Raw genomic sequence first — 72,089 nt, 5'->3', positions numbered from 1 at the left:
ATATTTAAGTGGTCATGAAAATGCTCCCAAATAAATGTTTAGGACGCACAGATTAAATTTCGAGCCTTGTTTTTAAAAGTAAAAAGTATCGGTATCGGATCTATACCAAATTTTACAGTACCAATGCCCAGATTGCCCACCCCTACTTTCAAACAGACACCAGAACGCGCAGTAATCCCAGACAACTTAAAGGCATCATGCATTCAACATAAATTATTTGATTTTTTTATGAAATATTGCAGTAGGCTACTTATTATAAGTGATTTATCAGCGCAGGTCAATAAAAAAAATAAAAAAAATCACGTGCCTCATATTCTTTCATCACAATAACTTCCCGTTGCTCTTGCAACAACATCTCTTCTTTTTTTCTGGTGTAGTGTTGGCACGAGGTCGGGACTACATTCTTTCTAATTTGACAAGACGTTTTGGTAAAAAAAAAAATCAGGTCCTCCTTCGAAATCGGGTCTCTGTTAGGACCCCAAGCAATCCCATTGGCTCCAAAAAATAATACTTTTAATAGGTATGATAAATTCGGCTTGAACAACGTTATAATGACCATTAATGTCTGTATTAGTTAGCTTACATACCAGCATAACATAAAGATACCCAATTAGCCTGATAGCTTAGCTTATATGTATAATAAATAATGCATATTGCACTTAGCCAACATGTATTCAAAAGCATCTTTAAAGTATACGTGTTAAATGTCCAAATATTTCAATATAATATACTATATATAAAAGTTCAATATATATAATTATCAAGTGTCCCTGAAGAGCTTGGTTAGCTGGTCCAGGTGTGTTTAATAAGGGGTGGAGCTGAACTTTGTAAGAAAGTAGATCTCCAGCACAAGTAACACCCCTGACCTGAGATCAGCACTTCTTACTACAGCCGAGAAATGTAAAGAAGCGTGTGATGATGTGATGATGTGATGAAAACAGACACCAACCTCTTTGTTCATCAGTATCTTCATCTTTCACGCTGCATTGTTCTGGATCACTCATGTCCACAATCTCTACTTTAATATACTCCATCATTACAATATTATCACACATATTTGAGTTGTTAAACCCGGAGTTCTCCCCGCTCATTTTGAGTCTTCCTCAAGTTTAAGATGATGCGAATCGCTGCATTATTGAAACGTCTCGATCCAAACTAGCTTCCTCTACTCTTCTTCTTCTTCTTCTTCCTCTTCTTCTTCTTTTGAATTGAATGGCGGTTGGAAAACCAGCTTTGGCGCATTTCCGCCCCCTACTGGGACGGATGTAGAAGGAAAGAAAGAGGGAATTTTAGGGGGGAAAGAAAGAAATTTACCGATTTTATTAAGCGGTTGATTCAAATATGTGTCATCTCTTATTTTGCCACAAACTTCTCTCACATTTAGACTTGTTAATTTCATATAAATGTCTTCCCTTTCCTTACTGTGTCCACAACTCTTGCCATATACTCTTTAATTCTCTTTTTGAGTAACCCTTCATTTGATTTGTTCCAGAGTGAAGAGCAACACTGTGTAACGCGGGTTCAGCTGTTATCAGCGTCTCGGTTCACACAGAAAATGCTGCGTTTCACAATCACTATTGTAATTTATATACATTTTTAAAATTAGAGTTAAAACAATATAATAATATCAATAGGCCCAATACTCGCAGCCCTATATATGCATAATAAAATAAACATAAATAAATAAATAAATATATATATATATATATATATATATATATATATATATATATATATATATATATATATATATATATATATATATATATATATATTCAATATTCCATCTGTTTACCTGCATGTTGTTACCGTGCGAATGTGTGTGGAAATTGAAATATTAAATTAAAATCTGAGCGTTCGGCTGACAAAAAAACTTTTGGGAACCTCTGGTCTAAATGAAGCTGAGGAAAGGAGAGGGTTACAGAAGAAACTCCATAAAGAACAAGCGCTCAGAGTTGTGTGTTGCTTGTAGACTGAGAGACAAAAGCCTGTCGATCGCCCCCTGGAGGAGGAAGAAACAATGACGAGGCTGAGCTGTGCTTTACCTCACCGAAAGCAAACAGAAGCCAGAGAGAAAGCAACATGAAAGACAAATAAATGAAGCAATTGAATTTAAAAGGATAAAAGAAGAACCGTGGGAGCCGAGCCATTAAATGTATTAGTGAATTGATAAAGCAAAAGCTTACAGCACCTGGTATTCCCAGGCGCACTCTCCTCTAAGTACCTATACTGACCAATTATTGACCAATCATTGAGCGCCGTTGAGCAGCTCAATCTACCAATCACTGAGCTCTGTTGAGCAGGCTGCTTCCTCAACCCACCAATCAGATGGCCCCATTGCTTTGATTGACTGACCGGGTCAAGTGCATCATGTGAGTGACAAGCGTAAACAACACAATGGACTGAGATCAGTGACAGCAAACAAGAGGTAAGTCCTGTATATTCTCCAGTATATTCATATAAATGCTTTCTAACAGTTTTTTTCTGCATGGATTTACGTGCAGTAACGTTAATTACAAAGTTATTAACTGTTAAAGTTTTAAAAGCATTAATAGGGAAAATATAATCGCCCATCTAACTACTAACATGAATCGTAAACTGCAGTAATTCTTGATAGTCTAATGTTTTACTAAAAAGTAAATACTTTGGAAATACCCAAACATAATCAGGGCTGGACATAGGACTAACCTACTATCCAAATACAGGTAGATTTTACTTATGGCTAGTAACACTACTGTCTGCTGCCAGTTTGTCCTGTTGGAATTGACTGACTACATACTGTACATTTAAATAGTTTAGGCCTGTTTTGTCCAGCTATCTCCACTAATCGAAACAATTTTGTCTCATAGTAACTGATAAGCCATTAACAGTCAATAACATGTTAAAACATTAAAAACACAAGACAAGCAAAAATATAGTCTAAAATTATAAAACCATTACCTTTTGAACTTTCAGCTAATCATATGAAATGTCACATTAAAAGGTAAATCGGATAACATCCGTAAAGATTACTCAGTACCTGTGTATTTTATTTTAATTATTATTATTTTACAAAATCCCTTTTTACTTCTACTTTAAGTAATAGTAATAGCAGTACTGTTACTTGTGTACATGTACATTTTGCATCTCCTGGTCTTCCAGTGTTTAGTCCCCTGTACAGTTTGAAAAGAAGAAAATCTGAATCTGTTTCTGTTTTATTACAACAGATAAAAAGCATGGATTTGGAGGGACACGAGTGCAGTGTATGTGGCAGTAGTTTCTCTGTGAAGTCCAACCTGACTCGGCACATGCAGCTTCATGGTCCAAACACACTAAAAACTCCTGGGTCAAAAAGAGACCAACTAATTTCTGGGTAATTTCAACCCAGAAAATTGGGTTATTCTTTTTGACCCAAATTCTGGGTTAAATACCTGACCCAAATATTGGGTTTAAAAAACCCAACATCTGGGTAGAAATAACCCAAAAATGAGTTGATCCTTTTTTTAACCCAGAAGTTGGGTCAAAAATAACCTAACTTGGGTTACTATCCCAGTATGCCTTATTTCAGAAAATAAAACTTTGTTTTATATTATATTACACACTTCAAGCACTTTTACATTTTTATTGCATTAAATTCAAATATAGGCTATATGAAAAAACACACACTTGGACATGTTTATTTTCCTATTTATTTTAGGTTACACTGCAATAACAATATTAAAATAAAAAATAGAAAAATAAACAACAATTTTCTGAAGAGCCTCAGAGGAATGAGTCCTCCTGTGTCCTCATCAAAGAGAAGAAATGCCTCCTCATCTATGTCTTCATCTGAAAGACAGAAAACAAGACAACATGAGTATTGTTAATAAGTCGAGACAATTGTGAACCACTCACCAGACACTCTTTCATTATCAAGCTAACAAATAATCACTTTTAAGGGAATGCTGTGGCTTTGTTTTTTTTCGGGTTTTTTTTTACGTGGCCCAAATTGCCAGTTAACTAATGTGGTTCTTTTGCAGCATTGCCCATTTTGTGTGAATGACAGTCTATACTGTCCATCATTTCTTTCATTAACAAGTGTAATGACATTAATGCAAAGGTGAATATCTGGCATTCATATGCATAACAGCTTAAAGACAAGGCACAAGTATCTTTTAGGGTTATATAGATATGCATACCCCACTGTCGAAGAAGTTGTAACGTTACTTTCACAAAATCTTGCACTGACACATTTAAGCCTTATTAAAGAAAAATGTTTAGGTATAACTGTTAGAGAGATGATATAAGGGCAGTAATAGTAAAATCTCTAAAATTATCTATCAGTTCAGACAGCCGCCACTCAGTTAGCTTTTCAGCAACAAAGCTGTCCATTCAAAATGACCTGGAGAAAACATAGCAATATAGAGGTTAACAACAATTCGAAGACTTGACCCGCTTCTTTAACGCTCACTACTTCAGCCAGTAGAGCACTGTATAATATGCAGGCTTGGGAGGGTTACTTTAAAAATGTATTCTGTTACAGTTACAAATTAATTCATGAAAAAAGTATTCAGTAACGTAATCCAAGTACCACAATATGAAAATAATGTAATCTGATTACTTTTGGATTACTTCAAGGTCACATATATAAATAAAGTCTGCAGTAGCCACTGTTCAACTGCAGTAGCCACTGTTCAACCTGAAGAGGTCAGCAAAAGTTGGTTTAGGGTTTAGTTACCCTTTAAGAATTTGGTCCGGTGTAAAATATTTGCAAAATATAAATGTCATATAGCTGTAAGTAACTATGTTGTAGCTAAAAACCTATTAAAACTAAGCAATCATGTCTCATTTCCACAACTTGGGAACACACAGCCAAAAATGGGGATATTTTGGGGATATTGAATTTAATTTTATCAATCAATAAATTCCACTAGAAACAAACCTTGTTGTATTATTTTAATTTAATACTGTGAAGCTGCTTTGATACAATCTGTATTGTGAAAAGCGCTATACAAATATACTTGACTTGACTTGACTTGACAGCCCTGAATATTTATGTAAAGGGCTATACAGACATCTAGTGGCTACTGTATGGTATTACAGATTATTTTTGTTTTATTTTTAACTAACATGTACAAGGAACAAACAAAAAACACAACATTTTAAATTTCTACACAATCTAAATATTCGTTTATTTTAAAATAGGCCTAGGCTACATGTTGACTAAAGCCATGATCTTTCTTAATTTGCCTGACTAAACTTGGGGCGTTGGCAGTGGGAGTTCCCCTACGTTACCTAGGCAGCGAACATATCCCTTTAAGTGAGAAGAGATTAAGAAAGGACATAATGGTACAACCATATGTTGCTTGCATTTTCTTCTTTGAAAACAAAATATCAGCGGAATTTCCATGAATGGAAAGCGTTTTTGTCCCGTGGGCAACGTTTCTACCCGCAAAAGTGATTAATTCAGTGTCTGAGGAGATTGTAGACAGCTGTTATTTGCGCATGCACCAGCGACCGGCCAGGTCGCACACGTGAGTCATTACTGGCAACCATTTTGCCGGGGCTTCAGCCCCGAATGTTTTTTGAAAAATTGACTGACAAAAATGAATCCAGACAATAGCCTATGTAAACCCCCGAAATCATAAGTTGCCTTATTTCATTGTGCTTTAGCTTTGCAGCTGTCTCTGACTGGTGATTGTTGAAATCTGTCTCACGCCTTTTTTTAAATTTATTTATTTATTTATTTATTTTTATTAGACATTAGACATAACAAACATCAAAAAACACAATAACAAGACATCAAAAAACAATTTTTTCAAAGAAAAAATCCAAAAAAAAAAAAAAAAAAAAAAAGTAAGGGGATAAAACCAATCTGTTATGTATAGAAACCAATAATTTGTACTACTTACAAAAAAAAAAAAACCATTAAATCAATTTTCAATTAGCTTCAATTCTTTAGCAAATATAATTGTATCACTACATTTTTTGTTATCAATACATTTGAGAGACTCAATATACAATTCAAATTCACTCAAAAAAACCTTCAAACATGGTTTAGAATTACTCCATTTACTCTTATGAATATGAAATTTACCTAACAATATCATAAGATTCATCATAAAATTAACAGAAGCAATTTTCGACTCAAAATAAATGATAACACCTTTGGATGCAAGTTCACAATTATGACCAGACTTCTGTTGAAAGTGCCTAGAAAGATCATCCCAAATTTTTTTAGAATGATAACATTCAAAGAAAAGATGTAGAATTTTTTCTGGCTGATCCAAACAAAAAGTACAATTTTCATCAATATCCATAAATTTTGATAAAGTATAATTACTAACATAAATATTATGGAGAATTTTCAAATGTACTTCTCTAAGTTTGTTAAATATACAAAACCGAAAGGGAAGCAACCAAGCTTTTTTCCAGATAATCTCTGAGAAGCAAATATTCCAGAAAATTTTCCCTCTAGGCTGAACAAATTTATTTTTATAAAATATATTTCTAATGAATTTATTTGAGCACTTTTTACTGGTAAAGTCTACACCATTTAAATAAAGAATGGGATCAATTCTACAAATGTCAAGGGACATCATATGACTTCTCATTAACATCATTAAACCAGTAGGAATGGCTTTTATTACAGAAAAATACTCTTTATATTTAATAGGAAATGCCCACTTATTCATGAAATTTTCATAAGAAAGAAACTGAGCTGACTGATCTAAAAGGTCAGATAAGAAGTAAATTCCTTTATCTTTCCAACTCTGTAAATAAAGAGATTTCCGGTTTACTGTAATATAAGTATTATTCCACAAGATTGCTTTATGTGGGGAAAAGTTATGTACATAACATAACTTCCAGGCCTTAAGAGCTTGTTGGTAAAAGTTGGATAATGTCACAGGCAGTTTGCTAATAGAGTAATCACATACTAACAAAAAATTTAGACCTCCAATCTTTTTAAAAATATTATATGGAATAAAAAACCATATTGAGTCTGATTTAAGAAGACAGTTTCTGAGCCATTTTACTTTGAAAGTATAATTTAAATCGAAAAAATCCAAAAGCTCAAAACCACCTTCATTTCTTGGACCATGAAGAACCTCCTTTCTTAAATGATGATGTTTATTCTTCCAAACAAATTTTGTAAATAAGTCATTGATTTTTTTACAAATCGAATCTTGAACAGCAAGAGATAAAGCTTGATAAACAAATCTAGATACCCCTTCTGCTTTGGTTAATAGGACTCTGCCTATGATAGTCACGTCTCTTTGAAGCCAATTATTAAAGATGTTTTGAGTTTTTTTAAGTTTTGGGGAAAAATGTAATTCTTGTCTTTCCGCTATATCTTTTGTTACATTTATTCCTAAATACTTAACCTTGTTTTTTACTGGGATATTACTTTTTTTTTTTTTTTGAGTCATAGAGACACATTATTTCACATTTATTTACATTTAGCTTTAATCCTGAGGCATCAGAAAATGCACCTACTAGCTGCAGTACTGCGGGCAACTGTTCTTTATCTTTCAAAAAAAGAACAGTATCATCCGCAAGCTGAGTTAGTCTAAGCTGTTTATTGAAGATGGTAAGTCCTTGAATATTTGGAGAATTTAAGACTTTTATAGAAAGAAACTCATCTACAATGAGGAACAAGAAAGGGGCTATAGGACAACCTTGGCGCACTCCTCTACAGATGGGGAATCGTTTAGAGGCGTTAGGATATAAATTAATCGAGCTATTAATACCTTTATGGAACATTTTAATTATAGAAATAAATCTTTCCCCAAAACCAAAGGATTCAAAAGCCCTATACATAAACTGATGCTCAATCGTATCAAACGCTTTGTGGAAGTCTAAGAAAACAATTAAAGCCTCTGAATCTACTAAATTTGAGTAGTCAAATAAGTCCAAAATTAGTCTAATGTTCCAACTTATGTGCCGTCCAGCCATAAATCCAGTTTGACACTCATTAATTATTTCGTCTAGACCTTTTTTCAAACGAACGCTAGTTACGTATGTAACTGTGGTTCTGTGAATTCTGGATGACCGCCAGAGGCAGTGTAAACACTATGGATAATCGCTGCGCCAGCTAAGATAGGTCGAGTAAATATACCAACAAAGTCACGTGCGTGACGTATGCTGAGCCCTGGAGGATTATAGGCTACAGTAGCTCAGCAATCTACCTCGGTACGCCTTTCTCGCGCATTCCGAGTGACTGAGAACTCTGGCGGTCATCCAGAATTCACAGAACCACAGTTACATACGTAACTAGCGTTCTGTTTCATTCTTACTGACCGCCAGAGGCAGTGTAAACACTATGGATGACACATACCAACATAGTCATGAGGAATGCCACCCACCTGATGATTTAAGGCCGCTCCAGAAGAACCGCAGAACTAACGGCATGATGAGCAGCAACGTTGACCTTATAAAACCGGGCAAACGTGCATGGAGAAGCCCAGGTTGCAGCAGTGCAGATATCCACCAGGGGAACTCCTCTAAAAACAGCCCATGAAGATGAGATGGCCCTAGTGGAATGGCAAGTTAGTCCACAGGGCAAAGGTCTTCCTGCTGCCTTGTAGGCCAACGTAATTGTCTCCACTATCCAGTTCGACAACCTTTGCTTCGACACTGGAGCACCTTTCTTCACACCACCATAGCAGACAAATAGCTGGTCTGACTGTCTAATCTGAGCAGTAGAGTTCACATAATATTTCAAGGCACGGACAGGACACAAAAGTTGGGCACTTGGATCAGACTCTGAAGAAGTCTGAAAAGAGGCCAGTTCGATATGCTGATTTATGAACTGAGGAAGAAGAACCTTCGGAAGAAAAGAAGGATTTGGTCGTAGAACCACCCAGGAGTCATCCGGTAACCAACGCAAACATAGATTGTCAACAGACAGTGCGTGCAACTCACTGACTCGTTTTGCAGTAGCAATAGCTAACAAGAAAGAAGTCTTCAAAGACAGCCATTTAATGTCAATGCTTTGCAAGGGCTCAAACTGGGGTGAGGCCCAGAAAATCAAGCACGAGTGACAAATCCCACACAGGAAAATGAGGATTCCGAGCAGGGTTCAGACGGCGTGCACCCTTCAGAAAACTGCAGACAAGACTGTGAGAGCCAAGAGAAGATCCACCAACTGGAACATGATATGCAGAAATAGCAGCAACGTACACTTTCAGCGTGGAAGCTGCTTTTCCTTCTTCCAGTAAACGTTGAAGAAATCTTAAGATACTCGGAATGCCACACGTTGCAGGAACGACTCCTTGTTCCTCACACCATGCAGAAAAAAGCTTCCAACGAGAAGCATAAATCTGCCGTGTGGAAGAAGCCCTAGCATTAGAGATGGTGTGAATAACAGCAGGATCACAATGCTCCAGGGAAGGGTTTAGCCCAATGGCCAGACCCAAAGCTGCAGACGAGACGGGTTCGGGTGCCAAACACTGGCCTCCAGTTGGGAGAGGAGGTCCTTTCTGGGGGGAAGCTTCCATGGGTTTCCCGTCAGAAGTCTCAGCAACAAAGGAAACCATGGTCTGGCTGGCCACCGAGGTGCCACAAGTAACACTCTGTGTTTGCGCAGGGAGATCCTGTGCAATGTCTCCCACAACAGAGGGATAGGAGGAAACGCATACAGCAGGCAGTTCGGCCATTCGTGAGACAGTGCATCCTGGCCCAAAGGACTGGACACTTCTGTCCTTGCAAACCATAATCGGCAGTGGGTGTTCGTCTCTGAAGCAAAGAGATCCACCTCTGCTCTTCCAAATCTTAGCCAGATCTCCTGGACCACAACTGGATGAAGCCTCCATTCTCCTGGATGTACTTGATCCCTGGAAAGAGCATCTGCTGTCTGGTTGCATACTCCTGGAATATGAGCTGCTCTCAGTGAAGCGAGTCGTGGCTGACACCATGTCAGAATCTCGTGAGTCAACCGTAGAGACCTGCGGGATCTTGTGCCGCCCTGGTGGTTCAGATGGAACACTGTTGAGGTATTGTCGGACCGAACGAGAACATGGCGGCCTGCCAGAACCGGCATGAAGTACTTTAGGGCCAAAAACACCGCCCTCAGCTCTAGCAGGTTGATATGTTCTGTGGCCTGGATCGGTGTCCAACGCCCGCAAATATTTCTCCGATTCCACGTTGCCCCCCATCCTGTGAGGGAAGCATCTGTTGTGACCAACTCCCGACGAGAGGAAACAACACCCAGTGTCACCCCCGCCTTCAGAAACTCTAACTGTCTCCACCGCTTCAACGCACATATGCAACGGTGAGATATGATAACCAGTCGATGGCGATGCCTGGTGGGATCTAGCCGCAAACTGTTGTTCCATAACTGGAGTGGTCTGAGGTGGAGTAGACCCAGGGGGATCACCACAGTAGCCGCTGTTAACATGCCTATCAGTCGTAGGACCACCTCGTACTGTAAAGACACTCCCGGGCGAAAGCGAGCCAAAAGTTGCAGAATGTTTGTCACACGTTCCTGAGACAGGGTGGCAGACATTAGACAGGAATTCAGGGTCATTCCTATGAACGTAGTGGTCTGTGATGGAATCAGACGGCTCTTTTTCTCGTTCACAGAAAACCCTAGCTTCTGCACATGACTCAAAAGCATTCTGGAGTCTTGTACTGCCTGCCGCTCTGTTGGGGCACAGACAAGCCAGTCGTCCAAATAAGGAAGGATGCGCATACCTCTCATCCAAAGAGGAGACAGAGCTGCACTCACACACCTTGTAAAGACGCGAGGAGCAAGGGAAAGGCCGAAGGGTAGTACTTTGAATTGGTAAGCTTGATTCCGAAAACTGAAACGTAGAAACTTCCTGTGATGTACAGCAATTGGGACGTGAAAGTATGCGTCTTTCAGGTCGACACTTACAAACCAATCGTCTGCAGTCACAGACCGAAGAACGTCGGCTGTGCGCAGCATTCGAAAAGGAAGGACCTTCAGGAACAAATTCAGAAACCTCAGGTCGAGAATTGGACGGAAACCACCGTCCTTCTTTGGAACAAGAAAATATGTTGAATAGAACCCGTCTCCCTGAACGAGGGGATGGACCTTTTCTATGGCTCCTTTCTCTAACAGTGAACAAATTTCCAGAGAGAGAGCCTTTGCGCGAACCGCATCTCTGACAATTGTAGGAACAATTTTTGAGAATCCGGGAGGCCGGCGTCGAAACTGTAGAGTATATCCCCTGCTCAGAGTCTCCAGCACCCAAGGGTCTGCTGTGTTTGATCTCCAGTACTCCAAATGATCTATAGAAAAACGATCGACCGCCGGCCTGACTGTCTCAGGCTTTATGTGTGCGATTTTTTGTGTTTGCGGGGGGACGCTGACGGGGTCCCCCTGGAAATGGTCGATGAGGTGGGCGAAAAACTCTTGCATCTTCAGGAACACGAGGTCTTTGAGGGGGCTGTGACTGAGGTGTAGCGTGTCGTCAGAAACGTTGCTCCATTGGGGCATAGTGCTGTCGGGTCTGAACCGCTGGCATCCTAAACGTAGGGTTGCGCTGCACCTGTGTTAGTTGGCGAGTGGCTTCAGACAGTTTAACTCTTTTTTCTAACAGTTCCGGAACATTTGGACCGAAAAGATGCCCGGGAACAAAAGGAAGGTCTCTCAATGTCTTTTTACAGTCCTCCGGCAGTCGTGCTTGGGCAAGCCACACCTGACGGCGGGCAGCCAGAAGCGTGGCTGTTAGATTACCCAGTTCGCGGGTCACATGGCCTGTAGTCAACAGAGCAGTTTGCAGAAATTGTGAAACCGAGGGATCCGCATTTGCCGGTTCAAGCGTACTGGTGGTAGCAAGGAGTAACTGGCAGATTGTATTTTCTGCTCGGGCAATGTAGGCAACTGACTCATATGCCTTTTTAAGCAAGGAATCCGTACGACCGCATTGCGCACTGGGACATCGTACGTTCCCACGTAGGGCCTCATCAGGAGACACCACCAAAGCTGCCACAGGCTGCTCAATTTCCGGAGCGCGACCCACCCCGATAGAATCTGCTCCAGCCATGGATGCTAGCATTCGAGCAGTCTTTGGGCGCCGCTTAGGCGGACCAGAACCGGTGAGAGCATCTGAGAATTCAGCCACAAAATCCTTACATGGTGGCATGGCAAAAGAGGTTGAAGCTGTGGTCTGTCTGAAAAACACATTTGTTTGGGCAGATTGTGCAGGTGACTCATCAAGTCCCAAACGAGCAACTGCCATTCGAAGCACAGCCAAAGTATCATCGGAGGAGGGCTGGGCCTGTCCAGACGACTGAACAGACCCCCCACTAGACCCCTCTGCTGCTGGGTAACCAGTGAGAACAGCCTGAGGTGAAGGTTGTGCAGCAACCTTCAAAGTATCCCCATGATCGTGAAAAAATGAATCTGAAGCACTTGTAGAAAGCACATCGAACTCAGAATGATGGGAAAAACAAGGGGAGACAAGAGACTCTTCCCGACTTTGAACATTTTCATCCTCCTGTGTCATCTTTACAGGCGGAGCACATGTGGCAGGCTGAAGCGAGTGAAGCAGGCGTTTCAGCTCCGCCATCTCAGAAGAAAGTGCCGATACCGTCATAGAAAGTGAGCCTTTTTCAACATGTGAATGTACATCGCCTCGCGATTTGGCCTTTTTAGCTGGGAGGGGAGCACCAGCTGCCGCCGAGGCACGGCGTTTTCGAGTGCGCGAAGGGCCTACATCTACCTGCCCAAGTTTCACCGTTGAATTAGGGTCTAACTCGGCAAGACGGAGCTGTCGTTCCGACATAGGCAAAAGGCTAAGTGCATGCACGGGTCCGTGAGAGCCTCTCGCAGATGTTGAACGCCCAAACACGACGGGCAGACGTCAGGGAGAAGATGATTAGGGCACAGCTTACAAGCCATTGGGAAACCAGTGGCGATCGAGCTGTTAGCCATCATTACTCGCTAACACCCTCGGTGAACCGTAAGGTTAAGTTAAGCGGAATGAAAATAATAATAAATAAATAAAATAATTACCTCGGTGAACCGACAGGTAATATTCAACAAGTAAAAGAAAATATTAAGCGTTTAAAATGGTCGGCGGATAGAACCGAGGAACCATAAAGGTAAAATGCATTCGAGGAAAGAAAAAAACACTCAGAGAAAACGTTACGTTAGATCAACGGGAGACCGTTAATATAGGTGCAGTAAACACACGCCACCGGATTGCACCGAGAGGCACAAAGTGTTACCGATAAAGTGATATAACTCACCAAGTGTTGTAAAGTAATCCAAAATCTTGTAGATGCGCACTGTCACAGCTTGTGAGGACGAATCTCGCTGCTCTAATAAGCTGCACTTGACAGCGCGAAAATATCCAATCCAATACAATGAATAGAACCTATCTCAAAGAGGTGAGAAAGCGAAAGAGGTAAATTGCTGAGCTACTGTAGCCTATAATCCTCCAGGGCTCAGCATACGTCACGCACGTGACTTTGTTGGTATATTTACTCGACCTATCTTAGCTGGCGCATATGGGTTAATTAACCATAGATCAATCCTTGATTGTAAAGACTTTGATGAATTACTCCAAGAATAAAATTTTTCATTAAAATTCAAAAATCTCCAAACATCCACTAAAGAAAGATTGGTACATAATGCAGTAGTAAACTTAAATTTTGAAGTAGAAAACATATGAGGTGGGAAACGATCTAAAGAATCATCTGGGGCGTCATTAAAACCACCACCCATTATCAAAAAGGCACCTTGATATTTCCCCAACAGTGCTGAAATAGAATGAATAACCTCCGTAGACATATTTTTGGCTTGAACTGAAGAGTTATGACCATAAAAATTCCCTAAAACAAAAACAGAATTATCCAATTTAACAACCATAAGTAACCATCTACCTTCTTTAGAGCTAACCAATTCTAATATGTCACCTTTAAATTTATTTAACAGAGTAGCGACACCTGCCGAATGATGAGAACCATGAGAAAAGAAGATTTGATCGCCCCACTGAGAACGCCACCATTTAATATCAGATTCACACGAATGAGTCTCTTGTAAAAAAATTATATTTGCATTTGCACGCCTAACAAAAATAAACATGGACTTCCTTTTAGTGCTGTCTCGTAAACCCCTAACATTAAAGGTCCCATGACATGAAATTTTCACTTTCTGAGGTTTTTTAACATTAATATGAGTTCCCCTAGCCTGTATATGGTCCCCAAGTTTCTAAAAATTTCAATCGGTGTAAATCGAGCTTTTGCTATCTTTCTCTGCCTTTGAGAAAATGGAGGCTCATACACGGGTTTCTTGTATACAAACAATACCGGATGCGCGCGCATCCAGGAGGCAAAAAAACGCTATCTGTTATGCCGAGTTCTGTAATAAAAGAATAAAAGGACATTGTAATTAACGTAGATTTCGCATTGTTTGTAATTTTTTGTTGACTCAATAATAAACTGCAATTTCAGAGTTGGATCTGTTTGTTTGTGTTTCATATTAATATAACATTATGTAAAAAGTCCAACTGTTTACGAATCAAAATCCGGACATACTGTGATGCATGTATGAATTATCATGTTAGACTAAGTTAGTAATGTAATAGTCAATGTTAGCAGTGCAGCATCTAGAGCCCGAATTTGCTTTTGTATAAGTTAACCTTGTTTACGTTACTTTACGACCTGCAACATTTCATGACTGCACACACATAACGTTACTTACTGTAAATCAAAGATTTGACGATGGATTATGTGCTGTCATGAGCACATACTAGAGTTTAACTGCTCAACCAGTTATGAACAGTGAAAAAAATCCATGTTTATTTTTTCAAACAGCTATTTAGATCGCAAATTCGACATTTAGTATACCAAGTGTGTAGTATACAAGAAAACATTCAAATAAATGCTGTTCTTTTGAATTTTCTATTCATCAAAGAATCCTAAATAAAATATGTCACAAAAATAAGAAGCAGCACAACTGTTTTCAACATTGATAATTATCAGAAATGTTTCTTGAGCATCAAATCATCATGTTAGAATGATTTGTGAAGGATCATGTGACACTGAAGACTGGAGTAATGATGCTGAAAATTCAGCTTTAATAAATTACACGTTTTCTTTTTGAATGCATTTTAAAATGTATGTTCCAATAATATTTCATAATATTCCTGTTTTACATAATTTTTTAGCACAAGAGACTGCTTTCAAAAACATAAAAATCTTACCAACCCCAAACTTTTGAACAGTAGTGTACATGGATTTCGAATAAAATAAATTATAATTATATATATCAGGCCATACAATTGCTGGCCACTTGTCATCCACAATCCAAAGATCGTCATGTATTGCGTGGGGATCCGGCAAGATCTCACCATTGCTGAGAGTAAGTTTTTTAATATTATCGCCATGTACATGTGTGAAGTCATGAAATGTTGCAGGTCGTAAAGTAACGTAAACAAGGTTAACTTATATAAAAGCAAATTCGGGCTCTATAGATGCTGCACTGCTAACATTGGCTGTTACATTACTAACTTAGTCTAACATGATAATTAGCATTTTGACTTAGCGACAACACCACCACTATGCTACTAGCCTACCCTAAACCCTTTAACGTTACTCTGGTACGAAGGCCGCGGGTCTTTTCTGCCTCCTGGTTGCGTGCGCATGCAGTGATGATGTCGCCGAGAAATCCATGTATACGCGCTGATCTTGAATCTCCTCCTTATGACGTCATAAGGAGGAAATGTTACCTCCCCTGTCTCCGCTTTGCCCGCCCAGAGAATATTTTCCGCCCATGAGAAAATGCGCTAGGAAGAAGGAACGCGCGCGCGCGATTTTAGTTTGTCCACGAGACGAGAGATATCATGGCTTTTGAGCGAGCGAAGCATAACAATTGCTCAATAATTGGATGTACAAATGAACACCGAAGGGTCAATACAGAGCTGGGCTTGCTGAACGTCTGAAACTAAAGTCTGGATCACTCTCTTTGGCTCAGCTACACACCTCGGACAAGTAAGTCAACTAATGATATATAAGTGTGTTGCTTTACTGTTTATGGTTAACGTTACCTAGATTTTACACGTAGAATGTGGCTGTAACATTAGCTATGCAGCTATGCAGTTTATGTGTGTGAATACACACACTGTAACGCGAGTGTTGTACACGTCTTTGTTATTTGGATAAAGGCCAATTTATACTTCTGCGTCGAGTGTACGCCGTAGTGTACGTCGTAGGGTACGCACGTAGGCGACGCCGTCGTGAGCATTTATACTTCTGCGAATGTCTGTGTTGCTCTGCAGTTACACCGCCGAAACGCTAGTTGGCGCGGGTGGGTTTTAATGTTCCAGTTCCACTGTGTTTACATTCCTCGCGGCTGTTTTGAGTTTAGGTTTCTACGAGCAATGGCGACTGAAGGAGTCATACAGATGGCTGTATTTCCGCACTTCTTCAAGCAATCTCTCGGTCACTTGGTCTGTTTCCATGGCTTTTCACTGATCTTCGGAATTAAAAAATGGCGGGCGGGCGGTGCAGAGTGCAGAAGATCATTCCGGAAATGCGTAGGAGGAAACGCGATGCTATCCAGCCGACCAATCACAGATCTTGCGGTCCGCGTCGCCGCGACGCGTAGTTACATTTTTGAGGAGGTGCGCGTCAGGGTACGGCGAAGGGTACGACGTATGGTACACGTCAATGCGTATGCTACGCCGTACCTTCTACGCGAACCCGACGCAGAAGTATAAATTGGCCTTAACTGTTTTCCTGTTGGTTATATGGCGCGCGCGATATCCGCATTTCAAGATCGCAGAGCTTGATGATATTGTAATAAGATAAATACAGACGTTACAGATCTCTCATGAAAAGGCAACAGTAGGTTCGCGTTAGCTACATGTTAATAACTAAACCATCCGAATAAAGTACCGTATCCAGACATAATATTTTAAACTGACCATTCGGAAACGTCCTGCTGGAGCCGCTGAGTTGCAACTTCTTCATCCGTTGCTTCTCCATCTGGATCAGGTCAAAATGGTCAAAATGGCTGACACGCGGCTAGGGGTCACGTGACTGGGAGATGCACGCCACCAGAGCCCGTCTACGGAGAGCCTGTCCACTCCCTATTAAGCCCTATTGTACCGAATTTTGGTTGTAGTACCACCAGAGTTCCACTGGGGGCGCTCGCCATGAGTGCAAAATGAATGGGAGTCAATGGGGCTAGACGGCTAAATTTGTCTCTTTCACCCGATTGCCGTTGAGAAATCTCAGATGTGATTGTAGATTTTGCAAGTTCAACATGGGTTTTAGGTCGAAAGTTGAATGAACGAGTACTTATGTCGTTTTGATTTCTTACAGGTTGAGTTGTTGTTGCCCATAACACGCTAGCATTCTGCTAATGACGTCAGCATTCTGACGTCATTGACATTTTGAAAGACTTTTTTAAATCAAATAAGTGACTCTAAAAAATCTAACACCCAGCAATGTGTAATTTCTTTGCATCTCCTTTCGAATACAACATTCAAATTACTAGACAAAAAATTATATCCTGAGAAAAGTGGATTTTGAGGGGTATACCGCCATTGACCTCCATTCATTCTGCACTCGTCCTGTGAGCGCCCTCATATGGAATCAGAGTGGAACTGCAACCAGTTCAGAAGCCGGAAGTGTAGTGAGAGTGAAACTTCTCGCCATATTAGACATTCTCTGACGCCACGTTACCTTTGCGCAAGATGGTCAAGGCCACACCCACCCTCCACCTTGCGCCGCCTTTCTCCTCCTCCACAGTATTTAAAGCTACAGACACCGAAACGGCCTGTCTGAAGGAAGCTCATTCTGGGACTGGCTTGTAGTGGCTTTAATTCTGCACCGAGGCTGAATTTTTGGAAAGAGATTTCAGATACAGTACTAGGGACCACTAAGGCCTATATTAAAGCCTACAAAAAGTAGCATGTCATGGGACCTTTAAGAGAAACGACCTTTAAGCAACTAAAAACAAAATCAGACATAAAAAAAAAAATATATAGAAAATCTTATTTGGATGTCAGAACAGTGTTATATAAAGAACCCTGAAACAAAAAAATTCACAAACCAGTCGGTATTGATCCACTCCAAATTACGAGGAGTCACATCACCTGGACGAACGCAAATGGCCTGAAGACCGCGCAAGATTTCAGTTCGAATGTCTACCCAGCATAGTCCTTTCTCAGTTAATATTCATCTTGAAAGTCATTCACAGACAATTTTTCTCCATCAATAAAAGCATCTGCTCCACGAAAGTAAGCTCTCTTCCCCTCTTCTCTCGCCGCCTTTACCTTTGGCCATAGCAGCTTCCTCTGTTGTCTTTCTGCAAATGTCAGGTCCTCAGCCAGGCGAACCCCTCTTTCCTTAAGTGCAGGATGATCCCGAGCAGCTTTCCAGACTTTCTCTCTGTAGGTCCTGAGCGCGAACTGGATGATGACCGGCCTAGGACGGTTACTTCCAGAACCAGGACGTCCAATCCTATGGATTGTGTCGACAAAAAATCGGATGTCATCTACCTCGTCCGGAGTCAACATTTTCAGGATTTCGAGCACTTTGATTCTTATATTTTCTCCATCCGTTTCTCTCAGATTATTTAACCTCAAATTCCATCTCCTACTGTAGATCTCGGCTTGATCGCACTTGCTTTGAACCAACCGGACCACCTGCTCAATCTGCGATACCTTGTTCTCATTAGACTTGACCCTTGCAGAAAGAGATTTCATCTCCTCGGCCACAAAGTCAGTCGTCTTTGCTAGATTAACTATAGCGACCGAGTTCTGGGCAATTTGTTGTTCCACCGATGAAAAGCGATCATTAAGAGCGTTAACAGCACGAAGTATATCGGCATTAGATACTTTGAGGTCTTCTTCCTGACAAACTTTTTTTGAAAGAGGACTACCTGTTGGAGTATTTGGGGATGAATCAGCTCCAGATGATGCTTCGAAAAGCGAAGAGAGTAACTTTCTGTCCTTGTTCTTTGGCATTTTGGAACATCCACACGTGGACTTGCAGAGTAGGCTTGCGTGACAGTCTAATGAGATTTATATTAAGTAAATTTAAAGCATTCTACCTTAAAAATAATTATCACGCCATGTCTTGTAATTAAAGTGAACAGATTCGGCGAGAAAATGCAACTCCTCAAAACGCCTCAGAGCTCGAACCAACACAACTGTTTAGGTCGCCATCTTGCGCCACCTCCTAATTTAGAATGTATCACCTTTCTGTCTCACGCCTGTTTCACACATACTCCGTGTGCAGTGCGTATACAGTGCAGGAGCAGCACGCGCAATAGTGCTTTCACATATGCTGCGTTTGCAGTGCGTAACTGATCTGCTGCTGTAGGCTATACCACAAATACATACTCACTATTTGTATTTCAAATCCAGAAGTTATCAGCAACTTTTATTTAAAAATAGTTTTTTTGTCAGCATTGCGATTCTCTTTGTACACATATACACTCTATAATAGACGTATTCACGTTTGAACACAATTTAAACAACGTCAGCCTATTATTCAAAGCAAGTGGTCAAATATTTAACCATGTACTTATATTAAATAGCAAACATTTTTAATTAAAACCTAAAATTGACAAAAACAGCCGACTCTCATGCCTTTTCTTTTTCGTTAAAATTTTAATACAATAAATCTTGCATGTCACAAACTTGTTGTTCATTATGCCGCCTTGTTGAGGTAAATTGTAGCTTTCCTTGCTTTACCCCGATCTTAAAGTGAAAAAAAAGTAGGCTAGTATTTAATTAAATACATTTATGGTGAGATTACTACATTTTATTTAATTAATCGCATTTATGGTGAAATTACTACATTTTCAGGTCAACTGACACATAATTAATCCGACATAAATGGATTTGTATATAGCACAGCATATATCAGCAGAACTGTGCTTGTAATGGGCTCTCGGTGCACAAGATGACGCCAGTGAGCTTCGGCGATGCGCGCGTGTGCATGTTCCCACTCATCCAGCGACTTTCCCATTTACTGTAAGGAGAAACTTGTATTTGAAACTTGGCTGGATATGAAGAATGTTTTTTTTAAATATATAGAAGATGGTGCTCTAGAAAACATCATTGTTATATTGTCCCTGCTGCATACGACCAGCGGGCCAGTGCGCGGGTTAACCATCATTTTACCACAGTATTTGCAGCAAAAGCATTAACTAATACAAAGAACCATGGTTTTACTACAACAATTATGGTTTATCTATGATTGTTGTAGTAAAACCTTAACTCTAGTGCTTTTAAGACTGAATTAAAATAATGATGCTATTATTGTGCTTGTAGTGCTTAGAATGTTCCCCTCTCAGAGTTATCCAGGGGCAATTCCATGCAAAGGTCATCTTTACCATGAAAAAATAAAGTTTTAACCAAAAGAACAAAACCCTTTTTAAGTTGTCCATTTAGGTCTGTAATATAGCCTACTGTATTAATGTGCTTTAACAAAAAATTCAAGAAAATTGCCTTGTTTATCCACCAGATATGAGGTGAGCAACAATGCTTAAATTACATTTTCAACCAGCCATATTTCATGCTTTCAAAAAAAGGTATCAAAGACCCCCCTTTTTAAACTTTATTTTAACAGTAAGCATTTTGCAGAAAGATGGAGGCATGCCTGAGAAATAAATATACTAATTTGGTCATAACAGCACTGCCTGTTGAATTTATAAGGGCTATAATAAAGAGGTCTTGACGCTTCAGTGCACTGTCACGTCCATAACGTTTTAAAGGTTTAGTTTATTTAATATGACAATTATAAATGCAAATAACTTGAAACTTTAAAGCTAAATTATGTTTATGCTTATTAGGATCGACAATTCATCTCACTACTTTGCTCTGAACAACCATAATAATGCGTTACGGACGCGACCGTTACGGACGCTTCATATTAAATCATGCATATGACTGTTGTGATCTGTTTCAAGACAGAAATTATTTTGGCCACTTCATTAAAGTTTTGTTTTGTAGAAAGACTTTCTTTAAAGTGAATTTCGTTTTGTATAAATTGTATCTTAATTTTAAATCAAAGTTTCATCAACCAATTGCCTGGATTAATAAATAAGAAGCAAATATAGCAGACATGGAGGTGCAGGCGCGATCACTTGCAACACGTGAACACGTCTCATAACTGAACAGAAACTCAACGTATGCCTCTCAGAAATATAGCCTATCTATAGAAAGATTGAAAGATCAAAACAAAAAGAAATAGGCAACTCTCTGATTGTGTAATCCGTATGAAATGTGCTTTTTCCACCACCACGTCCCTTTAGAGGCTCGGTACGATCACGCTGACAAAATAATAATAATAATAGGCCAATAATATTGCGTGTCAATTATTTTGTCAAATCATTTTTAATACGAAATAAAATGTGATGATTTTGACTCGCGACTGTGCATTAAAATCATTCAAGTGAGGTTGAGCAAAGAGCATCCCGAAAATAACGCATTGTGAACTGCAGAATAATTCCGCACGGTTTTTTATTGACCCCGTCGCTCCTCACTCTTCCCAAACGATGTACCACATCAATTAACTCGTGAGATTTACCAGCAAAAGCTGGGACAACAGCCTTGCATATATCCAAAACTTTCTGCCTGATGTTTTCTCCTGGTTGTTCGGGTAAACCGTGGAGCCGCAGATTCCATCTCCTTTTGTATCTGGAGAGATCCTGTACTTTATTCTCCAATTCACAGATTCGTCCTTCAGCATTTGTCACTCGCTTATCAACTCGCTCCACATTCCCCTTAACATCTTTAATTTCTTCTGCCAGAAATTCGACTGATACCTTCACTTCTTCGATGCCTTTATCGAGGATGTCGGCTCTTTCATTAATGACGGACTTGAGTGATGTTATTATCATCATGGCTAAAGGGGAATGCAGATCTTCATCATCATCATCATTCTTGCCTTTTTTGCGCGATGGTTCCTTTATTGGAGTTTCAGGTAGAGGAACGACTGCACCAGAGTCGAAGTCCACAGTAACACTTGCACCGAGATCTAAAGATGAATCCATCGGCTTAGATTTACGCTTTTTATCCTTTGACATAGTTCAAAAATTCTTCCAACAGTTCGAGCACGTATGAGCGCCTACTTTGATTTGATTGGTCATCTCAAATATTCTGACATTGACGAGCAGTGACAGACCAATGAGGCTCAGATGAACACACACACACACACACACACACACAGCTGTGATCTGATTATAACCAGACTGAAGCGAACACTATTTCAGATAGCCCGTCGGCCAGGCCGGTTATGCATTTTGGTAGCCCGACTGGAAAACGCAATAGCCCCGGGACGTCGGGCGAGCGATTTTGCGAGCCCTGTGTACAGTACATGTATTGCATTGTGTCTTGTATGGAATGTGTGTGTTTAAGCATATTTTGTTTGTTGTGTGGTGTTTGTCCGCAGCCAGGAGATTTCTAGGCTGCGTGTGGATCATGAGGAGTTTCTTCGTGAGCTTGAGTGCCGATCGCGTAGGAAGAAGGACAGCCAGGACACTGAGAGAATCCAAGCTCTGCTAGAGCAAAGAAACACGGTGGAGGATCAGCTTGATAATATGAGACAGACCCAAACACAGATGGAACAGGAGGTGCATATGTGCCGAGTTATTAAACTTATTAAACACACACTGTTGGTGCTACATATGTTTATTTACATGCATTTTGTTTACAGATCATGAATATGGAGAAGAAACTGGTGTTCAGGCTTGCCTCTCAGGCCTGCCAGACTCAGAAGGCCACACACACCCTGCAGAACAAACTGCACTGGGTAAACAGAGAATCAAACATTTCACAGCATGCAGTTTCACTGACCACACAACTGTGGGAACAAAACATTTGGCCATACAAAATGGTTCATTTGTTCCTTAGCCTCTTATGCTCCAGGACCATTTTTGGGGAAAGCCTCCCACTTCCACATATTTTTTTCAAAATAGATGATTTTGGTGTCATTTTACAGGAAACCCTTTACAGTTTCATAAAACCATGCTAAAAGTGATCAACATTTAAGTATATGTTGTCTGAGCTGTAATAACCCCCCCCCAAAAAAGAGGCGCTTTTTTTTCTTTTTTTTTCTTAAATTCATTTTTGAAAGTGTATAACTCAGGCCCTGTGGGCTCTAGCAACATGCAGATAAGTATGGCTGTTTCCTCTAGATGCCAGCAAACACTGGAAAAACAATTTTTTTCTCTATAATAAAAAATGAAAAAGATGTTCATATTAATCTGAAGGGAGGTATATTACCTTTTTTTTAATGTAATTTCCACCTACCCAAATCTAAACTCTGCTCATACCCATATACAGTGGTATATATGCAATATTCCAGTGTAATTTTACAGAAAACCCTTTGAAATTATATAAAACACTGCTGAATGTGATCAATATTATAGTATATGTTGTCTGTGCTATAATAAACAATAGGCGCTTTATGATTTTGATCATTTTATTCTTTCAGAAGATACAAGATTTAATAGACAAATTCCTTAGAATGAGAGCTTTCTTGTGATATATGACTTGACTGGTTTGTGAAGTATATAAAAAAATAAATATTTGTAGAAAGATTTCTTCGCAATCATAAAGCGGAATTTTTTGCCTGGGACCAATGCATATTTAAGCTAATATTTCATTTGATATGTATCATAAAAACTAAAGTGATGGAACCTTTGTAAAGGTTAGATTCTAAGCTTTCAAATGAAACCATGGATTGGGTTGTAAGAGCAATTTTCAGAGATTAATAAAAACAGCATCAAAGGTGTAAGAAACTTTCAAGAGGCAAAACTGTTTTAAAGAGAAAAGGTTTATTCTTTGAGGATTCGTTCCACAGCCCGCAGCCACCCAGACTTGAAACAGAATAACCTAGTGGACTCAATAAACAGAGACATTTTATACAGGTTTCTGACATTCTTGACTCCTCCTTTCCCAGTTTCTGTAAATTTCCTTAAAGACATCTTATATCTCAAGCTAGTATGGACTGGTTACATATGGCACTTGTGGTGGAATGCGGATCTGGCCCACATGCAGCGTGGAATGACGGCCCTTGGGTGGCCCACTCCTGTTTGCCAGATCTGGGCCACAAGCAGGCCATAGCAATGCCACATGTCAGCCAAGAGCAAAGAAATAAACCAGAACTGGACCTTATCTGAGCCACAATATGGACGTTTGATTTGTTTTTGAAAGAAGTTTCTTATACTCACGAAGGCTGCATTTATTTAATCAAAAATACAATAAAAACAGTAATTTTGTATTACTATAATATATTATTATAATGTGAGATATTAGTACAATATAAAATAAATTATTCTATTTGAATATACAGTATTTGTGTAATTAATATATTTGTTTAGTTGAATGTAATTTATTCCTGTGATCATTTCTCCAGTCTTCAGTGTCACATGATCCTTCAGAAATCATTCTAATATGATGATTTGCTGCTCAAGAAACATTTGAAAACAGTTGAGCTGCTTAATATTTCTGAGGAAACCCTGATACATGTTTTGATTAATATAAAGTTCAAAAGAACAGCGTTTATTTGAATCTTTTGTAATATTATAAATGTCTTTATTGTCCCTTTTAATGCATCCTTGCTGAATAATATTATGAATTTCTTTTTAAAAAAGCCTTACTGACCGTAAATGTTTAAACGATAGTGTATGTTTTTTTTTATGATGTGTTATGTTGTATTTAATGTTATTAGTAATTTTTCTATTGTTCAGGAGTAAACATTAAAAAAAATTATACGATTAATTATTTTTTCAAACTCAGACTCATTGGCCTTGGCGCATTTTCTGTGAACATCTGACACACACACACACACACACACACACACACACACACACACACACACACACACACACACACACACACACACACACACCACACACCCACACCCACACCACACACCCACACCCACACCCACAGGCTGTCCGGCTAGACCCGGGGCTTATAAAAGTGTGGAAATTGTGTGTGTGTGTGTGTGTGTGTGTGTGTGTGTGTTCTTGTATATGGTTTATGAGGACACAAATGTGTATAATGACATGGGTATTACAACGTAAACATGGTTTATGAGGACATATGTGTCCTTCTAAACCAAACGGCTTAAAAAACATACTAAATCTGTGATTGGTAGGTTTAGGGGTAGGGTTAGTGTAGGGGGATAGATTATACAGTTTGTAGTACATTAGAAAAACCATTACGCCTATGGAGAGTCCTCATAAACCACATCTGAGAGTGTGTGTGTGTGTGTGTGTGTGTGTGTGTGTGTGTGTGTGTGTGTGTGTGTGTGTGTGTGTGTGTGTGTGTGTGTGTGTGTGTGTGTGTGTGTGTGTGTGTGTGTGTGTGTGTGTGTGTGAGATTGTAAGTGTGAGTGCAAGAGTGAGTTCTGTGTTTCTTAAAGGGATACTCCACCGAAAAATGAAAATTCTGTCATCATATACTCACCCTCATGTTGTTTCAAACCTGTATGAATTTCTTTCTTTTGCTGAACAGAAAGGAAGATATCTAGAAGAATGTCAGTAACCAGACAGTTTTAGATACCATTGACTTCCATAGTAGGAAAAAAATATAGTGGAGTATCCCTTTAAAGGGTCAGTAAGAAGCCAATATTCTAACACTTGTCATTTCATTATTGTTCATGTCATTATACACATTTGTGTCCTCATAAACCATATACAAGAACACACACGACACACACACACACACACACACACAATTTCCACACTTTTATTAGCCCCGGGTCTAGCCGGACGTCTGTGTGTGGGGGTGGGGGTGGGGGTGTGGGTGTGTGGTGTGGTCATTGAAAATGTGTTCAGATATATATTCTTCACAGAAAATGCGCCAAGGCCAATGAGTCTGAGTTTGAAAAAATAATTAATCGTATAATTTTTCTCTTGATAAAAAATGAAACCGGGTCCTACAGACCCGAACACCATACAAGGGTTAAAACGACACTAACGAGACGCTTTACAACACAGCGTACAAAACAAACATTTTATATAGATATCATATTCTAATTAAATGAATACTTACAATCACAGAAATAATGTCCTTGGCGATGGTCAATTTGCTGCCGCCGCAACTGCTGCTCGTGTCCGAAAGCTGAAGCATACGTGTAACAGCTGTTCTAAATAAGCTACATCTGATTGGTTAATAATAATCCTATTTCAGTATCTTGCCGCACTATTGGCTCGACTGATATAGTAGGCAACCGCGTTTGCCTGCATATTTACGGGTCGTGCAATATAATTTCGGGGGAACATGTGCAATAAATGGGAGTGGCAACACTTTTCATATCGTTGAGAATAAAACAACCGTCCCAACTTTACAAATCCAGGTTCTCCCTCCATGGGGATCATCCATTTCGAAAAGTAAAGCAGATACGGAACCTCGGCCCACGCGAGATGCAATGCGATTGGTTGCTGGACCAGCCAATGGAATTAATATGTGTAATATTAATAATTAAAATTGCCTAGTCATTAGATTTGTGAATTCTTTTTCTGAAAAACAAAATTATATCATTAATCTTTTAATTATTTTGGCGAAGTTTTTTTTTTTGATACTTTCTTTTTATTGTTTTTCTTTAAACATTATACAGGGGGGTAGGGGTTAACAAAAACAAAAAACAAAAAAACAACAACAACAAAAAAAACAGACAAACAAAGGAATGAAAAAGAACAGGTTGGATCACCATGTTTCTACAGTTTGATCCTTTCTCAATGTTAATGTGATGGTCTTTGTTCTGTCGATTTTATGTATTCAGTCCATTTCTCCCACTTTTGGCAGTATTGATCCTCTTGAGTCCTTATTCTGTAGGTCAGTTGTTCCATAATATGTATTTCGTTCATAACTGTCATCCAATCGTCCTGTAATGGTGGGTCAATCTTGTACCATTTTCTTGTAATTGCCTTTTTACAGGCTGCTAACATAATTTTCAATATGTATCTATCTTCTTTCAACACATTTCCCGTAATGACACCAAGATATAATAATGTACAGGACATGGGTACAGCATAACCCAGAACTTTGCCTATAACTAAGTGAACATCTTCCCAAAATTTTGCGATCTTAGGACAGAGCCAAAACACATGCGAATGATTCACGTTTACATCTCCACAGCTTCTCCAACATGGCTGTGGTAATGAAGTATGTTTATTCCTAATTTTAGGTGTTATAAAAAATCTAATTAAATTTTTCCAGCAATGTAATCTCCAGACACGCGATGATGTTGTTGATTGCTGTGTTTTCCAAATATATGACCATTCATCATCAGATATGTTCACTCCCGACTCTCTCTGCCACTTGAATTTTACATACATTGTTGTATTCCCTCTTGCCTCCATTATATGTCCATAAATTGTAGAGATTATTCTAAATTTCTTTGCATTGTAGGCCTCAATTATGCTTTTGATTGTTGGATTTTTGTCCAGATTTACACTGGGTTTTATTTTTTTATTGAAAAAGTCCCTTATCTGCAAATATCTGAAATGATCTTGATTACTTAGATCATATTTTTGTTTAATCTCCTGAAAGCTCATGAAATTCCCATTTTTAATTAGTGTGCATATTGCTGTTAATCCATTATGAATCCATTGTTTAAATCTTTGGTCAAGAGAACCAGGGATGAAACCCTTGTCATAAGCTATCCACCGAAGCAGTCCGAGCTCTTTCTCTAATTTGTATTTTCGTACCAGATTAAACCAAATTTTTAGCGTAAACTGAGTGACTGTATTCACCTGTTTAATTACACTCATTGCTTCTTCTCTGTCTCCAATAAGACTTTGAATTTCTCTTCCTTGTACCGATTTTTCTAAATTCTTCCATTTGGCTATATAATCTTTGTCACACCAACAAATTACATGCCTAATTTGTGCAGCATGAAAATATCCCTTAAGATATGGCAGTGCCCCCCTTATCCTTTTTTATCTGTAATGTTTCAAATTTGATTCTCGGTCTGCGGCCATTCCATATAAACCTTGACATGATTTTGTCCCACAGTCTGAATTGTTTTTCGGGTATCTCAATGGGTAGTGACTGAAAGAGGTAAAGAAGTCGGGGTAGAACACTCATTTTTATGGTCTCTATTCGTGAACCAATGTCTAACGGAAGGAGTGCCCACCTGTCAAAATCACTCTTAATTTCCTTATCTAGTTTGACATAATTATGTTCATATAGATCATCAGTGTTTTGTGTTAAAGTGACCCCAAGATATTTCATTTTTGTTGCTCTCCAGTTCAGATGATATTTTTGTTGTATGATTTTGGATGGTAAATAGTTAAATGTTAAAATCTGTGTTTTGGTCAAATTAAGTTTGTATCCAGAATAAAAGCCAAATGTCTCGAGTTGGTTGATTAGTATGGGAATGCATGTGTCTGGGTCCTCTAAAAAACAGACCACATCATCGGCGAAAAGTCCAATGATGTGTTCCTCTTCCCCAACCTCTATTCCTTTAAGATTACTATTTTGCCTGATTGCTTGTGCCAGGGGCTCTATGAAGATTGCAAACAAGGTTGGAGAAAGACAGCAGCCCTGTCTGGTAGATCGTCCTAAATTTATGCTCTCAGTTAGACTGCCATTTATTCTTATCCTTGCGGTCGGGTTTTGGTAAAGCGTTTTAATTCATCTGACAGCTTTGTCGTTAAGTCCAAATTTCTCAAGTACCTGGTATAGAAAAGTCCAATTTACGCTATCAAAAGCCTTTTCTGCATCAAGGCTTATTAAGGCTGCACATTTTCCCTTTTTTAAAATATGGTTGATAATATATAAAGTTCTCCTTGTGTTATCTTGGGCTTGACGTCCCTTAATAAAGCCTGTCTGGTCTTCATCTATAATGTCACTGATAAAATATTCATATCTTTTGGCGATAATTGAGGTATACAATTTATAGTCAACATTGAGTAGTGATATGGGTCTATAGTCTGAACAAGTCTCACTGTTGTTTTTCTTGGGGATCACTGATATTACCGCTTCATTCCAGGAAGGGGGCATTTCACCATGTTCAAGTGTGTAGTTGAATGATTTTTCGAGTAGAGGTATAAGCTGTTCATTAAATGTTTTATACCACTCGGATGGTAGACCGTCACTGCCGGGAGATTTGTTTGTTTTTAATTTGTTTATTGCTTTCTCTATCTCTGCTTTTGTGATGGGTGAAGTCAGATGATCATTCTGATTTTTTCCAATTGATGGTAAGTCCAGTTTCTCAAGAAAAGCTTTCATTTGGTCGATGTTCGCGGAGGGAGGCTGACTGTATAAATCTCTATAGTAGTTCATAAACTGAGTTCCAATCTCTTTGGGGTCATGAATTATTTGATTCGTATTTGTATCCCTTATCTTGTGAATTGTCCGATCTGCTTGCTGTTTTTTCAATTGTTTTGCCAGTAATTTGGCTGCCCTTGGTCCCGCTTCATAATAGGATTGTTTTAGAAATCTGGTCTTCTTTTCAATTTCTGTGATTAGTATTTTATCTATATTATTCCTAAATTCTTTAATTTTTGGAAGTAGTGAGGGGTCTTGTGTAGTTTTGTGTTGCTGTTCGGTTATAAATAGCTTCTCCTTCTCCTTTTTGTAGACCTCCTCTCTGTTTTTTTTAATTGCTGCCGTCTTAGCAACTAGTTTTCCCCTTATAACTGCTTTGAGAGCATCCCATAAAATAACTGGGGTAACCTCTCCATTGTCATTTTCATTTTGATAGGTTATGATGTCTTTCTTTAGTTCCTCCACACTTGACTTGTTATTTAACATTCCTACGTTTAGCCTCCATAACGTATTTTTCTCTTGTACTTTCAAATTAACTGTAAGGAGAACCGCACAGTGATCAGACACATCTGTTTGTTGAATTTCACACTTCTTTACCCTATTTAAATCATTCTTATTCATGGAAAAGTAATCGATTCTAGCATAGCTGTTGTTAGGGGGAGAATAGTGCGTGTAGTCTCTTTTAGAAAGATGTAACTCCCTCCATGTATCAACTATCCCAAATTCTTTAAGTGTTCTCTTGACCATTCTCATAACCGGGTTGGTATGCTTATTTTTTTTTGTCGTGTCTAGTTTACTGTTCATCACAATATTAAAGTCACCACCACATATTAAAACTCCGTCCATTTCTAAAATCATGGTATCAAATAGGGTTTTAAAGAATTGTTTTGCACTATTGGGTGGAGCATACACGTTGACCAGTGTCACCATTTCGTTCTCGAGTTTTCCTGTCACAAAAATAAATCTCCCTTCTTTATCACTAATTTTTTTGATACATTCAAATTTCACTGAGTTGGATATAAGTATGATCACACCTCTTCTACATCCATGACGGTATGAGCTATAAAATGAGTTGGTATATCCAAACCTCTTAAGTTTCTCGCTCTCCAGACTAGACAGGTGCGTTTCTTGTAGAAAAATAATCTGTGACTTATCCTTCTTTAATTTGGTCATTATCTTCTGACGCTTCACAGGATTATTTAGACCATTAACATTCAACGTCAGTATTTTAGTATTATACTCTACCATTTCTAATGGGTTTGAGCGGCAATCCAACACTGAACATAGAGAACAAAACCAAAGAACAACAGTTGAACTCTGAACAATGTGACTTCCAAAATAGAGATGTACTTATCCATCCCTTGTGGTCCCTGTTGGTGGGAGGAGGGTTTTGTGCCTCACTCTAGCTGTGAGAGAAAACCCACAAATACTAGAATTGTCCAACATTTTGAGCTTGCTGCAAAACACTTCCTCTTGTCGGTTCAACTGATCTATAAACTTAAGTCGTGAGTCATTATATATAATATGACCCAGATTTGTGCGTATCAGACTAATATTCTTTAGTACAAAAGTAATATTGTTTTTAACAAAAAAGATAATGATGTTCGAGTTCACCCCGCGACGTAGCCTTTATCTTTTCATCCATTGCAGTTCTCTTGGTGTGAGTCTCGTCTGAACTCCGTCAGCCTCTCCCTTGCACGCTGAGCTGCGCTGTCTGGAGTGTTGGTGGTGCGTTTCCATGGCAACGCTGCATTCAGTCGCTCCTCCGCTGCCGCGGCGGCGTTCGCTTTGGTCACCACCTCCACCTTGATTCCGCGTCGATTCAGGTCCCGTGCTGCCTCATCCGCTGTGCTGTATATCACCAGACCGGAATCCCAGTAAACCCGCATCTTCGTGTAGGGTGTCTGATACCGGATCCCCTTCTCCCTCAGACCCGCTTTGATAGGTCCGTACATCTTGCGCCTCTCCATGACGTCTGTTGCATAGTCGTTATCAAAGTAAAGTCTTTTCCCGTTAATCTCGATCTTCTGTTGCCACGCTTTCCTCAGGACCAACTCTTTGACGTGAAACTCCAGAAAGTTAACGATTATTGATCTCGGGGAAGAGGCAGCTGCTGGCTTTGGAATCAATGCTCTGTGTGCCCGCTGGACACGGAGCTCGAGACCCTCTGGCAGGGTCAGGTGGCGTTTAAACAACTCGTTAACAAACTCAGTGACAGATCTTCCTTCTTTTTCCTCCGGCACCCCGTAAATCCTGATATTATTTCTTCTTGAGCGGCTCTCGAGATCGACAACTTTGTCCCGCATCTGTGTGTTTTCTTTCACCACCGCCAGTAGCGTTTCTTTCATCTCCAAGCAGGCCGACTCCATGTCAGCTATTCGGGTTTGTGTCTCAGCTATGTTGGCGTTTTGGCTCTGAAGCTCCTGCAGAACTTCACCTTTAAACTGCGAGAGGTCATCTTTCAAAACTTTCTTCACGTCGTTTTTAAATTCGTCCAGGTCCCGTCTCATTCCTTGTTTAAAATCTTTTAGCTCTGTACGAAGCATCGTTAGAGATTGAAGCAGAGCTTTCTGGTCAGTGCTAGCTTCCCCTAGCATAGCGGTGCTAGCTTCACCTCCGTTATCGTCGTTTTCCTCGTGTACAGTAGGCTCGATCACTTCTGGGTTTTGTTGCGTATCACTCGCATTTTTATTCATCATCTGACTCCTTAGCTTTCTCCCTCCGTTCATACTTAAATTAAAACGATCTCAGTGTTATTTATATTAACAGGAGGTACTTTGTCCAAACCGACTTGAGGAGCTCGCTATTATGCGTCCATCTTGTTGTAGCACCGCACCGGAAGTCCATTTTGGCGAAGTTTTATATCCATAAGACAAAAATAACTCAAAAGAAACCCTCCTATATTACCTTTTATAACACTGATCTCACAATATACTTAGAATATCTTTTAAACATGAGATCACAAAACAAAAAGCTTATAAAAACAATACAAATTTTAAAGCTTTTCAAATACATATAACTGCCCTGATATTATAAACTTTAATTTCTGTATTTATTATTTATTTTTTATTTTATTATTAATATGTACATTTATACTTTAGTTGTTGTTATTCTTTGGTTTATACATTTTGAATTGTATTTACAGTGCCTTGTATTCATTTAGTTTTTTTGTTGCATTGTAGGCTACTTGAAATGTTTGTAATTTAAATAAATAAATAAAAAGCACAATATTTTATGTATACCATACGTAATAAGATATATTTCTAAAATCAATACTTTCAATATTATAATATTATATATTATATGACGTTACTGTCACAAAAATAGCTTTAATGGTTCTGTTTTTTTTTTTTTTTTTTAAGCAAGTCTGGAGGCTAATGAAATGAAACAGTAACGTTATTTCTGAGGAGATTTGTATTGTATTGTCTTGTCTTGTATTTTGTTCTGATTTTCTTGCAGGTTGGCGATGGCTCGTAATCGCATGATGGGTGGAAGAGGAAGTGAGTGCTTTAATTTTTACTTAATTTGTTATGGTGTGTTGTGCAATGACTGACTGATCCCATTTGATCCCATTTATTTGATTCATTGCATGTGAAATAAACTTGAATTGAATTTGAGTAACTTAACTGAAGTAAAAATCTGTAATTGACCACAGACATTGATTATTGATTATGATTAAACTAACGTTATGTGATATGTGAAATATTCCATCCTTAGAGCACTCCAGATCCAGGAGAGCTGCTTTCTGTCAGACGGCTGGTCGGGAGGTTTGGAGGCCCGATTCTGATGACCGTGATCAGGATCCGCTGCCCAGAGATGGACAAAGTAAGTTACAGATACTTCTGGTCAAATATTACTCAGTTACAAGTAAAAGTTGAAAAGACTGATTTTTACTTGAGTAAAAGTACAGAAGTAACGTTACTTGTTTTTAAAAGTACTTAAGTATCAAAAGTAAAAAGTAAATGTCAATGCATTGTTTTATTATTGTTTGTAATACTTACAGTACCTTATGCCTCTGAATCTATGCCTGCCTACCTACCCACCCTCATATCAATATATCATTTATTTCTAGAACACAGTTCCTGTAGTGGGATTGAATGTGAGATTGAATAAGTGCTCTCAATAACGTCCACAATAGTTTCGGGCTGTTCCCTCAAATAGTGCCCTATTTAAAGATTTTTGGCTTTTAGGATGAATATGTCAGCCACTGTTATAAGCTAGTGTGCTCCAAAACACAGGGGGACAGAAATATCAGTTTTGGGGGGGTCAGATCATTTTTCTGATATTGTGAAAAAATATAATTACAGTTACAATACAATACAAGTCAACTCCTATTTTCACTGTAGGAACATTTTAATGTAAAGCGATTTCAGACACCCCTATTGTGGACCGTTCCATTTTTAACCACCATGGCGGAGATAGAGAACGACTTCAACTTCTCAAGCAAGTGTCAACGTTGAATGACAAAACGCTAGTTTCAGAAAGTATCATTCTTTTCAACATTCCTTATTTGTATATTCAAAAATATTTAAAATAATCTAATTTAATACAGTTATAATTTTTCAATGTAAATTATTTAATTTTATTGGTAACAGCCTAGTGTCTAATTATTTTAATTGAATATATTTATCAAATTTAAGAATTTGAAATGAAAGATGGAGCATACATTTAATAAAATTAGGGGAAAATGCCCTTTATAAAGGTAAAACAAATTATTCTGAGTGTTTTCAAACAGTGATGTAATGAAACATTGACAATTTAAGCTTGAAGGGAGTAAAGCCTCTGTTTAGGCTATTAAGGAAATGTAATTTTGCCAAAAGAAGAACTTTTATTTTAAGTGTGATATGTTACCATATTATCATGCTTAACACTAAGAATTTGAATAATTGTAATGTGATGATCAGATGCAGATATCTAAATATAGGCGGTTTGCGGGTGGATTATTTATTTTTAGTAGTGGATTCGGGTGACTCAAAGTGCACCAGATTAATGAATTTATTTTTAAAATGTAAAACAAAATCTTACGGGGGGGGGGAATGAGAACCCCCCGAACCCCCTAGAGATACCAAGCTCCACCAACAAAAAAATGTGGTAAACATATTACCAATATTAACATATTATCTACAAAAAAAATACACATTTAATTATCTTATTTATTATTAAAATACTTTATTATGATTTTACCACCTCCGCCTCATTTTGAGCCAGGAAAACCCTGAAATAGGCAATAGGCTTCTTGTAAAGGTATTACTATTTACTAGTAATTAGAATGGTATTTCAGTGCACTTAACTTCTAACTTTTGGGAGTTGATCAAAACAGTTCTCTTTTGGATATATAATAACAATGAGATATTCTGTAGCCTACTGATTATCAGTTTGTTGCATGTTTAGACCTTGTATGTGTGTTGCACAACACATGTTGCACTTGGCGATCACGGTGGGGATTGATATGGTAGTGGACCATGATGGTCATAGAAGAAGTGAAGGAGCAGTACCCCCCAATTATGGTGGGGTAATTCGCACTCTGGCCATGCTGCCACAGCACAAACTGTCTGTAGGCGGCATGTCTATATTGACGCTGTTCTACACCCGGCTCCTGGCTGTCATCAACAGCAAAAATGTTATTCCAGGCCGCACGGGCCAGCCGCAACACCCCCTCATTCAACACATAGAACTCCATGTGTGCCATGTTGCTTATGCATTTTGCAGGTATCTGGTGACAGCAAAGCCTTTCCAGGTCTGTGTCCATTTTTCTGTCTGCAATTGGTGCAAGTGCACCAATGCAGGACATCTCCAACAGGGTCAGGGCTCTGGGATACCTCAAACATGGCCATCACATCAAACATAAGACCTGGCAACCTTGGATTGTATTCAACAGCCTGTCCTTCTGCACAGACTCCAGGGAATGCAGTTTTACCTACAACGCAAAACAATTTGTTAGTATATATATATATTGGGGGAAAGGCTGAATGTATCTAAAATGACGTCTTGACCAATAATAAACAAACCTCCATTTCAGCTGCACGTCTTGACCGCAGCTCCTGCAGCCTCGACTGTATGGAACGCCAAAAGGGGCAAATTTCGCCACTAACCAAACGCCTTTCATTCGCGTTTTTTTCTGTGGTACAACAGAACCACAGCAAAATCGCCATCATTATCGGCGTTTTATTCATACAGCCAATGACGCCGTTTCTGATGCCGCAGGCCATCCATAGTGCGCCGTAATTTGCGTCTGACAAAGACACTGTAAAAAGCGGCGTTTTGTATAATATTATAATCAGCCCCTCCCTTTTCTTCAAAGTTCAGCCCATCTAATGAAGTAGATGGAAAGACTTATGTAGTAGATTGTCGATCTGAATGATCGGGTTTTGTTTTTCTAACGTTGTTAGGACTAGTGTTTGGACTTTTATCGTGTCATATTTTTTATTTCTTTATTGGGCGCGTGTATCCCCCTTTTTCCTTTATCATATGTGGGTATGATTTTAGCCTCTGTTTACATTCATGTCTGTGAAATACATTAGATTTCCCAGCAAACTTACAACCTTCAATAGGGCATTGGTATGCTTGCACGGGCAGCGGTGTCGGTTTGCTCTTAATGACAGGGGTTCGACCCCACACTCAAAAAAATGCTGGGTTGTTTCTGTAAACAAATTGTTAGGTTGATTGTGCTATGTCAAAATGTTGGGTTGTTTGGGGTACTGTAAACACATTATTGGGTTGCTCATGCTGGGTAAAATGAGTTGCAAGGGTCATTCACAAATAGTAATTGGGTTACTTTTTCATTCTTTGCGGAACTTTCTGGATTCTTCACATCTGACTCGAGGAGCACGCCACTCGGAGCAGGCAGTGTTTTATGGTGAGTTAATATGAATGTTTACCTATATTTTTAATAAGTTGTGGTGGTAGCAGCAAGCTAATTTCACTGTTCAACATACAGTCTTTGATATGGAAGTGTGAGGGGTAACGTATTTATTCTGTGAAACATTAAATAGCCACAGCTAGCCGGTTAGATTTTTTGACAAAATGCTGCATCGTTAAATCCTTAGTTGAAATTAAACTAGCTATATCAGCAGCCTTTTTTAAATATGCAGTTTAAATTCTAAATTCATCACGTAATCGGAGGCCTATTCATTGTGGAAGTTGCGTATTTAAAAGTGAGAAAAGCCTTTTGTATGAAATCCATACGTGCAGTATCTCTCACAGGGCTCGCACGTAAAATCAGCGGGAAATTAGTCTCTAATGTAGCCTGGGTTTCCCCATTCTGCCTTGTGCGCAGCACGATTTTATTCACGCTGCTAGGCAGCCTGGACACCATGGACCAGATTTTCCCCTCAAAAAGGGAACCAATCACAGAACGGGAGCAGCAAGACGATGACGACGTCTATGCGACACACCGAAGCAGTTTCTTTATATCTATGGATCCAACATAGCATCAGACGCGAAGTTACCTTTCGATGCAGCCTTAGATAGTGTTCTAAGTAGTTTAAAACGCAAGTTTATTTCGTCTTCTTCCTCGTCGAACTTCTGTCGCTCTACATACGTCGTCTGGTATAATTGAAACGATTGGCTATGAGCTACGTACAGGCGCATTTCATAGACATTCGTACGCCCAATAAACTGCTCTGGGCATTCGTAAACCACGCCTCAAATACGAGAAAATGAACGTGGTTCCCAGACCACATCTCAATGAGAAGAGGTCTGACGTTAGCCAGGCTATCTCTAATGTAGGCTAGCTAGTGAGTTGTGAGTGAAAAGTCTGCTGGCATAGTTTTAGAAATACTCGTCAGAAGAAGTGACTGAGGTAAGTTCCAGCACAGTCTGCGTGTGTCTTCTGTAATGTCTCGAACCATCATTTCTGCCCTTTCAAGAGCTTGATATAGTTTTTTTTTGTAAATGTATGACTTGCAATCTTTATAAACAGCGACTGAGGAAAGGAGAAATAAATGGACAGGCACCAGTTTTGAGAAGAAAATTATACCCTTTTAGTTGAACAAATGATCGTCAATATTGTAGACTTACATGATAACCTACCCTACCACCATGCATGTCATCTTTCATTTTATTGTGTAACATTTAAACGAGGCGATCATCAGCGCTGCCAGTCAGGAGATTAATGAGCAGCTTTGTGGGTTTGTGAGTTTTAATGTTAAAGACACTATCAACATTACAGTAATATTTTACTTTTGATAAAGTAATGTTTTATTTTAATGCCTTAATGTTGATAATATTTGTCCAAATTACTCTTTTATTACTATTACTATAATTCAGTTTGCAAATACTGAATACACATTTTGTTTGTTTTTCACATTTGGTCATTTGGTAATGTTTGCAATCATTTTAATTGCATATTCAATAATAAATTGATACTTCCACAAAAAAAAGCTTAACTTGCATGTCAGTTTTATTGCAACACTCTTAAGTGATTGTCCGGGAAGCAGACACACTCTGTCAGTTTAAATCTAGACTAAAAACACATCTCTTTTACCTGGCATTCATATAGAACATTATACATTTCTATTATTCAAATTAGTTAAATGATTATTAGGCTGCATTAGGTCAGCCGGAACCGGGTACACTTTCCTATAACACCTGATGTACTCATTATTTCATAAGAAGAATGGCATCTACGCTAATGTTAGTCTTTCTGTTTATTCTGAGGTTTACTGAAGTCAGCCGGATCCGGGCCGTATCCAGATCAGAAGGTGGACCTGCGCCTGGACCCATCCATGACGCATCCCTGAAGTGCCAGCCTTATCAGCCCTGTGAAGGCCTCATCGACACGACTGATCCTCAACAAACTCGTCTCCATACCGGTGTGATGACTCCGACTTCCAACCAGATGGAACTGGATAAATATTCGGAATGTTCTGATTCAATCTGAATTCTGACCTGTAATGCTGCCTGGATCATAATTATACACTGTTCGCTCGATGGCCAGAGGAGAACTGAGACTGAGCCTGGGTTCTCCGAAGGTTTTTTTCTCCATTCTGTCACTGATGGAGTTTTGGTTCCTTGCCACTGTTGCCTTGGCTTTTGGCTTGCTTAGTTGGAGACATTTAATATTCAACAATATTACTGATCTGCCTTAAGCTGGACGATGATGCAATTTTCTTCTAGAAACAAACTTTGTTGTATTTTTTCATGTTACAGTATCACTGTGAAGCTGCTTTGATACAATCTGTATTGTAAAAAGCGGTATATAAATAAAGATGACTTAACTTGATTGTGTAATCAACAGGTGAGGACCAACATGGTTGAATATTTACAAAATGAGACTGGAGCATTGCTGCACATTCTGTGCCTCAGGGATGAGACGAGGGGGACATGTCAGACCTTTGACATTGATTAACATTTGTATTCGATAAAGAAAAGTATTAAAGAAATGTATAAAAAAAAATAAAAAAAGAGATTGAAATCACATATACAGTGGCCTCTCTGGTTTATTGTATTAAAGAGATAATAATTATTTTACATTCGTAATATAACAAATATTTGTTACTAATTTTATTAAGGCAATGAGACAAGAAATAACCCAGCACATGAGTAAGACTTAACCCAGCAAGAGGGTTAATTTCACCCACTGGTTGGGTCGAATGACCCAGAAATATGGGTTAAATGGTAAAACCCAGCACTTGGGTCAAACCAACCCAGCGCGTGTTCTGTCCAATAGTGACCCAGCGGTGTGGTTAAGGTTGGGTTATTTTTTAACCCAGCAGTTTTTAGAGTGCAAGGTCCGACTGTATTATTTTCTTTCGGTTTCGTTTCTTTTGTATTGGTGTATGTCTTTTAAATTTCGGAAGACTACCCGATAGCTGACAACTGATTGAATAGCAGGCGGTATTCTAGGTTATTACGTGTGGGAGTTTTTTGTCCAATAATTAGAATCTGTTTTTTCAGAATTTAGAAGTAGGAAATTACTAGTCATCCAATTTTTTATATCAGCTATGCATTCTGTTAATTTTGTGAATTGGTAAGTTTCGTTTTGTTTAAAATTGGTTTTGAAGATATATAAAGCTGAGTATCATCAGCATAACAGTGAAAGCTAATTCCATGTTTCCTAATGATATCTCCTAAGGGTAGCATGTACAGAGTGAACAGCAACGGTCCTAGTACTGAGCCTTGTGGTACGCCATACTGAACTTGTGATCGATAAGACATCTCTTCATTTACTGCTACAAACTGATAACGGTCACATGATAAGTATGATTTAAACCATGCTAGTGCAATTCCACTAATGCCAACATCATTTTGAGTCTATTTAAAAGAATGTTGTGGTCAATAGTGTCAAATGCAGCACTAAGATCGAGTAACACTAATAGAGAGATACAACCACGATCGGATGATAAGAGAAAATCATTTGTAACTCTAATGAGAGCAGTCTCAGTACTATGGTACGGTCTAAATCCTGACTGAAAATCCTCACAGATATCATTTCTTTCAAGAAAGGAACACAGTTGTGAGGATACCGCCTTTTCTAATATCTTTGACAGAAAAGGCAGATTCGAGATCGGCCTGTAATTGACTAATTCTGTAGGATCAAGTTGCATTTTTATTACAAGCGGTTTAATCATAGCCAGCTTAAAGGTTTTTGGTACGTATCCTAGAGACAAAGACGAATTAATGATATTAAGAAGAGGATCTGTGACCTCTGGAAGCATCTCTTTCAATAGCTTAGTCGGTATAGGGTTTAACATACATGTTGTCGATTTAGATGATTTTACGAGTTTAGTAAATTCTTCCTCTTCTATAGCAACGAATGAATCAAATTTTTCTTCAAGGACACTACAATGCACTGCCTGATGCGATACTGTAGTAGACGGTTGCATAGTTATAATTTTCTCCCTGATATTATCAATCTTGTTAGTAGAGAAGTTCATAAAGTCATTACTGCTGTGCTGCTTGAAAACTTCTGGGGTTGAAGATTTATTTTTTGTTAGTTTAGCCACTATTTCAAATAAACTCCTAGGGTTTTGTTTATTTTCTTCTAATAGGTTTGAAAAATAAGCAGATCCAGCAGCTTTTAAGGCCTCTGTGTACGCAATCGAACTCTCTTTCCATGAAATGCGAAATACCTCTAGTTTTGTTTTCTTCCAGCAACACTCCAATTTTCTGGCTGCTCTCTTAAGGGCCGAGTGTGCTCGTTGTACCACGCCGTTGGACTATTTTCTTTAATCTTCTTTAAGCGCAACGGAGCAACTGTGTCTAAAGTGCTGGAACATCACGTTCATGACATCAAGGCTAGATTATTGTAATGCTCTACTGGGTGGTTGCCCTGCACGCTTAATAAACAAACTACAGCTGGTCCAAAACGCAGCAGCTCGAGTTCTTACCAGAACCAGGAAGTATGACCATATTAGCCCGTTTCTGTCAACACTGCATTGGCTGCCTATTAAACATCGCATAGATTTTAAAATATTGCTGATTACTTACAAAGCACTAAATGGTTTACCTCCGCAGTGCTTGAGCGAGCTCTTAACGCATTATAATCCTTCATGTCTATTGAGATCTCAAAATTCCGGCCAGTTGATAATACTGCTGGCGGTAGATCCTTTTCCTATTTAGCACCAAAACTCTGGAACAGTCTACCTACCATTGTCTGGGAAGCAGACACACTCTGTCAGTTCAAAGCTAGAAGTTTGACAACGAAATTGACTGATCGCTGATCGATTGCTCCTGTCTGCCTCGCTGCCTGCTGTGAGTTTGTTTGCTTCGGTGCTGTAAGCTCCGTAAAGCCCAGGTGAGTAAGAATCAGTCAACAAACACGGTGAGTAATGTCTTGTCCTGTTATTGTCACCTGGACTTCATGTCACATGTTTTGCATAGCCTTCTCTGTTGGCAATATAGGATTTATGTGTGATAGTCAGGCTGACGGAGAAGATTTCAGAACTAGAGACACGCATCCAAACTTTAATTGAGGATAGTAAGAGTGCTAGAGCTTTAGATACTGCTGTGGATGCGCCTAGCTTAGTGAACTCTGTACACTGTTCGGTTCCGGCTGTAGAGCCCGTGCAGCAGGGCAACTGGGTGACGGTGAGGCGCTGTAGTCGCGGGACAAAACACCGCTCTTCCGTTCCGATTACAACATCAAACAGATTCTCCACACTCAGTGAAACACCCACTGTGAATCCTGTTGATTGTGCCCTAGTTATTGGTGATTCGAGCACACGGAACGTGAAAATAGAGCCACCAGCCACCATAGTCACATGTTTACCGGGAGCCAGAGTGCCTGACATCAAAGCAAATTTAAAAGTGCTGGCTAATGCTAATCGTAAATTCTCTAAGATCATTATTCACATCGGCACTAATGATGTTTATATCATTATAGACGGAGATATCATTACGCCTGCTTCACCCATGGTACTGCAGCAAAGTTTCTTGATTATTACGCAGGAATGAGAGTATAGTTCCTAGCCATATCAGCCTAGAAAATCGCAACTTTTCATTTTCCGTCGGTTTTAGTACACGATTTAACTACAGAAGAGTCAAGTTTTAAATAGGAAAAATATCGAAACTCTTTGTTAATTTTTTTGAGAGAGATGCTAATGGACTTGTCCGGTTCAATTCATTATGCTAAGCTATGCTAAAAGTGGTACCGCCAGACCCGGAGTTCGGCTGAATGGATTCCAAAATGATAAAACTCAACTGTTTAACTCTGGGGGAGTTGCAAAATGAGCCTATTTCCGAAAAAAGTGGAGTATCCCTTTAAGTTCCTGTCTGATTATCATCTGCTTGCATACTCACCATATCTCCATATGGTTCCGTGTTTCTGTTAATAAAGCTACATTTCACTTACCACCTGTCTGACTCCTGTTCCATCCCTGACTATGACATATCCCTGAAGTGCCAGCCTCATCAGCCATGTGAAGGCCTCATCGACACGACAGCTATCGGCACTGATCCTCAACAAACTCCTCTCCATACCGGCGAGATGACTCCGACTTCCAAACAAATGGAACTGGATAAATATTCTGAATGTTTTGATCCAATCTGACTTCTGACCTGTAATTCTGCCTGGATCATAATCATACACTGTTCGCTCATTGGCCAGAGGAGAACTGGCCCCCGACTGAGCCTGGGTTCTCCCAAGGTTTCTTTCTCCATTCTGTCACTGATGGAGTTTTGGTTCCTTGCCACTGTTGCCTTGGCTTTTGGCTTGCTTAGTTGGGGACATTTAATATTCAACAATATTATTGATCTGCCTTATTATGGGTGGACGATGATGCAATTTTCTATGTTGTCAATGTGAAGCTGCTTTGATACAATCTGTATTGTAAAAAGCTCTATATAAATAAAGGTGACTTGACTTGACAAGAGTATGATTACGACAATGAGTAGGTCCTGACACGTGTTGTCTAACTCCAGTAGAGTTCAGAATGTCTTTAAATGCCAATCCCAATGCATCTTTTTCGTTATCTACATGTATATTAAAACACCAACAATTAGGACTTTATCTGCAGCCAGTACTAACTCTGATAGAAGTTAACTAACTACTTTAGTAGTTCAAAAAGTTAATTCATGTTTTAGTTAAGTTATATTCACTAACTTACTGATTTATTCACTCTTCGATAGGATAATCCACCTCACCCAATGGAGAAATACGATCATTGTATGAGAATGCGTTTTTGGAGTAAAAAATAATGAATCTGTTCAAAACGATGTGCCTTAAACTTTAAAACCAACACATTCTCACTCCCAGCTCGTCACATATGGACGCTTGGCCAGGACCCCTTGGCGTCACTTTTGCCCCACTCTTTTTGCTCTTTATATTGAACCCTTGGCCCAAGCAGTAAGGCAAAGTGAAGATTGGGTGGGATAAGAATTGGAAATGACCATCATGTAATTGGGTTGTTTGCTGATGATGTCATTATTTATCTTAAGGAGCCTGAAACTGCTCTCCCATTACTTATGAACCTACTGGAAGATTATGGGAAACTATCTGGATATAAATTAAATGTCTCAAAAACTCAGGTTCTATCATTTAATTATTCCCCATCACAACTAATTAGACAAAAAATATAACCTAAAATGGGACGCAAACACATTAAGTACCTGGGGGTATTTCTAACAAAAGCATATTCAGAACTATATTGTAATAATTATAATATTTTTAATAAGGACATCCAAAGTGACATTGAGAGATGGACGACTCTACCTATGGAATTCAGCTCGCGAATAGAGGTCGTGAAAATGAATGTTGTCCCGAGATTATTGTATCTTTTCCAAGCTTTACCAGTAACGATCCCTAAGATTCAGTTCAGGGCCTGGGACAGGACGATTTCAAGATTTATTTGGGAGGGGAAAAAACCTCGAATAAGATACACAACTCTACAAGCTAGCAAAAGACAAAGGTGGACTAGCCCTACCAAATTTACTGGAATATTTTTACGCTGCACAAATTAGACCATGTTTATGCCTATGTAACCCTAGCTACATATCGAAATGGAAGGATATAGAGCTTGCAAACCAGAGTGTACCTATACAGTCCCTTTTAGGTGATAAAGAAAAAATGTTGGCATCAAAAAAGAATCTAGATCAAATATCAGTCACTACACTTGAGATATGGTTTAAACTGGTTGAGCAGTATAACCTAAAAAATAAGATAAAATTGTTAAGATGGGTGGCATTAGATACATTTTTTAAACCAGGGCTCCTCGATGTAGGATTTAGGAGATGGGTAACTAAAGGTTTGACTGCTTTGTGCACCTTTGTTACACATGGAAAATGTAAAAGTTTTGCTGAATTAAAAGAAAATTATGATTTGGAGAAAAATGATTTTTATCGGTATCTACAAATAAGGAATTACTTTGAAAGGGAGTCCAAAAAAAATGGATAGTACGGGGCCGAATACACTGGTAGAGTTGATAGTTGACTCCTATACAAAGAATAATATACAAAGCCGAGCATCCATTGCATGAGTCCCAGGGGAGCTCGGGGAACACAACATGCGGGAACAGGCGGCCAGCAACGCGGGCCAGCACATGTAATAAGCACTTCATAGCGGCTCACACAGAGCGGCTCTGCCGGTCTATGTATCATGTGTGGGGAAAGGCGGTCAGCAGCGCGAGCATATAAGAGAGCGTCAACATTAGGGTGCAGGCGAGCGGGTTGTACAACGCGCTCGTTGGCTGCAAAATACACATCTGCAATTGCCTTTTTAAGGGAACTGACAGAGCGAAAGCTTTGACGGCATAATTCTGCAGACCCGGGATTCGAACACGGGTCTCTGGCGCGAAAAGCCTAAGATTCCGCCACCGAGGGAAACACATAAGCTTTCAGTTAGCGCGAGCACATAAGAGAGCGTCAACATTAGGGTGCAGGCGAGCGGGTTGTACAAAGCGCTCGTTGGCTGCAAAATACACATCTGCAGTTGCCTTTTTAAAGGGGACTGACAGAGCAAAAGCTTCAACGGCATAATTCTGTCTGCCGGCAGACCCGGGATTCGAACACTGGTCTCTGGCGCGAAAAGAGTCCACCACTGAGCCACAGGGGGTAAATACATAAGCTTTCAGTTAGCGCAACCATATAAGAGAGCGTCAACATGTCTTGTGACGGCGTCTGTTTGCAGGCGTGCATATATTATAACAGGCTCGTTTACTGCAATATTAGTATTTCCAGCTGCCTGAACTTAGAGGGGACTGAGAAATGTGTGAGAATTGGAGGTTGGTCCGGCCTTGGCGGGACTAAAACACTTTTTCTTCCTCCTTTCACCAGTGAGTGAGGCACGCGGGGTGCTGAACATTGCTCGTGACCGTCCACTCTGACATCCCTTGAGAACGGCGCAGTTTGCGCAGCTCGGACAAAGGGAGAGAGATCGGGAAGATGTTGTAATAGGCGAATAGCCAGAGAGCGTCATCATGTCTTGTGACAGCGTTTGTTTGCAGGCGTGCATGTATTATAACAGGCTCGTTTACTGCAATATTGATATTTCCAGTCACCTGAACTTAGGAGGGGACTGAGAAATGTGTGAGTGACGCGCGTGAACGGGGCGGGGTAGCTTTCTTGAAACATAAAGGAAGCTAGCCCGTGACCGTCCACTTCTGACATACCTCGTGAGCGGCGCCGTTTGCGCGGCTCGAACAGAGGGGGAGAGCGCGGGAAGAGGGGCGCGCAGCTTTCCTGTAACGTAAGGGAAGCTAGCCCGTGACCGTCCGCTTTCTGACATCCCTTGTGAGCGGCGCCGTTTGCGCGGCTCGAACAGAGGGGGAGCGAGGAAGCTAGCTCAGACTGTCCGCTTCTGCCATCCCTTGTGAACGGCGCAGTTTGCGCGGCTCGAAAAGAGGAAGAGAATGCAAGGAAGCTAGCCCCGTGACTGTCCGCTTCTAACATCCCTTGTGAGCGGCGCAGTTTGTGCGGCTCGAACAGAGGGAGAGAGAGAGCGGGGAGAGAGGTGCGAGGCATTTGAAACAATGCCTCGTAGAAAATTTCTCTTTTAGACAGAATGTGTGGCCCGCTTTGAACGAGCTAGGGCTCCTGCACCAACTGTCATATATGCAGATAACAACTGTTGTCGGTAGGTAATAACACATCCATATGCCCTAAAAAATTTGTCATTCATTTAATGTTAAAAAAAACAAAGAACACATGCTGAATTTATATTGTTTCAGTGACAGTGGTTCGTCCTTCCTGGAGAATCTGTTCGGGGACTGGGTGCAGAAGGGCACGGTGGTCAGACTGGATATCCGACACTGGCTGCATGGCTGGAATGCTGTTGTCATAAAACAGAGCCATGCCCAGTATGGGGTGTTTATGAGTGCCCTTGCAAGTGCAGTGCTGGCATACTACAAGGACGATATGATGCTCCTAATCCAGGCAGTCAGGAAGGGCAACCAGGAGTTGTACGCCAGTCTTTCAGACGAGGACATGATAGCCTTAAACCTCACCAGATCAGGTGCTATGTCAGACGGATCACCCGTGGGGTTGAGGTTAAGTGTAATATTAATCCATGTACAATCTTTATGTATAAGAAGCTCAAAACATACTTCACTAAAATTAACTAAGTTGTCACACTACTATATTTCATTTTGGAAATACTTCCAATTATTGAAATAATTTCACATTTTAAGCGATATAACTGTATAAAATAAATGTGAATGATTGTTACAGGAGACAGCTTCAGCAATTGAGTCCATCATTACGGAGTTCAAGGGACCTGCAGGCCTTGACATTGATGGAATCCACCTGATCAAATCAGCACAGGCAGTGGATTCTCACTGGGCAACTGCAAGCAAGCATCTTAGTTGTATGCAGGTGGGTAAACATTTTTGAACTAATCATTGTAAAATCATACAAACTTAAACTCACAGACACCATAATAAATAAGCAACATATGTTTTATAGGACCCCCCTGGCATACAGCTGTATGTGTCAGTGAAGGTGGTGGTGCTGAATGGTGTCCGCCTGAACAAGTACAGGTGTCGGCGAGGCAGTAACTCCTTGGAGGACTTGCACTCACACCTGTACAATGCCATTCCCTCACAGAGATGTGGAGTTATGCCATTCCAAGTAAGTATAAACAGCTTTGATGTACAATAATGCATGAATGGTCATGTCTTTCAGGTGTATCTGATTGCATTTGCTGTGCAGTGGAACAGCCGCATGGAATCACTCCGGGTTGCTGGTGGTCATGGCAGGCAGACGTGTTGTATGGACCCGCGGCAGATTCAGTGCCTGAATCAGCAGGCTGAGGTGCTCTTCGGTAAAGAGCATGTCCTCGAGCCCACCAGATCTCAACCCAATAGAGCATCTTTGGGATGTGGTGGAACGGGAGCTTCGTGCCCTGGATGTGCATCCCACAAATCTCCATCAACTGCAAGATGCTATCCTATCAATATGGGCCAACATTTCTAAAGAATGCTTTCAGCACCTTGTTGAATCAATGCCACGTAGAATTAAGGCAGTTCTGAAGGCGAAAGGGGGTCAAACACAGTATTATGGTGTTCCTAATAATCCTTTAGGTGAGTGTATCAGCTTAACATTGCATACTATTGCACTGCATTACCTCATCCCCTTGTATATATTGTACCTATATTGTATTATTGCTCAATGTGTACATGTATAAATCTTGTAATAAGAATCCTGTAAATAATAACTTATTAGTACCTATTTTGGTATATTTTCTGCTAAATTACTTAATTAATGTTAATTCTATTCTGTTTACCTTGTTACCTGTGTTATTGTTATTATTGTTGTGTTGTTTATTTATTTCTGATATGTAGATATATATTGTAAAAAAAAAAAAAAAAAAAAAGAATGTTTCCAAATATATGATTCCTCTCACTGCTGTTTCCCCATTTGTCCTTGATAGAGGTAAACCATTTCAGAGGTAAACAAGACTTAGTATTGATGTCCTGAAGTGTGAAAACATTGGTCACTCTTTCCATTTGTCCCCTCCCCTCCCCTCCCCTCCCCTCCCCTCCCCATTTTCCGGAAATGTAGTATGGATTTAAGCATTTAAGCATGTTGGCTATTTATGATACTAAGGCAGGGGCCTCCCCAGCTCTACAGCGCCCCACAAATTCTCAAATGTAAATCTGTGGTGAAAAATAGAACTGCAGCGAGCTCTTTTTTTTTTTACTTTGAACTTTGACAATTACACAATTCAATAGCAAGTTCTTGACAACTTTCTTTTACACATTTTCACATTTTGTAAGTGTAAATTGAAACACAACAATAATTTAAATAAAAATAAACAAAAAATGAAACTTGAAAATAAAGGGCATCACAGACATATCAAGTCATATGTTCAATTATTTTAGTATAGATACAGTTCTTTGGGCTTTTCGACTTTTTTTTTTTTTTTTACTTTACAGATTCTAAATAAATGTTAAAGGCTGTTTTAAAAAGAGCAAAATTGGGTTTCGAGTTACTCCATTTAGTTTGATGAATATAACATTTTCCTAATAACAAAAAAACATCGATAAAATATTTTTTATTTTATTTTGGAAAAGTCATATTCATTTGAATGAAGTAAAACATTCAGTTAATTTTTACACTAAGAAATTGAGACATCTCATACCAAAAGAAAGATGAACAGGGACATTCAAAAATAAGTGCACAATAGATAGACTCTTTCACAATTACAAAACAAAGCAATTGTAATCAATATCCAGATGAAAACACTCTAATGTGTCTTTCAATGGATATATTCTGAGAGATCTAATTGATTGGTTACTGCATTTATCATTAATTAAATCAAGTTTATCTAAAAACAAATGTTAAGAGACTTTACTTCCTACGGTGTTACACCAAGTGCCCTGATTTCTGAATAGAGATACAATTTTGGCAGAAATATCATTCATAACAATACAATATTATTTAACAGAAATATGACACTTAAATGTAAGACATAGTTCAGTAATACTCAAAAACTGACTGTCAGAATTCAACAACTGACCAACTAATAACTCAAACCAATGTCTAAAAAATAAAGTTTTTCTTTGGTGTGTTATTATTCCAAATAAAAAAGGAGGAGAGAAGTTATGTTTAAAAGTCAAACACCATGTCAAAGGGACTTGCTTGTGAAAATTAGATAAACAAAGAGGTATTTTGTTAATATCAAATGTATACGGAAAAAAGGAAAAAATGTATACCACCAAGTTGATTAATTAAGAAATATATTCCACATAGAGCAATTATTTGTAATAAAACATTTTAACCAATTTATTTTAAAAGTCAAAATCCACAACATTCAAACCACTCTGATCATATGGATTGCATAATATATTTTTCTTTAAATATATGAGGTTTGTTTTTCCAAACAAAATCAAATAATAACTTGTCAAACTCTTTGGTAAATGTCTTGGGTACAAATAGAGCTTGGGAGATATACACAGACCTTGACAAACCCTTGGATTTAGACAATAAGACACGACCATAAATTGATCTTAGTATTACAGAAATTATCGACAATATTAAGAAACTCAAGGACAACAAATCTCCTGGTAATGATGGGCTTACTAATGAATTTTTCAAAACTTGCAGAGATGCGTTTATTTTAACTATCTTTAATGAATCTATAAAGTATGGAATTTCACCTCTAATTGACAATCTAATTTAATGTCTGTGATTACGGGCAGCACAAGTGGCTCAGTGGGAAACACTATCTAAAGTCTTTCCTTCAGATCTGTTTTCTCTCACGATCCAAAGATGTGTGAATTACAGATGCTCAGTTGTCTAAAGGTGTGAGTGGTTTCTTTTATTTTCATGATTTTTGAACAAACACACCCTACCCTGTATGTTATTTGCTTTGCAATTACAAATGGAAATTACATTGAAATAAACGTGAGTTTAAATTGAATGCATCCTGGGAGTGTTTATTTGGTCCAGAAACAGTATAAATTATCTAAATGAGACCTTAAATGACTTCGAAAATATCTCCACAATGACCACATTTGAACTAGATTTTAACCTTGTACAGAGGTTCCATGTACGTCTGTATCAGAAAAAAAAAAAGCCGTCATAAAAACTTTCTAGTGGCTCCTCGGAGGATGTTTTTTCAATGTACGCTTTTGGGACAAATATGTTGAAAAGATGCCTTTTGAACATAATTTTGCTTAGTGGGTGTTGGCCTCCTGTGGGCAATGGCATGTCTCCTGTCAGCCAGAGCTGGACCATGTGTGGCAATGATGGCAGAGTATGATCACGGCAAACAACATGAGGGCCGATTGTTGGTGTGAGGAGTGTGTCCCAGATCAATCCAGGGACATGTTGTCACAGCCCGCCAGAATGGGAGTGGCTTAGCGTATAAAAGGAAGGCTCGGAGGCTGATACCCTGATTTTCGTCTCTTCAGCGAAGCTCTCCGCATCGCTGCACTCTGAGAGAAGCCGCCGCCGTCGAAACCAGCGCCTGCAAGCCGAGGAAAGCGTCTGAGGAAGCCGGCCGTCTTCGCCGCCTTCAGCCTTCCGTGCCTGCTTCGCTATCCGGCGTCATATCCTTTTACTGCTGTGTGTGTTCGCCGCTGCGACACATACTCTCGCTTCTAAAAGCGAAATTTCCTACGAGGCGTTGTTTCAAATGCCTCGCACCACTCCCCGCTCTCTCTCTCCCTCTGTTCGAGCCGCGCAACTGCGCCGTTCACAAGGGATGTCAGAGATGCGGACGATTACGGGGCTCGCTCTCTCCCTCTGTTCGAGTCGCGCAAACTGCGCCGCTCACAAGGGATTGCAGAAGCGTACGGTCACGGGGCTAGTTTTTCTTTACGTTACAAGAAAGCTACCCCGCCCCCCGCGCCCGTCTCCCGGCGAAAGGAGAAAAGAGTGTTTCACATCCATTCACACATATTTCTCAGTCCCCTCCTAAGTTCAGGCTACTGGAAATATCAATACTGCAATAAACGAGCCTGTTACACAGTACACGCTCGCCTGCAAAACATGATGACGCTCTCTGGCTACTCGCCCCTCTTCCCGCGCTCTCTCCCTCTGCTCGAGCCGCGCAGGCCGTGCCGCTCACAAGGGATTGCAGAAGCGTACGGTCACGGGGCTAGTTTTTCTTTACGTTACAAGAAAGCTACCCCGCGCCCGTCTCCCGGCGAAAGGAGAAAAGAGTGTTTCACATCCATTCACACATATTTCTCAGTCCCCTCCTAAGTTCAGGCTACTGGAAATATCAATACTGCAATAAACGAGCCTGTTACACAGTACACGCTCGCCTGCAAAACATGATGACACTCTCTGGCTACTCGCCCCTCTTCCCGCGCTCTCTCCCTCTGCTCGAGCCGCGCAGACCGTGCCGCTCACAAGGGATCGCAGAAGCGGACGAGCACGGGGCTAGTTTTTCTTTACGTTACAAGAAAGCCACCGCCCGTTCTCAAGGGATGTTAGAGCGGACGGTCACGAGCAATGTTCAGCACCCCGCGTGCCTCACTCACCGGCGAAAGGAGGAGAGAGTATCTGTTGCCCCGCTGAGGCCGGGCCAATCTCCAATCCTCACACATTTCTCAGTCCCCTCTGAGTTCAGGCGGCTGGAAATATTAATATTGCAGTAAACGAGCCTGTTACAATGCACGCACGTCTGCAAGCTAACGCCGACACGAAACATGACGACGCTCTATAATATGCTCGCGCGAACCGATAGCCTATGTATTCTCCCCCTGTGGCTCAGTGGCAGAATCTTAGGCTTTCGCACCAGAGACCCGCGTTCGAGTCCGGCTCTGGCAACAAAAGTGTCTTTTGCCGAGCTCGCGTTACACAACTCGCTCGCCTGCACACAAACGCCGTTCGCACAGCGACCCAGAGAAATCTGAAAAAGAGTATTAATTCTGGTTATTCGGCTCACGCCGACGGTGTTTTGAGTGTAGGAAATGTGCCCACAGCCCAGTGTTCAACCCTACACACAAGCACGATCTCCCCTGTGTCTCTCACAGAGCTCACTCTCACAAAGCGGGCACGCGCCGCTCGAGTGATAAGCGTAGGAATTGTGCCCACGAGTCAGTGCTCACACCTAACCGCTGCCCCGGGGGTTAGATCAAATAAAGCTCCCCAACACTGGCCATGTTATGAATGTAAGCCCTGTGCCCGCCCACGAGCGCTCACACTTACTGATAAACACATTAACACCCACGCCGCTCTCGCGTCACGGGTTTCTCTCTGCAAAACGTTCTCCGTCCCAAGTGACCGAGTCGTTCAGTGCAGTCCAGCCAGTTATCGCTATCAGCGAGCTCCCGTTCCCCAGCATCGACAGCGCGCGCACCGCGCAAATTCCTCTGCTAGGAGTTCCCTATCCCGCGCAGTACAGCGGCCGGGACCCAGAGGCCATTCGACCCCTAGCTATGCATGCGGAAGCGTGGGAAGCTATCCCGGGCGTGTCAGAATGGGTGCTGAACATTGTGAAACAGGGCTATTCGCTGCAGTTCGCTCGCCGTCCCCCGCGCTTTCGAGCACGGACAGAGACGAGAGTGAACACAGAAGCAGCCCATCTGCTTCATACAGAAATAGCGAAACTATTGTGCAAGGGGGCGATAGAACGAGTGCATCCTTCTCTGACCGAGACGGGCTTTTACAGCCGTTATTTCCTCGTTCCCAAGAAGGACGGAGCTCTCAGACCCATATTAGATCTGAGATATTTGAACAAAGCTCTTATGAGACGGCCGTTCAAAATGCTCATAACCAGACAAATCCTCGCGCAAATCCGCCCGAGGGACTGGTTTATTTCTCTCGATCTGAATGACGCAATCTTTCAGATGCAGATTATACCCCGTCACAGGCCATTCTTGAGATTCGCCTTCGACGGTCAGGTATATCAATACACCGTCCTCCCGTTCGGCCTGTCTTTAGCACCCCGTACGTTCACGAAGTGCATGGACTCGGCCCTCGCTCCCCTGAGAACACAGGGCATGCGAATTCTGAACTGTTTGGACGACTGGTTGATTCTAGCGCAGTCAGAGGAAGAACTCATATCCCACAGACTAGCGCTTCTCAGCCATCTGAAAAGCTTGGGTCTCTCGGTCAACTGGACCAAGAGCTCATTAATACCCAGTCAGTCAATCTCTTTTTGGGAATAGAGCTGGACTCGGTGGCTATGACGGCCAGACTGTCGACACAGCGCGCGCGCCGTATTCGACATCTCGCCGCGTCTTTTCAGAAAGGCAGGTGTTTCCCCCTGAAAACATTTCAGATGATGTTGGGCCACATGGCTTCAGCTGCAGCGGTGCTTCAGCTGGGCTTACTGCGCATGCGCCCGCTTCAGCGCTGGCTGAGAGCGAGAGCGCCCCGCAGAGCGTGGATTGCCGGCGGCTCGCGAGTCAGTGTGAATCAGGGCTGCGTCTCAGCCCTGCAGCCCTGGCTGGCGGCCGAATGGTACCAACGGGGAGTTACAATGGGAGTTATCTCGCACCGGAAAACGATCTCGACAGACGCCTCCAACCTAGGTTGGGGAACGCTTCTCGAGGGCAGACCTGTCTATGGCCTCTGGTCAGACCGGGAGAAATGCCTTCACATAAACTGTCTGGAGATGCTAGCGGTCGAGAATGCACTGAAACATTTTCTCCCATACCTGCGAGGACACCATGTACTAGTTCGCACAGACAACATGTCAGTGGTGTCCTACATGAACCGTCAGGGCGGGATCAGATCCAAATCCTCTGCGCACTGGCGGAACGCCTCCTCGTTTGGGCTCAGGGCTCACTGCGCTCGCTGAGAGCCGCGCATGTGCCCGGTCACCTGAACGTCGGCCCAGACAGACTGTCCAGAGACAACGTTCCCCCCGGGGAATGGTCTCTGCACCACCAGACAGTCCAGCTTCTATGGCGCCTGTTCGGCAGAGCGAAAGTCGACCTCTTTGCGTCAGACAACAACGCCCACTGCCCGATATTCTTCTCGAAGAGCGAGGACGCGCTGGCCCGAGCCTGGCCCAGCCTCCCGCTGTACGCTTTTTCCCCCGATCTCGCTGTTACCCCAGGTGATCGGGAGGATCAGAGAAACGCGCCACTCAGTGCTCCTCATAGCCCCGCACTGGGAGAACCGGACATGGTTCCCGGAATTAATGCGGCTGGCAGACTCAGCCCCATGGCCGATCCCGGTGAGGAGAGACCTTCTCTCTCAAGCCCGCGGTTCGATCTGGCATCCCCATCCAGAGCGCTGGTCTCTGCATGCGTGGAGAATCAACGGATACTCGTTGATTTGCCAAAAGGGGTCGTGAACACGATCACGCAGTCTAGAGCCCCCTCTACGAGATGGCTCTACGCGTCAAAATGGTCTGTGTTTAACAAGTGGTGCACGGGGGAAAAATTCATCATCCGCTTCCTTAAGGGAGCCGGATGAATCCCCCGCGGCCCCCCTCGGTTCCGATCTGGGATTTGTCTTGGTCCTAGAGGCCCTGAAAGCTTATCCCTTCGAACCTTTGGACACTGTGGATCTGAAATACCTCACGTTCAAAACCGTTTTTCTGATAGCTCTGTCTTCAGTTAAACGCGTGGGTGACTGTTACACGCGTTATCAGTTAACGCGGCGTGTCTTGAGTTCGGACCTAATGACTCAATAGTCATTCTCAAACCGAGACATGGTTACGTCCCCAAGGTGATGGGCACTCCTTTCAGAGCGCAGGTCATTTCCCTCTCAGCCCTACCGGCATCCGGCAGCGAGGTTGATAGTAACCTCCTCTGCCCTGTCAGGGCTCTGAGGAATTACGTCACACGCTCCGCCGCTTTCAGGCGCTCGGAGCAGCTTTTCGTTTCGTTTGGAGGGCGCACCAAGGGTCTCGCCGCCTCGAAACACAGTCTGTCCAGATGGATAGTGGACGCTATTGCGGCAGCTTATGCATCCAGAAACCTGCAGTGCCCCTTGGGCATCCGGGCTCATTCCACCAGAGGCATGGCCTCATCGTGGGCTTTGTCCAGCGGGATTCCCATTCATGACATTTGTACAGCGGCAGGCTGGGCCTCCCCCTCTACATTTGTTAGGTTTTATAACCTGGAAGTCCCCGCCCTGCAGGCTAAACTTCTATCAGTCTGAGTCGTGTGTATGTCCTGCCCACACTTTCGTGCGCGGGCTACTTACTCGGTTTAGCTCTCCTGGTTGAGCTGCACTAGAAAGGGTTATGTCAGTATAGACCGGCCGAGCCGCTCTACACCCCCTAATGTGTGCTTATGAACATGTGCTGGCCCACTAATAATCTGTCGGCCACCTGTTTCCCACTTATCAGTGTTCCCCGGGTTTCCCCTGGGACTCATGTAGTGGATGCTGGGCGCGCACGGCGTTGACAAGGGGTTCCCGTAGCGTAAGCTAACTTACGCAATACGAGAGAACCTCTCGTAAGAGAACGTAAACGGTTACTAACGTAACCTCGGTTCTCTCTAGAAGAGGGAACGAGTATTGCGTAACCCGCCGTGCTCGCGCCACGAGCTCTTGTCGCTTCAGTCGACGAAAACCAGGGTATCAGCCTCCGAGCCTTCCTTTTATACGCTAAGCCACTCCCATTCTGGCGGGCTGTGACGCGTGAGGGCGCGTGCGCCCTCATTGGGCGTGACGTCACGCCAGGCTCACTGGTAGGCCCTGCTGGCGGCCGAATGGTACCAACGGGGAGTTACAATGGGAGTTATCTCGCACCGGAAAACGATCTCGACAGACGCCTCCAACCTAGGTTGGGGAACGCTTCTCGAGGGCAGACCTGTCTATGGCCTCTGGTCAGACCGGGAGAAATGCCTTCACATAAACTGTCTGGAGATGCTAGCGGTCGAGAATGCACTGAAACATTTTCTCCCATACCTGCGAGGACACCATGTACTAGTTCGCACAGACAACATGTCAGTGGTGTCCTACGTGAACCGTCAGGGCGGGATCAGATCCAAATCCTCTGCGCACTGGCGGAACGCCTCCTCGTTTGGGCTCAGGGCTCACTGCGCTCGCTGAGAGCCGCGCATGTGCCCGGTCACCTGAACGTCGGCCCAGACAGACTGTCCAGAGACAACGTTCCCCCCGGGGAATGGTCTCTGCACCACCAGACAGTCCAGCTTCTATGGCGCCTGTTTGGCAGAGCGAAAGTCGACCTCTTTGCGTCAGACAACAACGCCCACTGCCCGATATTCTTCTCGAAGAGCGAGGACGCGCTGGCCCGAGCCTGGCCCAGCCTCCCGCTGTACGCTTTTTCCCCCGATCTCGCTGTTACCCCAGGTGATCGGGAGGATCAGAGAAACGCGCCACTCAGTGCTCCTCATAGCCCCGCACTGGGAGAACCGGACATGGTTCCCGGAATTAATGCGGCTGGCAGACTCAGCCCCATGGCCGATCCCGGTGAGGAGAGACCTTCTCTCTCAAGCCCGCGGTTCGATCTGGCATCCCCATCCAGAGCGCTGGTCCCTGCATGCGTGGAGAATCAACGGATACTCGTTGATTTGCCAAAAGGGGTCGTGAACACGATCACGCAGTCTAGAGCCCCCTCTACGAGATGGCTCTACGCGTCAAAATGGTCTGTGTTTAACAAGTGGTGCACGGGGGAAAAATTCATCATCCGCTTCCTTAAGGGAGCCGGATGAATCCCCCGCGGCCCCCCTCGGTTCCGATCTGGGATTTGTCTTGGTCCTAGAGGCCCTGAAAGCTTATCCCTTCGAACCTTTGGACACTGTGGATCTGAAATACCTCACGTTCAAAACCGTTTTTCTGATAGCTCTGTCTTCAGTTAAACGCGTGGGTGACTGTTACACGCGTTATCAGTTAACGCGGCGTGTCTTGAGTTCGGACCTAATGACTCAATAGTCATTCTCAAACCGAGACATGGTTACGTCCCCAAGGTGATGGGCACTCCTTTCAGAGCGCAGGTTATTTCCCTCTCAGCCCTACCGGCATCCGGCAGCGAGGTTGATAGTAACCTCCTCTGCCCTGTCAGGGCTCTGAGGAATTACGTCACACGCTCCGCCGCTTTCAGGCGCTCGGAGCAGCTTTTCGTTTCGTTTGGAGGGCGCACCAAGGGTCTCGCCGCCTCGAAACACAGTCTGTCCAGATGGATAGTGGACGCTATTGCGGCAGCTTATGCATCCAGAAACCTGCAGTGCCCCTTGGGCATCCGGGCTCATTCCACCAGAGGCATGGCCTCATCGTGGGCTTTGTCCAGCGGGATTCCCATTCATGACATTTGTACAGCGGCAGGCTGGGCCTCCCCCTCTACATTTGTTAGGTTTTATAACCTGGAAGTCCCCGCCCTGCAGGCTAAACTTCTATCAGTCTGAGTCGTGTGTATGTCCTGCCCACACTTTCGTGCGCGGGCTACTTACTCGGTTTAGCTCTCCTGGTTGAGCTGCACTAGAAAGGGTTATGTCAGTATAGACCGGTCGAGCCGCTCTACACCCCCTAATGTGTGCTTATGAACATGTGCTGGCCCACTAATAATCTGTCGGCCACCTGTTTCCCACTTATCAGTGTTCCCCGGGTTTCCCCTGGGACTCATGTAGTGGATGCTGGGCGCGCACGGCGTTGACAAGGGGTTCCCGTAGCGTAAGCTAACTTACGCAATACGAGAGAACCTCTCGTAAGAGAACGTAAACGGTTACTAACGTAACCTCGGTTCTCTCTAGAAGAGGGAACGAGTATTGCGTAACCCGCCGTGCTCGCGCCACGAGCTCTTGTCGCTTCAGTCGACGAAAACCAGGGTATCAGCCTCCGAGCCTTCCTTTTATACGCTAAGCCACTCCCATTCTGGCGGGCTGTGACGCGTGAGGGCGCGACGTCACGCCAGGCTCACTGGTAGGCTGCTGCAGTTGCCGCGGAGCAGCCAATGAGCGCGCTAGATAGCCTGCTCTAGGTCTGCTAGCTGCTGCACTGCGTTGACAATGAATAAAAATTAAGGATAATTTTTTGGCTTCATATCTCGAGAAAAGATGACTTTAAGCTAACTTACGCAATACTCGTTCCCTCTTCTAGAGAGAACCGAGGTTACGTTAGTAACCGATTACGTTTCCTGCCACCAGCACGTATCTCGGCCAGATTGCGTTCATTACAAGGCAACACAGATGCGCGAACACACGGAAGTTGACGGATCATTTTTGGCCACCGTACGTTCGTTACTAGGTAACCAACAACATCGCGTGAACACACGTCGTGATGGAGAAGGTAAGTTGGAAGAAAGCTCGTCTAACATTTTTAGGCTAGAACATTTAATATATAGCCCATCGTTTACATTATTATTGATGCAGTCAAAAACTCTACAACTACTCTGCAACCAGGCCAGAAGCTTTGGCTCAGTTTGGCTAGCTTAGGTTTTCTTAAACTAAGGGAATGTTAGTTGGTATGGGAAGGAATGAAGATGTATTTCTTCATTTTATTTTAAATACATTTAAATTTGTTTATTTTATTTTATTTTAAATTATATATTATACTGTATTAATAGTCTTTCAAGTTACATTAAGGCTACATGTATTAAAGCAGAGTGCTCTGGGTAATATTTTATATCCTGTCAAAACATACATTAATCATTGCCATTGCATTTGTATTTTTCAAACACAAAACACATTTCATAAGCTGGACTGTGTACTCTTGTGTACACACACACACACACACACACACCTTAATAATACTCTAATATGTCATTTGTTCACAATGTCCCATGCACCACACAATAAATAATTATACCATTTTGACTAGACACATTCAAAATGCAAAAAGATTTGTTTTTCCAAACTGTTTGGAGCAATGTGTTATATTTTTGTAATTTTTGTATAACTTATTTGTAATTTTGAAATATAACATTAAAGAGTATATTTGATGTGATGAATTGCTCTGTCATTTATCAGATTTACCAATTGTTATAATTTCAATTTGGGCTGGTTAATTATGAACAATGGGTAAAATTGGGGGGCGGGGACATATGGGGGCGGGGCTCCATTAGGGCTCCTCCCCTAACCGCATGTGATCTCACTCCAAGCTTTTGGTAAAACTTGAGAGCCCTGGAACCTCTATTTATTTTAATCAAAATTATTTTAATCTGTGAACGTGGCTTTTGTGTAGTTGAAAACATTGATCTCTGTTCGGGATCATCATCAAAACTAGCAAGGACGCGGGAAGCATCACATGGTAAAACTCCGGCCCGCTCCACTCTTCCGTACGGTGGGTCTGACGGGTCTGTGTTCTAGTTTGCCACCCCATCATCGCCTGCGTTCAGTCTTAAGCATGACCCAAAACACATCGGGGTCAATCTGTTAACCCTTCCAACCCGTTAACAGGTCGAACTTAAACACCCTTAAAGGTTGGGTAGGTAGGAATTGTCTAAAAAACTTATTTTCCAAATTTGTTTAAACTTTATTTATATATCAATACATAATTAAAATGTAAGTACTCTGAAAAAGAAAGTATACAAATCGAGTGTCTGTAGACCTCTCACGACTGTTTTAAAGACAGCTCATTATTTCCATTCACTCCACCCCCTCCCTTCTGGGCTCCTTCCAAAGCCACGCCCCCAAAACACATGAACGCGCGACTCCGATCGCTGAGCTCAGAAGACGCATTATTTACCTGAGACGAGCGGAGAGGAGCGCAGTGCATGCAGTGACATCATGTCAGAATCACATGTAATAAAAAAATCTAACTTTATCATTATGAATATAAACAAATAAGATGTATTTTAGTACTCACTATCAAGCTAGCATTGGTAAAGTTTAAAGCTGCAGTAGGGAGCTTTTAGAAAACGTTGGCTTAGCCTGAAAATTAGAACAAGCACAGCTTACAGGTCACTCCCCCTCGCTCTCTGCTGCGTTACAGCCGTCCCTCCACAGCGGAGCCTGCCATGAACGCGCAGGCTAGTAAACATGCAGGGACACTGATGACAGCGGATAAACAGTTATCGCACATTCACTGGTAGGGACGAAACATCAACAATATGCTTTACATTGACTATCATGGCCTGCCCATACTTTGACTACAAACTTGGTCCTCAAATCATTACGTATTTTGCAATACATGTAACTTCATAACGTTGCACTCTTTCTATAAGTTATAAATAGCTAGCAAGATAATAATGGTAACGTTACAGTATCTAAGTAATTATTCTAGCGATGTGTAATGCTAAATAAGGTTTGCTAGTACATTATTTCAGCAACATGACAAGCCAGTGAATTAGCAGGTTTCTATTGTTGCTTTGCACAGTGCGTGACATTTTATCTGTATGTTATGCGGCTAGAGTTTTGACACTGAGTCAATGGACGCGCTTGTTTATCGTCATCGGTCTTTTTCCATTTACCTGTCTTTGTTGTATGAGCTGGTGCCACTCGAGAAATTGGCAGTTTTGGTTGTTTGTCCGCCATTAGCACAGCTGCGCGGCACACCGGCTATCTTGATTTTGAACGACGGTACGCGCTGTGCGAGAGAGGGGGGTCATGATCAGCGCGTACACAAGCAGGATTGACACTGCTAAGACACTCCTCCTGGCTCTGATTGGTTGAACACAGCCAGTGTTCACAGAGTTTAGAAATAACAGACAGAAAGAGGGAACAAACCACAAAATCACTGTCGTCGCTCCTCCTTTTACGCTTCCGTAGCTCCTCGTGAGATACAAGGCCGATGTGTCGCTCATTTGATGCTCATTATCAATAACGGCCCTCTGCCTCGTCCTGCTTGCCACAGTAACTAAACAGTTTCTGATCCCATTTGACCAGATTGTACGGAAAAAAATACCATGGAAGTCAATGAGGACCAGCCATTACCACCATTCTTCATGTTCAACAGAAAAAATAAACTCATACTGGATTGGAGAGTGAGTAATTGATGACAGAATTGAAATTTTTGGGTGAACTATCCCTTTAAGAGCATTTCTGAGAAGATTTAAGTCAAGTCAAGTCAAGTCAAGTTTATTTGTATAGCGCTTTTCACAATACAGATTGTATCAAAGCAGCTTCACAGTATTAAATTAAAATAATACAACAAAGTTTGTTTCAAGAGGAATTTATTGATTGATAAAATTAAATTAAATATCCCCAAAATATCCCCAACTGAGCAAGCCAAAGGCAACAGATTTACACATACAAATATTGGAAACATGATGACTGTAAAAGATGAAAGCAGCTCGATCCAGAACTACAGGTGTAACGTTTACTGACTGTTGACCGGTAAGATCGTCAGACAGTAAAGAGTATAGAAGAATGGAAAGACTGTGTCAGTGAAGGTGGTTGTGAATGTGTGTAGATGTTTGTTAGTTACAGGGTCAGAGAATGACACCGTTCCTCTGTCATAGTCTAGAATAACTCTCACACGCTCAAGATCCTGTTCAACAGGAAAGCCAAACCGCTCACCCAGTCCGTACTGCACCCAACAGATATCAGTGTTATTGAAATCCCATCCCTTCCTCTGGTTTGATTCTGAAGTTACTCCAAGACTCCAGGCTGAACTCTCTTTAACCTCCACATCCCAGCAGTGTCTTCCTGAGTTAAAACCCTCTGAACCCAGAATACACTCATAGATATCAAATCTCTCTGGATTATCAGGAAGTTGTTGTTTGTTCTCACTCCATCTCACACCGGTCAGATCATCAGACAGGACGAGACATGGATTTGCAGTGTTTGGATCCAGAGTCACAGGAGCTGATGAGACACAATCAACAACTGCTTTTATTCTGATCTTCATATAATGATCAAGAGTGAAACCGTACACATGTTATTATGAATTATGACACTCGCCCTATTGATCAAACACATCATACATTTTCCTCTAATCAGTGTCAGTGTTTTTAATTTCACACAAATTTTTATCATCGGTGTGTAATGGCATCAGCGACAAACATCAAATGTGTGATTCAAACATGTGTGTCTCATCAAGAGAAACTGATATTTTGTAAAAGTTTAAATCACAATCAAACAATCAGAGCTGTAGAGATGAAAAACTGTATCTGTAAAAATTATGTTCAGCATCTGATCAAGGTCATTAAACTGGGTCTTAATGTGTGTGTATTTGTTTTAGATACTTTGTTACTGTCTGAAGGCCGTTTTACTTAGTAATGAATAAGCAATCATTTTAATATTTTAAGATGTAATAAATCTCTGTGGTGTGAGTAACTGAAGCAGGTTCTTCTGGTAAACACATCATTATCTGAACAGACCCTCATCACGTTTCTGAAACATGGAAGAATTAAGATACATGAGACAGCACTTCTAGAAACCCTTTCAAAATTGATTCAGGATTCATGAAATGCTATGCTTGAAAAATTCGGAGGTTCTCAATTATACCAACAAAAACAACTTAAGAAATATTTTCTTAAATCCCTTATGGAGATAAAAATATATCTTCATATATTTATGATAACTATTTCACAAGTTCACACTTACTTATAATTAAATAGAGTAAAGGTTATGCGTATTTGGCTTGCCAAGGGGAGGGCTCCGAGCTCGGAATTTGGCCTGAACCCAGAGTACTCCCCCAAAAAGCTAATGAGCAAAGAACAGACAGCAGATGGATTGACTAAAAGATGCATCAAAATGAGCACCGAAATTTGGCAGACTGGCATTTCTGGAAGAAGCCCAGTCGTTTGACGGGGATGGTCCATGCAACCTTCGACGGGAGCAGGTCTTGGCGTCGGACAGATGGACCCTACCGGCCGATGAATGAGGAAGAGAATGATTTTAGCCACCCAACCGGGGTAAATGCACTGTCTGAGAAAGGCAAGGCAAGAGAAAGGCAAGGTTGCTCGGCCAAGAGGCTCTCGAAGCATTCGACGGGAGTTCAATACTCACGGCATAGGACGGATAAGCCTTGCCGGACAGATAAAGTCATGTTCGCTCAAATCGGGAGGGCTCTCGCAGCATCCGACGCGAGATCAATGCATAACGGCATTGGTTGGGTAAACCTCGCCAGCAGTCAAAAGAGAAAGCATAAAGAAAGCAGTCGCTCGACTAGTGTGGGCTAGTAAGCCGAGTAGGGTTTGGTAGGCCTTTTTGATGTGGAACCGATTGGTCCTTATATAGCTTTTGAATGTGTCTAATTGTAGGAGAACAGATTTGAGGTGTTATTGGAAACAAAAGCATGTGACAAGATTGTTATCATATATGAATAGTGGTTCAAAAGGGGATTTAGTCTGAGAGCTTCTGAATTGGAGGGAGGCAAAAAGATATTGGTATGGTTGGATTGGTGACTAGAGGTTGAAAATATAAACAAAATTACCTTTTTTTAACTTGGTGTGCTTTCTTTGTTTAATCAAATAGGAGATTGTTTCGCTATCGAGTACAGATAAGGCTGAGGTGGTGGGGTGGAATTTTGGGTTGAATATGGAAGTGATAGTTCAGAGCATCTAAGAAAACCAAAAAAAGTTCAAATAAACATAGCATTGAGTGCGAGGGCAGTAAAAACATTTTGTGAGAATGTCTAGTGTTATGGGTTGTCTGGTGTGGGATTGTTGAATTCCTTTAATGAGGGAGGTTTGTGAAATATTTATCTCGGGGAGGGAGTGCCATTGTAACGAGTGGGCATTCAGGCAGGCAAAGGAGAAAGGTGAGAAGCAGATCCAAATGCAGTTAGAGATTTATTCAAATAATCCACAAGGTTAAAAACACAGGGAGCGGGGGGAAACACAAAATTACCCAGGATACAAGCAAACATTTAACGACAAGTAAAACACAAGGGCTATTTATACACAAGACAAGACTAGCTTCAACAAGGTAACAAGGGGGCATGTTAAATTGACATGAGAACACAAGAGGGTAACCAAGAGAACTCACAAAACACATGGGGAGACCAAACAACATGAAAAGCAACGAAGAACTACAAAACATGGCACAAGACAGGAAATAGAAAAACTCCTCACACAAGACAAGGGAACACAGGCTGGGACCATGACAGAGCCCCCCACTAAAGAAGCAGATTCCAGATACTCCACAGGAAAAACAGTTCAGGAGGGTGGTGGAACAGAGGTGGAACAGGGGGAGGGATGGAGGGCCAGGCCAGTGGAACTGGATACTGAGGTGGATCAAGGACCTAGGGTGGATCAGGCAGAACAGGTGGGCAGGGCGGAGCAGGCAGTGCAGGGACGGCCACCTTGGCTGTGCATGGGTAGCCCCCTCCCAAAATCACACTCAGGTGTGGCGACCATCTTGGGACGAGACTCAGATGGGGCGACCATCTTGGGACGAGACTCTGGAACGGCGGCCATGACGGCTGGAGACTCTGGAACGGCGGAGACTCTGGAACTCTCCTGAGATACCTTCATCGAATTGATTTCTGAAGGCAGCATATATGTATCCTTTGCTGCCTTTGATATCCCACAATCCTGTTCGTTTCATTCTGTGACAGTTAAGCTAGAAAATTAAAGATGGCATCCGTTCAGTTAGGTTCAGTTTCAGTTCAGTGTTGTCGGGTCTCGTCAGTGTTATGGTTGTGTTTCCTCGTCTGCCTTTTTTACGATCTCTTTTAGGACCTCTTTTAAAGATGTTTTTTCTTCATCATGTATGATACTTAAGTCAGTGTGTTACAGAAAACCTGACCAAGATAAGATAAGAGGTGAAAGTTTTCTTTTTTCTTTTTGTGCTTGTTCCTGTACACCGGCCAGAACACAGTAACGAAAGCACAGCTGTTCAGGAAGGGGCCTAAAGGGAGCTTAGTGGAGTGGGTGCTGGATTCATGCGGATCCGCGCTGACCGTCGGAGCAGCGCATGACAACGCCAGGCCCACGCCCAACCCAGTGCCCAGCCAGTTACCACCTCGCTGGTAGGATCTACAGTATGTGCCTACCACAAACGGAGAGAACACCTTAGCCGTGATGTTGGAGCCCGTGGCTCTCCACCTCATCGACTCTCTGTCTGCGCGGTGGGCTCCACCTCCATCACCATCACCATCCTTGTCTCCAGTCGTCCCCAAGGTGACATTGAATATCTTCACTCCATGGCTCCTCCCTCGAGCCTGGGCCTCCATCCGCACGCCCCTGTTGAAGGCCATCCCCTAGATTCATCCACAATCCTCACCACCCTGGACTGTCTTGTTATCCATCCCCCTCCCGGATCTTCGCCCTCGACCCAAAGCCTTATCCTGTCTCACAATCCCTTCGCCCACTCCTCTCCAACCCTTTACCATCCCCTCGCCTGCCCCTAGAGCACCCACCCTCTTTCTCTTATTCTTTCAGGCATGGTGCCTTCGTGCCTTCTGGGAGGGGGCATGCTTTAACAGTTTCCCTTTGTTTGGATTTTGTGTTCATTTTACACTGTCTAATCTGTCATCATGGACACTAATGTGATTCATTATTCAGTTCAAGTGTGTGTCTTTAATTATCCTCATTTATCTGTATTTAAGGTCCCTTGTTTCAGTTCAGTGTTGTTGGGTCTTGTCAATGTTATGGTTGTGTTTGCTTGCCTGCCTCTGCTAGGAATTTCCTGTGGATACTATTAAAGACTATCTTGGATCTTCATCTTCTTCGTTGTGTGTGTTACTACAGTCAGTGTGTGACATTGTTAATACAAAAGTTGTCAATACAAAGACATACAAAAGTTGTTCCTAAGTTAAATTTCTTCAAATCAATTCCTTAGGTATTATTCGATATATTGTAATATATGAACGCAATATTTTGTAAATATATTCAAACCATTTAATATATTGATCATAAATATATGGAAATATATTATCTTTAGGGCAAATTAATGAAAAGCTTTGAAGTTGTCTGATTGTACTATCTTGCTCAAGGTAAATCTGAGCAATATATCTTAAAATATAACAAAATTATTTTTAAGAACATTCTTTATAAGATATCGAATTCTTCTTAAGTTTTGTCTTAAGCCACATCCACACGAAGCCAGAGCTTTCCCTATCCGATTTTTTTTTTCCCCGTTCCAAAAAAAAATTCCGTAAACACGGCGTCGTCTCAAGAAATATCTGCGTACACACGAAACCACTGAAACCGACTCAAAACGATGTAGTATACATGCCAGACCAGTATGTGGCGCTGTAATTCTGCCACAGATATACACTAAAAACGGAGAAGAAGACTTAAAGCATGCGCATAAACCTTGCGCGCTGTATACTATGGCTGTATACAACAATAATATTAGGCACAGTAGCTTCTTTTTTTTCTTTTCTTTTTTCTTTTTGAATCAAGAACTTTGTTGAACAATATGAAAAACCATAAATGTAGTTGCTGTGACTTAACGGTGTCTGACTAGTTGACACTTGGTGTGATGACATCATCGTTTCACAAAATATACGGATTGGCCGTACACACGAAAACGCAAGGGCGGCGTTTTCAGATTTATCCACCTTGGGACCCGGTTTCAAAAAATTGCGGTTTCAGTCTCCGAAAACGCCGGATCCGTGTGGACGAAACGCCAATACGATAAAAAATGTACACGTATACAGCGAAACGCGTCTCCGTGTGGACAGGGCCTTAAGAACAACCTTTAAAAAAAGATAAGAAAAGTAGTAAGTCTTAACTTTTTCTCAAGTTATAATATAATAAGAAAATAATTGTATCCTTAATGTTGTGAATCTGGCCGCAGCTTTCTGAGGAGATTATAAAATCAGACATCCCAACCTGCACAAAGTCATTTCCGGGAGTCAAGAAATCTCCAACGGGGGGGGGGGGGGGGGGGTTCTGATGAATTCGGTTCGAGAAATCTCCAACGGGGGGGGGGGGGGGATTCTGATGAATTCGGTTCGAGAGATAAAATCCCGGGGCACACATGCAGACTAGCACACACACGCAAGGTCTCTCGCTCCCTCTCTCTGCCGTGCGCGCACTACGCTTGCGCGCTCTTGCTTCCGGGAGATTTTAACTGATTTGCGGGCATCAGGGAGCCGCTATCAATATGCGGGAGACTCCCGGAACTTCCGGGAGATTTGGGATGTCTGTAAAATTAATAATTTTCTTCATGCACTCGAGAGACTGTCAATAGTTTCTCTAGTAAAACCATCATAATAGAAACTCTTTGAGGAACTTCAAAAACATATTTAAGTTCCTTGAGTTCACAATAATATATCTGAGCTTCATTGTTTCAGTCTGAAGAATCACAAATGGAGATTAAATAATCTTTTCACTTTTACACTGCTGAGTTTTTTCTGGCCTTGAGTAGATGAAGAAATGAAAAACATTCTCAAAAAAGAGTTGATAATATTAATTATATACCAGAACTACTGTAGTATGACCTTTACTTGCTACAAACTGGAATAATATAGTACTTTTGTGTCATAAAAAACCTGTCCATCATGTGTGATTTCTAGTGTGTGTGTTTAACAGCACAGATCTTCTACAGACTCACTGTTTTGGACGATGTCCTGCATCTTTTTCCAGACTCTGAATGGCAGGTTGCCCAAGTAACGTGGCACATGAATCAAAGCTCCAGAAGCCATCTGTGGATCCGGCTGTGAGATCTGGACTCTGGAAGAACATTCAGGAGTCAGAACTGCAGTGGCTTTGTATCAGAAGCAGAGAGACCAGAGAGACCCGCATATCACTCACCTTTGCATTGAGACTGGAAACTCCTGCAGAACAAACACACCATTTATCATCAAGAACTCAATCAATCATCAATCAATCAATGATCTGAAATCAGACCTTCAGAAAGCAGACGTCATTGGCTTTCATCATCTCCTCCATGTCTTTGATTGTGTGTGAAAGAGCTGAGATGTGTCTGTTCGTCTCCTCCAGCTTCTCCTTCATCATCTGCTCCTTCTGCTCCTCTTCCTCCCTCAGTGCAGTGATTGTAGCTTCTTCTTCATCTCTGAGAAACTGATAAAGCTTCTCAAACTGCTGTTTAATCTGACGCTCTGTGTGCTCAGCTTGAGACTGAAATCAAATCACATTCACTTCAATCATCTCAAACACACAACTTTTTCTGGAGCAGCATGAAGAGTGAGTGGGAAAATGTGGGATAGTTAACTACAGCTTTAACTTTCTGAAGTACTAGTACTGTTGTAGTAGATGTTCTGTGTCTGTAGGGTGAAAATACACATTATCAATCAAATCCTAAGGTAGTAGCATAATGTCAGCAGTTCAGTGTCTGTTGCGCTTACAGGTTGTTGGGCTCATGAAAATAAAGTGAAGTACACAAACGTAACTTCGGGAGGAGTGAACCCATCTAATCTTTCAATTAACTGCCAGAGCATATAAGCAGCCTGAGCATCTCACCTTGCTCTGGCATCAGCTGTTTTGGAATATCTCTATCTCCCCAAGTCCACCAACATAATTTAAGCATCTCATTACATACTCATCTTCCAAGCACTAGTAGTCCCACTGGGGGATATATCTAAGCTCGAGTTGAAGCTGCTTCCTCGAGCCCCTCCACTGCAGACAGCAAGCCAAATACGCTTAACCTTATTGGCTTAAAGATTATATGGGCAAAATAACTTGTGAATCACATTATCTGCATTCGGCCATACTAATTAGCTTACACTTAAAGGATTAGTTCACTTTCAAATAAAAATTTCCTGTTAATTTACTCACCCCCATGTCATCCAAGATGTCCATATCTTTCTTTCTTCAGTTGAAAAGAAATTTAGGTTTTTGAGGAAAACATTCCAAGATTTTTCTCCATATAATGGACTTCTATGGCAACCAACAGTTTGAAGGTTCAAATGTCAGTCTCAATTCAGCTTCAAAGGCTCGACACGATCCCAGCCGAGAACTAAGGGTCTTATCTAGCGAAACGATTGGTCATTTTCTAAAAAATAAATTAAATTATATACTTTTTAACCACAAATGCCTGTCGTGTACCATCTCTGAGATGTGCCGCGCATTACGTCATCACGTTGGAAAGGTCACGCGTCATGCCATCTGTCTAAGTTATTTGTCTGTGTACTCCGGTTCAAAAGGTAGGGAAGGTTCATTTCATTTTCATTTCTCCAGTTCATTTTCTCCTCCAACTTCAAAATCGTCCGACATCTTTGTTTTAATTTATTATTATTTTAATTTAAATTTTTTTTGTGACCTTTCCAAAGTGATGACGTAATGCGTGACGCATCTCAGAGATGGTACAAGACGGGCATTTGTGGTTGAAAAGTATATAATTATTTTTTTATTATTTTTTATAAAATGACCGATCGTTTCGCTAGATAAGACCCTTATTTCTCGGCTGGGATCGTCTCGAGCCTTTGAAGCGGCATTGAGAATTACATTTGAACCTTCAAACCGTTGGTTGCCATTGAAGTCCATTATATGAAGAAAAATCCTGGAATGTTTTCTTCAAAAACCTTAATTTCTTTTCGACTGAAAAAAGAAATACATGGACATCTTGGATGACATGGGGGTGAGTAAATTATCAGGATTTTTTCATTTTTTTTAAAGTGAACTAATCCTTTAAGGTGAGCGCGCTAGCCAATGGTATTAGTTCTGGCACATTAGCCTTGCACACTGCTGAATAACCACCTGACAGAGGCGTCTGTGCTTGATCATCATTATACACAAACAGTTGTGGTTGGTTGTGTGTGTGTGTGTGTGTGTGTGTGTGTGTGTGTGTGTGTGTGTGTGTGTGTGTGTGTGTGTGTGTGTGTGTGTGTGTGTGTGTGTGTGTGTGTGTGTGTGTGTGTGTGTGTGTTTCAGTAAATAAAGGAATATGTAGTTATGTCAGACAAATTCTTTCAGCTGTTTTAATCAAACTCGTAAACAAGTCAAAAGAATCAGCAATTACCTTTATGAGTTGAACTGTTTTCTCAAACTCTTCTTTAATGTTTTCTATGTGTTTAAGTTTCTCTTGTAATGACTTCAGTGCTGATATGAGCTCCTCCTGGAATTTAAAGAGAAAATCTATAAGACACAAGAGATTTCTGTAATATGATTTTATGTGTAATTCATAAGCTCATAATGCATAAGTGTTTATCCCCATCTTTAAATATGTCTTACCTTATGTGATGGAACAACTTCACTGATGGGTCTGAATGTGTGATTGACGTGTTTATGTGAGTTAATACACACTACACACACAGGCTGTTTGTCCTCCAGACAGAAGAGTTTGAGTTTCTCACTGTGTAAACTGCAGAGCTCCTCAGACCCTGAAGAACACCTCTCATTTCTCTTCTTCAGTAAAGACTCACACAAGTTTTTTAACACAAGATTAAGAGGAGGATCATCTCTTGAGGATCTTCTTCTGCAGACAGGACACTCCTGAGTTTCCTTGGTTCTCCAGAACTGTTGAAGACACTCTTTACAGAAACTGTGACTACATGATAAAACAACAGGATCCTTGAAGATTTCACAGCACACGGTACAAGAAATATCATCTTCAGTTAGTGAAGCCATTTTCTCTATTTGATCTCCAGCAATCTGAACTTTACTTTCACTTTCTGAAAGATGTTTTCAAAAATTATAACACAAGAATCACAAAGATCTGCTGTTTGTTTAGAACTTTGCAAAAATCCTCATTGAAAGTTTTTCTCTTCCTTCTTCATTGATTGCTGTTTTTTGTTGTTGTTGCTTTTGTCGAGAGAGAAGAGAGTCAGTGTAACTGAAAGAAGTCAGACTCTTCCTGGTAAGTGTTGTAAGAGGGTGGCGTTTCTGTGTGTGTGTGTGTGTGTGTGTGTGTGTGTGTGTGTGTGTGTGTGTGTGTGTGTGTGTGTGTGTGTGTGTGTGTGTGTGTGTGTGTGTGTGTGTGTGTGTGTGTGTGTGTGCGTGCGTGCGTGCGTGCGTGCGTGCGTGCGTGCGTGCGTGCGTGCGTGCGTGCGTGTGTGTGTGCGAGACAGAGAGAAATAATTCACCCTTTCTGGTTCTGACTAGTTTATAAACCAGAAAGGGAGTAACCAACTCCAACATACACTTTGAACAACACTTTGAGAGATTTTATTGGTAACTGTCATCCCCACTAGTGGACCAGAAATACAGGAACTGACCTGAGAAAGACTAATAAAATATCTTAATATTGTCTGACCATCTTGGTGAAAACTAGTTAAGAATTGATGCAAGCTGGGGTTAGTAAGGGTAAAAAGGTGTGAAACCAAGCGGCAACCTCCCCGTCTCTCTCTTGAAACCAACACGGAAGTGAGTTAAACTGCAATTCATTGACTGGCCGCTTGGGCTGGCTGCAGAAGTGAGTCAAATCTGTATCTCCCCCATGTTAAAATTACCAACTTTACAGCAGAAAAAAACATGTTTACAGCCTGGATCTCTATGTGGCTTTGGTCTATACAGCTAATTTTGCCCTTCATAACAACTGTGAGGGGGGTGCATTTTTTTATAACTCATCCGTTTAGTTGATTAATATTTAAATTTAAGGGTGTGGCTGTGGCCACTTGAGTGACAGGTGGGTTGTCGCCTTCTTATACTGTCTATGGTTGTCGCTGATGTCAATGCTAGCCGTTTGTCTGCTGTTACTAGCCGTCACTTCACCTCAGTAAATGTTAGCTGCTGAACTTGCCTTCTCTGCAGTGTTTGTGCTTTTCTTCGGGATTATTTCATACAATTTAATACACCCATTACTTGGGTACAAAGCCCACGGCTTTTGATTCTGTCGTCGTGGTCGAGTATCGTTCGAGAGAACAACCAGAGCTGTATTTCAGTTGTTTTCCTCTGTGAACATGCACTAATGGATGTCTGACAATTTCGTTGCTTTTTGGAGTTTTCAAATTTAAAAACGTCAATAAAGGCTCGTTCGTTCTGCTCTCACGGAACAGATTATAATATGTTTATGCCGTCAGATGAAATCCTGCAGGCGTCGGCGCTTTCTCCGTCCGTGCTATAAATGCACATGAATGAGAGCGGATTTTCTAGCGCATTTACTTGCACTTTAAAGGCAATATATCTATGGTTTAACTCATTTGAGAGGCGGCCAAAATCAGACCAGAATTTAAAATGGACTGAATAAGCTACGAACTTGAGCGATGCCGCGCTGACGGACCATAAGAAAGAGTGACTGACATGTAGCCTATGCACATAAATCACTGTCACACACACACTCTCGAAGAAATATTAGTGCATAATACATTTTCAACTAGCAGAATATTACAGAATCACAATACACAGTCTCACTTGTAGCCATGTCTTTTAACTATTATAATTCGAAGGGCAAAAATAGGAACTTTTAATTGGCTTTACATAATCAGCTAACTCGATCATGTCGAGGCTCGAGCTAGTGATTTCAGATAGCCAGGCTAGGTTCCTCAGCTCCACCAAAGCCCGTTACGCCCCGCCTCTTTGCCCATTTTCTGTTATCCGGGAGTGACGCAAGGCCAAGATGGCGACGGCCGGCTCCGCCTACTTTAGGCTTCAAAAATGCTCTTCAGAAACCTACGGGTGACGTCACGGACACTACGTCCATATTTTTTTACAGTCTATGTGTGAAACATACAGTGATATTAATTAAGATTATAATGACATCAACACCTTTAGAGATACCACGGTCAGGATATCAAGTACGCAGAGATACTATAGGACAACCCTCCAAAATTGGGTAAAAAATGCCACACAAAAAAAAAAGCCTAAAAACAAAATGACCAGCTGAGGGAACATTTGATGTGGCTATGTGCAGGGCAGGGGCGGACTTTACCATTAGGCAAAGGTCGGCAATTGCCTTGGGCCCCGAGCTAACTTGGGGCCCCCAA

The 72,089-nt window shown here is 41.4% G+C and overlaps 2 protein-coding genes and 2 long non-coding RNA genes across 4 annotated transcripts in view; 2 read left to right on the top strand and 2 right to left on the bottom strand.

The window, feature by feature from the left end:
- LOC309500351 (uncharacterized protein) overlaps window positions 1-1,197 on the bottom strand; it is an 11,486-nt gene extending 10,289 nt beyond the window's left edge. The window contains exon 1 of the mRNA XM_082171928.1: window positions 950-1,197. Coding sequence (XP_082028054.1) covers window positions 950-1,091 — 142 coding nt within the window. The 5' untranslated portion in view covers window positions 1,092-1,197. The remainder of the gene's footprint in view (window positions 1-949) is intronic.
- A 14,895-nt stretch (window positions 1,198-16,092) lies between these two features.
- LOC309501882 lies at window positions 16,093-65,650 on the top strand. The gene is made up of 2 exons (XR_014207030.1): window positions 16,093-16,665; window positions 65,346-65,650. It is a non-coding gene; the product is annotated as an uncharacterized lncRNA (long non-coding RNA).
- Window positions 46,032-47,350, top strand: LOC309501903. Its single transcript, XR_014207050.1, has 3 exons — window positions 46,032-46,427; window positions 46,518-46,682; window positions 46,737-47,350. It is a non-coding gene; the product is annotated as an uncharacterized lncRNA (long non-coding RNA).
- LOC309501780 (E3 ubiquitin-protein ligase TRIM39-like) lies at window positions 60,068-70,034 on the bottom strand. The gene is made up of 6 exons (XM_082174042.1): window positions 69,400-70,034; window positions 69,188-69,283; window positions 67,117-67,347; window positions 67,021-67,043; window positions 66,821-66,939; window positions 60,068-61,174 (listed from the first exon to the last, which is right to left on the bottom strand). Exons 1-6 carry the CDS (start codon window positions 69,793-69,795, stop codon window positions 60,687-60,689), a joined length of 1,353 nt encoding a protein of 450 aa, XP_082030168.1. The 5' UTR covers window positions 69,796-70,034; the 3' UTR covers window positions 60,068-60,686.
- Window positions 70,035-72,089: the final 2,055 nt, after the last annotated feature.

This window comes from Leuciscus leuciscus (assembly GCF_965113295.1).
Source record: "Leuciscus leuciscus genome assembly, chromosome: 6".
Classification (NCBI taxonomy): domain Eukaryota; kingdom Metazoa; phylum Chordata; class Actinopteri; order Cypriniformes; family Leuciscidae; genus Leuciscus; species Leuciscus leuciscus.
Note: the sequence above shows the minus strand (reverse complement) of the source record. Positions and strands in the feature narration are given on the sequence as shown.

Excerpts from the sequence above, each read along its gene's own strand:
- LOC309501780 (XM_082174042.1), bottom strand. The coding sequence starts at position 69,795 with ATGGCTTCACTAACTGAAGATGATATTTCTTGTACCGTGTGCTGTGAA. Across the intron at positions 69,284-69,399 it reads AAGTTGTTCCATCACATAAG|GAGGAGCTCATATCAGCACT; the intron begins GTAAGACATATT and ends TTTAAATTCCAG. Across the intron at positions 66,940-67,020 it reads TTTCCAGTCTCAATGCAAAG|AGTCCAGATCTCACAGCCGG; the intron begins GTGAGTGATATG and ends ATGTTCTTCCAG.